Source organism: Plecotus auritus (assembly GCF_963455305.1).
Source record: "Plecotus auritus genome assembly, chromosome: 15".
Lineage (NCBI taxonomy): Eukaryota > Metazoa > Chordata > Mammalia > Chiroptera > Vespertilionidae > Plecotus > Plecotus auritus.
This window is the reverse complement of record NC_137781.1, coordinates 2364256-2425203: the sequence shown is the minus strand read 5'-3', so window position 1 is coordinate 2425203 and position 60948 is coordinate 2364256. Positions and strand designations below refer to the sequence as shown.

General features: G+C 51.5%; 2 protein-coding genes across 6 annotated transcripts in view; one reads left to right on the top strand and one right to left on the bottom strand.

Moving 5' to 3' along the window:
* The first annotated feature begins 1327 nt into the window (after window positions 1–1327).
* Window positions 1328–45954, top strand: ETFA (electron transfer flavoprotein subunit alpha). Of its 3 annotated transcripts, none has more exons than XR_013959706.1 (13): window positions 1357–1501; window positions 9944–10090; window positions 12248–12329; window positions 12428–12510; window positions 13597–13696; window positions 14958–15068; window positions 15707–15808; window positions 16947–17015; window positions 17895–17977; window positions 39520–39585; window positions 41883–41963; window positions 45595–45753; window positions 45864–45954. XR_013959706.1 is itself a non-coding variant. In XM_080651797.1 (12 exons), the coding sequence occupies exons 1-12, from the start codon at window positions 1463–1465 to the stop codon at window positions 45631–45633; spliced, it is 1002 nt and encodes a 333-aa protein (XP_080507923.1). In that variant the 5' UTR covers window positions 1328–1462; the 3' UTR covers window positions 45634–45874. The 3 variants fall into 3 exon arrangements, 1 of the variants encoding a protein (XP_080507923.1); XR_013959707.1 differs by having other exon boundaries at window positions 45853–45953; XM_080651797.1 differs by having other exon boundaries at window positions 1328–1501; window positions 45595–45874.
* A 5549-nt stretch (window positions 45955–51503) lies between these two features.
* The window catches only part of TMEM266 (transmembrane protein 266), a 49668-nt gene continuing 40223 nt past the window's right edge, over window positions 51504–60948 (bottom strand). For all 3 annotated transcript variants that reach the window (XM_080651765.1, XM_080651767.1, XM_080651766.1), the window contains 2 exons: window positions 57109–57277; window positions 51504–52609 (listed from right to left, as the gene is read on the bottom strand). In XM_080651765.1, the coding sequence (XP_080507891.1) occupies window positions 52008–52609; window positions 57109–57277 (771 nt within the window). In that variant the 3' untranslated portion in view covers window positions 51504–52007. The remainder of the gene's footprint in view (window positions 52610–57108; window positions 57278–60948) is intronic.

Here is a 60948-nt window from a genome sequence, read left to right as displayed (position 1 = left end):
ATTCCGATCAAGAGCATGTACCTTGGTTGCGGGCACATCCCCAGTAGGGGGCGTGCAGGAGGCAGCTGATCGATGTTTCTCTCTCATCGATGTTTCTGACTCTCTATCCCTCTCCCTTCCTCTCTGTAAAAAATCAATAAAATATATTTTAAAGAAAATAAAATAAATGGGAAGATTTACGTTGTGGACATGTGGGTCTGAGGTGTTGAGGGACATCCCGAGGACATGCGGGGAGGCAGGTGGTTTTGTGGACGCACAGGTCAGACAGGTCAGAGGTTTGGGCTGGTGGGCGGGAGTCTGTGGGTCTGCCCAGGGATAGCAGAGTCGAGACAGAAGAGGGCTGGGGTGGGGCCCCGCGTTACACCCCACTCAAGACCTTCCCCCATCTGCTCTTCCAGCCTCGATGGCAGCCCTGTCCCCAGCCATTCTGCCTTCTTCTGCCTTCTTCTTGCACCCCCACGATCCGCCCCTGTGTGTGCCCACAAAGTTCCTCGCCACGGAACCCAGTTCAGATACCACCCGTGCGGTGAATCCCTCTTCTCAGAGCAGGAATATGTCTGCTTGGATGTTTTCTCCAGAGTCAGGTGAGGGCCACACCTTTCTCTGTTTTATTGAATTTATGGGGGTTACATTGGTTAGGTGGCCCTCACCGGTGTGGCTCAGTGGATAGAGCGTCGGCCCAATAGGAGGTGTGCAGGAGGCAGCTGATGGATGTTTCTCTCTATCCCTCTCCCTTTCTCTCTGTAAAAAATTAATAAAATATATATATTTTTAAGAAATTATATAGGTAGCCCTAACTGGTTTGGTTCAGTGGCTAGAGCATCGGCCTGCGGACTGAGGGGTCCCAGGTTCGATTCCGGTCAAGGGCACGTACCTTGGTTGCGGGCACATCCCCAGTGGGAGGTGTGCAGGAGGCAGCTGATGGATGTTTCTAACTCTATACCTCTCCCTTCTTCCTCTGTAAAAAAATCAATAAAAATATATTTAAAAAAATTATATAGGTTGCAAGTGTACAGTTGCATGTAGTACATCGTCTGTATGTTGTATTGTGTGTTCGCCACCCAGAGGGCCACGTCTCGTGCGTCCTATTCTTGCATTTCCCGGACCTGGAGAATGAGTTCCGCACCTGACAGGTGTAGCGCCCGTGACGGATTGGAGCGAGGGGGCGGGGACACCTGAGGGCTGGGAGCCAGGGGCGTGGCGTCATCGCGCAGGGGCGTGGCGAACAGCCTCACGTCGGCCCTACTCCTAAGCCCCGCCCCTCACTTTCCGCCGTCCCTATTGGCTGCGCGGCCGCCCAATGGGGAGGCAGGGGCCGCCCCCTCGTGTCTTCGCCCGTGGCGTCCGCTCTCGTTTGCGCGTCTCGCGAGCGTTCCCGTGACGGGCAGAGGCGCTGTGGGACAGGGCGCGCGTCCAGCCGCTGCGAGACCGAGGCTGCCTGAGGCGACCGGGAGCCGAGACCATGTTCCGAGCGGTGGCGACGAGGCGGCTGCAAGGGGCGGTGAGGCCCGACGGGGAGGGCGGGGTGGAGGGGACGGTCCCTCAAGCCGCCGTCCCTGCGACGGTGTCGGCGAAGGTCACGGGCCCCGCGGACCTGACTGGCCTCGCGCGGCCTGGCCCGGGGCTGCCCTTGGCGGCTTCCGGCGGCCTCGCGGGCCCGGGGTCAGGGCGGGGTGACCCTGAGACTCGGCCCCGCTCCGCTCGGGGTCCGGGTTCACTCTCGGCGCCCCAGGTTCACACGGGGCCCCCCAGGTTCTCCACAGGTGGCGGGGCGGGAGGGGACCGTCGCCGCTGGGGTGCTGTCTGGAAAGAGGCTAGAACTCCAACGCGGGGGGCGGTGGAGGGGCCCAGGGGACACCCGGGCGGAGGGAGGGGTGCTGTGGACGCGCCCGGCTCGGCCGACCCGCTGCGCCGCGTCGAGGTGCGGGTGCGGGGCGTGGGCCCGGCGCGACCGTCGCACCTGCCGCGGGTGGGGGACCGTGGGCCCGGCCCGCTTTCGGTGCTTTCACTCGTGCGTTCACCCCGTTTCTCGTCGGTCAGAGCGAGACTGAGACGGGATGTTTTCGTCCTGGTGCGGTGGGGCCGGCACGAGGAGCGCCCCTCCTGGCGCCCGGGGGCTCCCGTCTGCAGGGGGGCACGGGCGGCGGGGGCGGGAGCGGCCTGACCTTCCCGCAGGCCCTTCCCGCGCGTTCTCCCGGCCGCCGTGGGGTTTTCTCACCCAGAGGCAGGGCTGCCCTCTTCCCAGACACAGTGCGGAGGCCCTTTTCTGACGAGCTCCCTGTGCCATAAAAATAAAAATAAAAATTCCCGAACTTCCCGTCCTCCCCCACAAAGGTCACACCCTTTCTTCAGCCCGTGTTCATGCTTTTCCCCCAGGAGGTTTGTGTTTTTTTTTTTCCCCTCAAAGGATCTAGAGGACAAATAAGTTAACATCGTGGGTTTGGGAAAATTCCAGGTATCAGAGCCAGAACACACACACACACACACACACAAATTCTAGGTATCAGAGCCAGATCACAGAACACACACACACACACACACACACACAAATTCCAGGTGTCACAGCCAGATCACAGAACACACACACACACACACACACATACATTCCAGGTATCAGAGCCAGATCACAGAACACACACACACACACACAAATTCCAGGTATCAGAGCCAGATCACAGAACACACACACACACACACACACACACAAATTCCAGGTGTCACAGCCAGATCACAGAACACACACACACACACACACACATACATTCCAGGTATCAGAGCCAGATCACAGAACACACACACACACACACAAATTCCAGGTATCAGAGCCAGATCACAGAACACACACACACACACACACACAAATTCCAGGTATCAGAGTCACATCACAGAACACACACACACACACACACACACACATACATTCCAGGTATCAGAGCCAGATCACAGAACACACACACACACACACACAAATTCCAGGTATCAGAGTCACATCACAGAACACACACACACACACACACACACACACACACACACATACATTCCAGGTATCAGAGCCAGATCACAGAACACACACACACACACACAAATTCCAGGTATCAGAGCCAGATCACAGAACACACACACACACACACACAAATTCCAGGTATCAGAGCCAGATCACAGAACACACACACACACACACACACACAAATTCCAGGTATCAGAGTCACATCACAGAACACACACACACACACACACACACACACACCCACGGGCTCGTGAAAGAAATGCTGTGGTGGGAGAACTTAGGACGCGTTCTGCAGAGCTAAGTTGCAGCCCATGCTCAGCTTCCTGGGGGTTTGTCTCTCTCAGCCTGGCTTGGATGGGCTTGAGGACATTGTGTTTTCCAGCGACGGTGTACAGCAGTCAGGGTGTGTGTGTGTGTGTTTTCCAGTGATGGTGTACAGCCGTCAGGGCGTGTGTGTGTGTTTTCCAGCGACGGTGTACAGCCGTCAGGGTGTGTGTGAGTTTTCCAGAGACGGTGTACAGCAGTCAGGGTGTGTGTGTGTTTCCCAGAGACAGTGTACAGCCGTCAGCGGTGTGTGTGAGTTTTCCAGTGACGGTGTACAGCGGTCAGGGCGTGTGTGTGTGTTTTCCAGCGACGGTGTACAGCGGTCAGGGTGTGTGTGTGAGTTTTCCAGAGACGGTGTACAGCGGTCAGGGTGTGTGTGTGAGTTTCCCAGTGACGGTGGACAGCCGTCAGTGGTGTGTGTGTGTTTTCCAGTGATGGTGGACAGCCGTCAGCGGTGTGTGTGTGAGTTTCCCAGTGACGGTGTACAGCCGTCAGCAGTGTGTGTGTGAGTTTTCCAGTGACGGTGTACAGCGGTCAGGGTGTGTGTGTGAGTTTTCCAATGATGGTGTACAGCCGTCAGCGGTGTGTGTGAGTTTTCCAGTGATGGTGTACAGCCGTCAGCGGTGTGTGTGAGTTTTCCAGTGACGGTGTACAGCCGTCAGCGGTGTGTGTGTGAGTTTTCCAGTGACGGTGTACAGCCGTCAGCGGTGTGTGTGAGTTTTCCAGTGACGGTGTACAGCCGTCAGCAGTGTGTGTGTGAGTTTCCCAGTGACGGTGTACAGCCGTCAGCAGTGTGTGTGTGAGTTTCCCAGTGACGGTGTACAGCCGTCAGCAGTGTGTGTGTGAGTTTCCCAGTGACGGTGTACAGCCGTCAGCGGTGTGTGTGAGCTTTCCAGTGACGGTGTACAGCCGTCAGCGGTGTGTGTGAGTTTTCCAGTGACGGTGTACAGCCGTCAGCAGTGTGTGTGTGAGTTTCCCAGTGACGGTGTACAGCCGTCAGCGGTGTGTGTGTGAGTTTTCCAGTGACGGTGTACAGCTGTCAGCGGGGTGTGTGTGAGTTTTCCAGAGACGGTGTACAGCTGTCAGCGGGGTGTGTGTGAGTTTTCCAGAGACGGTGTACAGCTGTCAGCGGGGTGTGTGTGAGTTTTCCAGTGACGGTGTACAGCTGTCAGCGGGGTGTGTGTGAGTTTTCCAGTGACGGTGTACAGCTGTCAGCGGGGTGTGTGTGAGTTTTCCAGTGACGGTGTACAGCCGTCAGGGTGTGTGTGAGTTTTCCAGAGACGGTGTACAGCCGTCAGTGGTGTGTGTGTGTTTTCCAGTGACGGTGTACAGCCGTCAGCGGTGTGTGTGTGAGTTTCAGGGGGAGGGCGCTGTTCCCTTTAGGTGACTGTCGTTGCCAGGGTTGTTGCTCCGCTGTGAAGTTGCATGCAGCTTTTAAAGATGGATTTGCGGGGAGATACATGGAAGCCACGATGCGCTGAGACAGAGACTGGGACTCCTGTTTCTCATTGGACTTGCCTGCAGAGTCTTAGCGGCTGTGGCCTGAGGAACGAGCCACTGCAGTGCAACGTGGTTTGTCTGATTCCAACATTCCTCCTGCACTTACCAGCTTCCTGTTCTAAGGAGGAACGTTTCCTTCCTGCTTACGTATGCGTGCATTTATGGACGTGTGGGTCCCCGTTTTATTTAGCAGGTGACACCGTTATTACTCCTAAAATGTTAGGTGCTCAAGTTGTCCCATGTTTCCAAAGTGGAGCCCCTTTACGCTGGCCCGTTTCACTTATATCTGTGACTGGAGGCCTGATGCACGAAATCATGCAAGAGTAGGCCTTCCTTCCCCGGCTGCCGGCACTGGCTTCCCTGGCAGCCCCAGCTTAATCGGGAAGGTCGTCTGGTCTAATTAGCATATCACGCTTTTATTGTTACAGATGTCTTAAAGTCAAACTAGCGTATCCGAAATCCCCTCTTGAAACTTAACACTACTGAACTGTACACTTAAAAATGGTTAAGGTGGTAAGTTTTATTTTTTTACCACAGTTATTAAAAAAAAAAAAAAAAAAGAAGGGAACACCTTCATCTGTTCGAATGTGAGTTAAGTGACTTACGTTTCGTATCTAAGTTCATTTCCAGTGTTGACTTACTGGTGCCCTTGAGCAAAGTCCTTCACCTTGGGGAGCTGCTCAGTGTCGTCTGCTAACGGAGGTGGCCTTTTACAGGAGAGGCACATAGGTAGCATTTGCAATTAGTTAACGCTCTTGTGGGGGTAGTAACCTGAATTATTCGTATTCTTTTACTCATTTGCATTTGGAATTAATTTGTTGGCTAACAGAATACCAAAGAAACGTGTTCTGTGGAGAGTGAAGCAACACTTTTCAAGGTCGTGTGAGCGTCCCTGTGCCTGTGTTCACTGCCAGACGAAAGGCGTATCTGTCGTGATTCAGAAGCTGTGAAACTTCTGAAGGAACAGGGCAGTTTTCAGAGTCCATGGCTTAGCGTTGATGAATGAGATTGAACTCTATAATTCAAATGCAAATTTTAATTTCTCTTGAAAAGAGAGCCAATTTTGATGTGGTTCTAAAAAGATTTATTGCATAAGGTGAATTCCATAAAATTATGCTGCCTGCCAGTGTGTCTACTAAGGGTCTTGTCTGTTTTTAAAGGGAAGTGAGTTAACTGTGTTTTTAATATTAGAATCAATGTCTTATGACATTTCTACTCATGAGTAAAAGTTACCATGTTTTATTATGAAAGGTTTAAGTAAGTTATTTAGTTTAAGTACAGGAATGTACGATATATTTTATTACAAAATAGATAGGTTAAAAAATAGACAGGTGATTTTAAGTATATATTCATCTTTTTCAGTAGAACTTGAAGAGACTATCCGTTATTCCTACTTCTCAATTTTCAAGTGAATGAGCAAAAAGACCCTCACACCCACCCCCTCCTCACCCGTACCCCACTTACGTTTTAAAGATGGTGGGGGCCATGGGTTAAAATTATTCTTACTGCATCCGGTTTTGAGTGTTTGTAGGGTAAAGTCGGGAGTTAGATTCCAGCTTTTTTGGTCCTCGAACGCCTGTGGGAGTTGAGGACCTAGTTAAAGTATCCAAAGGAGCTCTGAGCAGCACATCTCCTTGGTCGCTTCTCCAAGAAGGAAAAGCGACAGCAGTGTCCAAACTGTTAAGGTCGATAAGGGAAGGACCGAAATGGGCTCACGGGACTCGCTATCACACGGTTGTTGGTGACTTGAAAGAGGTTGGGTGCAGTGTTGCTGGAAGCGGAAGCCAGTTTGCCGCGAGTGCAGGGGAAAAAGAGGAGGCAGCAGAGCTGGTGCAAATGGCCGTATCTTCAAGCCGTTTGGCTCCGACAGTGCACAGTGACCCCTGACACCCAGCCCTCGAGGTTACCCCAGGCCCACCTCAGAGGGACTGTCAGCTCAGCCCCAGTCCTGCAGCAAAGCCGTTGTCATCTCCCCGCGGCCGCGGGTCTTGCCTTCCGTGTAAACATGGCAGCATCTGTGACGCTCCGGTGGGCGAGGTAGCCTGTCTCACAGGCCGTCACCAAGTAAGGGTGTGGCTGGTATGAGACGAAGGAAGGAACGCGTTTCATGTTTTACTTTTTGGAACTCAGTCTAGTCCGTAGTCTAGATACGTTCTCTAAAAGCACGCTGGGGGCTGTTGTGATTTGACAGGTCTCTGCGTGGCTGCTGGTAGGTGCACACCCTTCGCGAGGGTCCGTTTCTGTGCTGGGTATCGGGAGGGGACACGGCAGGAGTTTCTGTGCTGGGTATCGGGAGGGGACAGGGCCCGAGTTTCTGTGCTGGGTATCGGGAGGGGACACAGGGCAGGAGTTTCTGTGCTGGGTATCGGGAGGGGACACAGGGCAGGAGTTTCTGTGCTGGGTATGGGGAGGGGACGCAGGGCAGTTTCTGTGCTGGGTATGGGGAGGGGACACAGGGCAGTTTCTGTGCTGGGTATCGGGAGGGGACGCAGGGCAGTTTCTGTGCTGGGTATTAGGAGGGGACAGGGCCCGAGTTTCTGTGCTGGGTATTAGGAGGGGACACAGGGCAGTTTCTGTGCTGGGTATCGGGAGGGGACACAGGGCAGTTTCTGTGCTGGGTATCGGGAGGGGACACAGGGCAGGAGCTTCTGTGCTGGGTATGGGGAGGGGACACAGGGCAGGAGTTTCTGTGCTGGGTATGGGGAGGGGACACAGGGCAGGAGTTTCTGTGCTGGGTATGGGGAGGGGACGCAGGGCAGTTTCTGTGCTGGGTATGGGGAGGGGACACAGGGCAGTTTCTGTGCTGGGTATCGGGAGGGGACGCAGGGCAGTTTCTGTGCTGGGTATTAGGAGGGGACAGGGCCCGAGTTTCTGTGCTGGGTATCGGGAGGGGACACAGGGCAGGAGCTTCTGTGCTGGGTATTAGGAGGGGACGCAGGGCAGTTTCTGTGCTGGGTATTAGGAGGGGACGCAGGGCAGTTTCTGTGCTGGGTATTAGGAGGGGACGCAGGGCAGTTTCTATGCTGGGTATTAGGAGGGGACGCAGGGCAGTTTCTGTGCTGGGTATTAGGAGGGGACGCAGGGCAGGAGTTTCTGTGCTGGGTATTGGGAGGGGACGCAGGGCAGTTTCTGTGCTGGGTATTAGGAGGGGACACGGGGCAGTTTCTGTGCTGGGTATTAGGAGGGGACGCAGGGCAGGAGTTTCTGTGCTGGGTATTGGGAGGGGACGCAGGGCAGTTTCTGTGCTGGGTATTAGGAGGGGACGCAGGGCAGTTTCTGTGCTGGGTATTAGGAGGGGACACAGGGCAGGAGTTTCTGTGCTGGGTATTAGGAGGGGACACGGGGCAGGAGTTTCTGTGCTGGGTATGGGGAGGGGACAGGGCAGGAGTTTCTGTGCTGGGTATTAGGAGGGGACGCAGGGCCCGAGTTTCTGTGCTGGGTATCGGGAGGGGACACAGGGCGGGAGTTTCTGTGCTGGGTATCGGGAGGGGACAGGGCAGGAGTTTCTGTGCTGGGTATGGGGAGGGGACACAGGGCAGGAGTTTCTGTGCTGGGTATCAGGAGGGGACGCAGGGCCGGAACTTCTGTGCTGGGTATCGGGAGGGGACACAGGGCCGGAGCTTCTGTGCTGGGTATGGGGAGGGGACGCAGGGCCCGAGTTTCTGTGCTGGGTATGGGGAGGGGACGCAGGGCCCGAGTTTCTGTGCTGGGTATGGGGAGGGGACGCAGGCCCTTCCTGACGGCTTCAGTTTTCTTGGTGCAGCAGGACGCGAGGCTCCCTTCTGAGGAGGGAGCAGACTGCGGGGCAGCTAGAGAAACCTCAGAGGAAAATGTGCGCGTGGCGGGGAGAGGAAGAGAGCCAGCAACATTGCCAGGTGGTTCCGAGGGCCCAGAATGTATAGCGACGCCGTCCACAGTGGTTAATCTTCGTTCACACAGCAGTGTTGGGGGTTGTTTTGTTGTTTTGTTAATCCTCATCGAGGATTTTTTTTCATCGCCTTTTCAGAGAGAGTGGGAAGGAGGAAGGGAGGAGGAGAGAGAAACATTGATGTGAGAGACTCACATGGATTGGTTGCCTCCTGCATGCGCTGACCGGGGCCAGGGATCAAACCTGCACCTGGTACGTGCCCTGAACTAGGAATTGAACTCGAGACCCTTTGTTGTGTGGGCCGATGCTCTAACCACTGAGCACGCTGGCCAGGGCTAAGTAGCAGTGTTTTGAAGAGATAGGGACTCTTTCTGGGTAGTTACCTTATGAAGTATCGCAGTCATCATCTTTAAATATTTAAGATTTTGGCTCTTTTTCCCCATAAAAAAGAGGACCCTTGAATGGTGCATAAGATAAAATAAAGTGACTTTTGCTTAAGAACCTTTTCAGTAATGGAGCTGTACTTTTTGAATCTTTTGTTGTTGTTGTACTTTTTGAAGTTTTAATGGTATTCTCTACCACGCACTGGTCAGCAAACTCCTTAGTCCACAGAGCCAAATATCAACAGCACAACGATTGAAATTTCTTTTGAGGGCCAAATTTTTTAAACTTAAACTTCTAACACCACTTCTTCAAAATAGACTCGCCCAGGCCGTGGTATTTTGTGGAAGAGCCACACTCAAGGGGCCAAAGAGCTGCATGTGGCTCGCGAGCCGCAGCTTGCCGACCACGGTACTAGTGTATTTAAATAGGATTTTAGGGTTATTGAACTTTCGAGCTGGAAAAAGGCCTTAAATGTCTATTTTTTTCTTTTTGACCAGTGAGTGTAATTGGTAGTAGTTTGTTCCCTACTTTGATACTAACACGTTCTGCTTAAGGATTTTAAGTTTATATGTACATTGAGTTTCTCATTGAACATAGATTAATGGGAAAATTATTTTGAAGTAATTCTCAAATTTTTCTAACAGTAGAATACTAATTTTTGCATTTTTGTTTTTATTAGGTATGAATATTAGTAATAGAGTGATAGACACAATAGTCTAGTTTTTGCTACTGAGCAAGTGTTTTATAAATACATTTAAGAACTGAATATTGTGTATAGTTTTCTTTAAAGCACACATGCCTAATAATCAGTAAAAAAAAATGTGTTTTATAAATTCTTTTCCATTTTCTCCCTCTTTTAGGCCACATTGCTTCGATTCCAGAGTACCCTGGTAATAGCTGAGCATGCGAACGATACCATAGCACCCATTACATTACATACCATCACGGCGGCCACACGCCTGGGAGGTGAAGTGTCCTGCTTAATAGCTGGAACCAAATGTGACAAGGTGAGAAATTTTAAGGTCAATCATAGCAAATATAATCCCCATCAGGAGACAGGGAAAGGTGGCAGCAGAGAATTATGGTGAGGACTGTAACCCAAACTGGGCTCTAATCCTCATTAAATGGCCAGTGTCACACCATTACTATGTGCGGAAAAAACCAAGTTTGCCCACTAAGCATTTTATCTTTTGAAATGAGGTAGAATGCTTGATTTAGTTCCACTGGCACCATCATGTGCCATCAGGTACCAAGTAGAAAGATAATATTTGAGTCCCCTTAGAGGTTAATAGCCGATTCCTTTTTTGTATTGATGAATATACTTGCTAATTGCTTTTAATTCCCGAAAGTGGTAAATCTGGACAGAGTACCAGGCGCGCTACTTTAATTGGTGTAAGAACTCAGAGGGAAGTAGGACTCTGCTCTCCAAGTGATCGCTGGTATGAAAAGACGTTCTTCGTTTTGGTTGTTGGAGTAAGAGTGACAGCTCACCTCCTGGTGTGCAGGTCTGGCCCACTGGCTGCAGTGCAGTTGGAATTGTGCTTCAATTACGCTGATGCAGCTGGGGCTTCCGGGTCCCTCCCACCCCACTTGGGGCGCGGGGGGCGGGGCGGGGGGTGTGGAGGGTGTGCTTGGGGCTGGGACCTAGAGGACGGCATCTGGAGGAGACTTATTCCCTTTTCTGTTGACAGAAGTTTACTTTTCAGTAAATGCCGTTCGCTGATGCAGACCATGTGGTATAACAGGGTTGAGAGTGCTAGTGTCGCTTCTAATGTCTTACAGGACACTGTATCTTAAATGAACGTCTTCAAGCAGGCCTGGGGTTAGATTACGGACTTCTTTTCCTAGAGCCTGCTAACAACTCCTGAACCTTACGTAGGTGACACCCGCCACTGGTGCCACTGCATGGTGCTAGGACTGTGCTCTCTTTCTTGGTTGCCTGGATTTCAAATATACAAGTTCTGGGTTTGATCGTTTATTTGCTGTGATTTTAAATAATTATCCTAATATCATGTTAAAATATTTGAAATGCGATTTTATTTACACTACTTTGAGAAAAATCGGAGCAGACATCGTCTTCTGTTCCGTTACAGTTTTATTATCCTGTCACGTTCTGTTCTTAAAGAAAACCAGTCCGTGCCTGTATAAGGAGACTGTTAGTGGCCTAGGCAGAATTCCGTTCTGTACTGTTTTATGTGGCCATTCATCAGCAGCAGCACCCGGTGATTTCTCTGTGTAGTACTGGGAGCTTTTGCTGATAATAAAGAGGTAGTTTGCCGGAACAGGGTAGCCTGCCCCTGCAGTGATACTGGATTCAGCAGAGGTTCTTGCACACAGCATCCTCTCCCAGCCTTACCGTCCTTTGAGGGGGCAGGAGGCACAGCCTTTTATGCCTCCGCATCAGTGAGTCAGCATGGAGGTCAACCAGAAGACAGAAGACTGTAATAGGATTGCCGAGTTTCCGCTAAAGCGGAAGCCAGCCATGCTGTAATTTCAGAGACTGAGAAGCGGGACTTCTGGCTGCCTCTGTATACAGGAAACCTGAGTGGTCCAAAGGCAGAACCCCATCCTGATCCAAACAAGAAAAAGGAGGAATTAAAGTCTATATATTCATTATAGATAAATATATGTAAATGGGCAGGAACTCGGTGGTTGCCAGTGAATGGACTGATTGAAGATTTCGGTCTTGCCAGATTCACTAATTTTAATATCAGCACAAGTTACTATTGCCAAGTAAAGGGCTGTGGTGTGACCACGGTGGCGGGGTCCTGTCCTGTACCCCTAGGAGCCGGAGTCTGCGGTGTGCTGGCTGTGTTGTTACTGTGAGAGACAGAGACCCTAGTCATGGCCCATTCCCCTCTTTCTGAAGTGATGAGCTTGCACTTGCACGGAACGAAAGGTAAAGAGCGCAGGGTAGAACTACATTTGACGAGAGCTTTGTGGGTTTGGGTTTATCAATTAGTACTTTCATTTTTAAGGCAGGGATTTTTGTTTTAGGTCAGTTTGTAAGATCAGTTGACACAGGTTTTCTTTGTTAAAGGGTATATATTTCTCTGGTAAGAATTCTTACAGCTGCCCTTTAAGGATATGGGCTCTGTTGATACATGCAGTGGTGGCTGTTTGCATCTTTCTGCTGGATGGACAATTAACAACTTTAACCGTAGGTGGCACAAGACCTCTGCAAAGTGGCAGGCGTAGCAAAAGTTCTGGTGGCTCAGCACGATGCTTACAAGGGCCTTCTTCCAGGTAGGTTTTTCCAGGGGGCGAGAATGTAATGTCTCATAGATGAATATATGATGTGGGAATACTGTGAGATCTATTGATCAGAGGTGTTTGATTCTCAGAGGAACTGACACCGCTGGTTTTGGCAACTCAGAAGCAGTTCAGTTACACACACATCTGTGCGGGAGCGTCTGCCTTCGGAAAGGTGAGAGGGCGAGGGGTGGCCTTTGATGTCGCCGCTCCGCAGGTTAGATTTCATCGTGCAGAAACTACAACAGACCTCGTTCCGATAGCTCATCCTGGCTTTCTGAATCAGTAGTTTTGCTAAAATTTACTTCAAGATTTTGTTACAATTTCTGTTAAAACTTGGTCCCCATGTTTTCAGATTTTGTCAGAGATAACTCTGCTCTTTAAAGATTTTGTCATAATTTATTAGAATGCCACTTCCAGATTTTCAAGTTTTGTCATGGAGGCTATTTAAAAAATTGTTTTTAAAAAACATGTTGAACTATCTCTGTGTCTGTGAATGTCATTGGTATTTGTAACCCATCTTAGGAGTTGGTTTGCTTGGGTAACTGACGGATATTTAGAAAGGCCAGATTCTGCTTCATGGGGATTTGGGAAGAGCTGTGTGGGGCCGAAGACACCCTTAGTGTAAACCATCTGTGATGCGGTCATGTGCCCTGTGCTGTGCCTGAGGACAGAGAGTGCGGCCAGCGGGCAGTGGGCTGCAGGGAGCTGTTTTTAATAAAAGGGGGGGGGGGCTCCAGAGGAGTTTTGTCAGTGAGTCTTTCCTTCTCTCTGGGATCATGGGTGTTATCCTAGGTTCCTTTTCTTTTATCCCCTTTGAAATCTCTTTTTAAATATATGTATATATACAGTACGTAACTATATACAAGTATATTCTTAGTTTGAGAATTTTACTATTCTTCTAAATATCTTCCTGTTTTTTTCTCCTCTAAATTCGGTAATGCATAACTGTCACACTTTGTAAGTGATGTTCTTTAAAGCAGATATCATCTCATAATTCAACTTGTTGAGTTAAGGTGGTTTATTAACATGTAAAACTCATAAATTCTTAATGTAGTTAGAGTCATGATAGACTCTTATTTAATACAAAGACTATACAAAAAGTTGTGCTTGAAGTTGTAGTGTCTAAAGGCGTATGTGAAATATAAAATATTTGAATTAAAATTTCTATAGAATATGCGTTTAGAGAAAGTTATCGCAGGTAGTTTGTAGCCATTCATCGGCATGTGTGTGTATAACTTACTGCTTCTATTGCTTTTAGAACCTTTTGCCCAGAATAGCAGCCAAACTTGATGTTGCCCCAATTTCTGACATCATTGCAATCAAGTCACCTGACACATTTGTGAGAACTATTTATGCAGGTGAGTACCGAAGGAAAGTAATTAATTTAAAATGTTAAATGTTTGTAAATTTTACAAGCAGAAATTAATCTCAAAGTCAGGATTTTTTTTAAAAAGCCATTCACTGCTTTGAATGGCCCATCTTAAAGGTTCCTGAGAAGAATCTTCACGTTGTAGCTAGACCGGGACAGGACATTCTCTCTGATAGATCAGAGCACAGGTCTTCCCTTCCTGGTCATTCAGCTTACAGAGTGACGTTTTTCCAGTGGTCAGTGAGAATTCAATACATTTTGTAAGAGTGACACCTGGAAAATGTGTCTTTCTTTTTTGTTCTTTTTTTTTTTTTAAAAAAATAGCATTTTCAGTCTTCTTTGCTGCTTCCCTTCCATTTCCATCTGTGCTAAGAAATTCATTTCAGTGTCTCTCTGGTTGATTGACCTTTGGCTAAGCACACTGTGCTGTGAGTTCTTTCTGATTGGAGTTGTGTGTTTCCAGATAAATGGTCACTCTCAAATCAGATCTTTAATCTTCAGTAGTGTTTGAGGGGGAATAGCTGGTCATAGTTTAGGTCATTCTTAATGTGATTGCTAATTCATAAGAAAAGTCCCAAAACCTTTTAAAATCTCTATCACGCTTCTTACTCTTATTTTCAAAAATATTTTCACTGAGAGAGAGGAATGGAGAGGAAGAGAGAAAAACATCAATGCGAGAGGGCAGCATTGGTCGGCTGCCTCCTGCATGCTCACGATGGGGATGGAGCCCACAGCCCCAGGCAGGTGCCCCGACCGGGAACTGAACAGCAACCCTTCGGTGCATGGGAAGATGGCCAGCCAGCTGAGCCACACTGGCCAGGGCCACACTTCCTGTTCTTTATGCCCTGTCATCTTTTCACTTCTTTTCCTCCCTCAGCATCAGAGCACCTTATTCTTCACTTGTTGCAGCTCATACTGTTGAGTTACTGACTGTGTTGTTTCTGGAGGAGGAAGCTTTTCTTTATATTTCTTGTAGGAAGAGTGTGCTGTATCCGTGTGGTTTCCTATTTCAGTTAGTTGCTTCTGGGCAGGTCAGCGACGTGTCCTGTTTTTAAATGTGTCCACGGTTAAACACATGCGTCCTGGTCGGGGTCCTCAGTGTTGTGCCTTCCCTGCACTCCGTGGAGGTCGCAGACAAGTGGCCCACCGTTCTTCCTGCCCTGTGCGTGTGAAGTAACTTCTGAACCAAAGGGTACTTCTTTGTTACCTTTCCTGGTTGGTGTTGTTTTTAACAAAAGCCTGTATTTCAGGAAATGCTTTATGTACAGTGAAGTGTGATGAAAAGGTGAAGGTGTTTTCTGTCCGAGGGACAGCTTTTGAAGCTGCAGCAACAAGCGGAGGTAGTGCCAGTTCTGAGAAGGGTGAGTGTTCATTTTCGGTTTGTATTTGTTTTTGTTTCCTGTTTTTCTGTTCATAGGTGAGCATAAGAGATGGGCTCTGGTTAAACTTCTAATGCAGAGAACTTGCAATGGTATTCCCAATCTTACACAAAAGTAAGGACTGTTTATGACATCTTTTCCAGATCAAATTTGGTACAAGGATAGCTGCTTTGGTAGATCCAGGGGGTGGCAGAGCGGGTCCGTTAAGACTAGGGTGCTACGTGGATGGTAGGGTTTTTGTCTCCTCACTGTTCCTGCTGTGATACTTGGGAGGTTCTGCCTAACGGAAGAATGTGACAGTAAATGTGTAGCCAGTGCTACGCTTGAACCGACACAGTGTCGTATGTGAACTGCATAGACAGGGTTATTTCAGCTTCATAGGTAAACTCAGAATTAACCGACTTCTCGAAAGGCATACAGCTAATGAGGTAAAGGCTAGAATCTAGTCCCTTTAATCTTTCAAAAAGTCAAAGAGAATAAGTGGGAGCCCCCCAAAAAATGTACAGTAACCAACAAACTTAAATTTCATGGAATTCTTTGTGTGTTTCTCTTAAAAATTATTGTTGTTGTACAACTTGAGTTCGCAGTCATTGTTTTGTTACATATGTCGTTGTATGTAGCATCAAGTACTTCCCCGGTGGGGATATCAGAATGGCTCGACCAGAAACTAACCAAAAGTGACCGACCGGAGCTAACTGGAGCCAAAGTGGTGGTGTCTGGTGGTAAGTGGAGCTCTGACGTACTGATTGTAAAGGTGGTGTCAAGTTAAATAGTGTGATTTTATTGATGTTTGTTTTAGAGGAGCACAGGTGGTTTTTTCAAATGTAAGAAGTAGGTAAGTTGTGAGTATTATTTCCATTTTACCAATTAGGAAAATGAAATCATGAGCTTAATACCCCATTTGGGCTTTCTGTTGCACATCTGTGTCCCTGGCACGAGGGGGAGCACAGCACAGAGCTTATCAACATAACTTGACAACTTAGTGTCTTGTTTTATTGACTGACTTCCAAGTCATTCTGAAGGGTATGGTTGGCTTGTGAGTCATAGAAAGAATTGGGGGGATCTCGGGGCCGAGTGGTGTGATTCTCACCCTTCACACTACTTTGTTTCAACTTGCTGTGTTGTGCACCGTCCTTCTCTATGAATGACTCTTTGAAAGTTTCTTCACGTTTAATATCAAAGCTGTTAATGTGGCACAAGCTTGTTTCTTTTTGCATATCATGCCCCTGTTTGTGGGAAAACACACACCCATTTTATATAATCGGCTATGATTTTAAAATCTTTCCAAAGTAAACATCAAACAAAGTAAGTAAGCTTCCAGACAGCCTTGCACTGGCAAGAGGCATTGAGAGGAAATAATTTAACATTTTGAAAAGATGTATCTGACTCATTTCATCCCTTATTTATTCAAGAAGTGATTATTGGTATCCGTTCTATGCCAGACCCAGGCACAGTGCTGGAGAGAGAGGGAAAGCAGGGGTTCGTGCTGGCAAGGTGCTGGAAAGCTAGTGGAATGACTTCTGTTCAGATAACTCAGTCACTCAGTGAAGTTTTGCTAAATGCTGTGGATATAGCAGTGACCGAGATAGATATGGATCCCGCAGCTAAAGAGTTTTTGTTCTAGCGGGGAAGACTGACTGAAGGATCGATCACACCATTAGGTAACTGGTAGTTCATTACAGCGGCACGAATGCTTTACCGAAGTAGAGGATCATCACCGGGAAGACGGGACAGGCTTCTCGGAGGAGGGGATGCTTAATGTGACAGTTATGAAATGCGAAGATCACTCGGGCATACGAAGTTGCAAAATGGTTGTAGAATGGAGTTTATATTTGCCTGTTTCTTTTCTTTTTTAATGAGGTCGGGGTTTGAAGAGTGGAGAGAACTTTAAGTTGTTATATGATTTGGCAGATCAACTCCATGCTGCAGGTAAAGTTGTTTCCCTTTCCGTTGGAAATCTTTTTTCTTTATTATTTCATTTACCTGTGTCACTCAAGGCTGAAAATTACTTTACTGTTCCCAGTTTTTAAGTTTCTCTCTGAAACAGTTTCTCTTAAGTCTCCAAGTTAATGGCATAGCATTCAGTGAGGAGTGGGCGTCTCCACTTTTTTTATTACTTATGCAACACTTAATTTGCCAAATCTTAGTAGTTTCTTCCATTTTTAAGAGAATTTAAATATTAGCTTCAGTGCCTACTTCAGATTCAGGAATGCCCTTGTTTTTCTCTTTATTGGTGGTCTAAATAAATCTCCCATACCAATTGAAATGAACATTTAATGTTATTTTAAAATTGTGTTTAATCATTTATAGGCAAGATAGGCATATGAGGAGAGAAAGACAGGGAGTAGAATTGTGGGTCCCAGTGAGGTCAGAGGATTGTTGGAGTTAGGTACTGAAGGAAGTCAGTCAGGAAGAGGGAGGTCACAGAGAGACTGTGGAGATGGAAGTTGTCAAGGGATATTGGTCATGGAAAGGTGGGGTCTATGGCCACGGGTGTGGCTGAGGTAGTGGGGGGGACAAGATAACTGGAGGAGAGTCGTTTAAGGAACTAAGAATCCAGGGTGTTGAAATCTCCAAGGATGAAGACTAGTGTTTGAGAAAAGGACAGTGACCCAGAAGCTAAAAATCATTAAGAAATAAAGGGGCTTGATAAAGTAACGAGCTGATGACGTAAGACCTTAATAAAATAAATTTCTAACGGTACTGTGTCAGTGCTGGGTCTTCTGTTTTGTTTTTTATAATTATCAGTGATATCCCAACTAGCTGAATAATCAGGCTTAAAAAATGACCGTTTCCCCTCCCCCCCAGTTGGTGCTTCTCGTGCTGCTGTGGATGCTGGCTTTGTTCCCAATGACATGCAAGTTGGACAGACAGGAAAAATAGTAGCACCGGTAAGTATTGCAACCAAACATGCTGTGCAGAGGTACACGGGGATGAGACCTGTGTGCCTTCGTTGAACACTCACCGCAGTGATTTGTGTCCTGTTCCGTGTGCTTAAGCAGTTAGCCGTTACCATGGGGAATGTGTTCTTAACAGGGTCTGTGGATTTCCGGGACTCAGTATATGCTTGTCTGTCCTTAATCCACCATTGTTTTCAGATTTTTAAAGAATTCATATTCTAACACGAAATATAAAATTGGTAAAAGCAGCGTGTCATTGTTAAATGGACTTTTTATAAGTTCACATTGACATTGATTTGCTATAAAGCCTATCCTATCTAATAAAAGAGTAATATGCAGATTGACCATCACTCCAACACACAAGATGGCTGCCCCCATGTGGACACAAGATGGCCACCACAAGATGGCCAGCAGGGAAGGGCAGTTGGGAGGGACCAGGTCTGCAAGGGAGGGCAGTTGGGGGTGATCAGGCCAGCAGGGGAGGGCAGTTGGGGGTGACCAGGCCGGCAGAGGAGGGAAGTTGGGGGTGACCAGGCCTGCACAGGAAGGCAGTTAGGGGCAAACAGGCTGGCAGGGGAGCAGTTAGGCATCAATCAGGCTGGCAGGGGAGTGGCTAGGGCAGCCGTAGGCAAACTACGGCCCACGGGCCGGATCTGGCTGTTCTATCCGGTTCTCTTGCTCTCGCCTCAGCTCCTTTACTTTGAATTTATATTAGTTCACACAAACACTCCATCCATGCTTTTGTTCCAGCCCTCCGGTCCAATTTAAGAACCCATTGTGGCCCTTGAGTCAAAAAGTTTGCCCACCCCTGGGCTAGGGGGTGATCAGGCTGGCAGGCAGAAGCGGTTAGGGGCAATCAGGAAGGCAGGCAGGCGAGCAGTTGGGAGCCAGCAGTCCTGGATTGTGATGCCAGTAGGATTGGGCCTAAACAGGCAGTCAGACATCCCTCGAGGGGTCCCAGATTGGAGAGGGTGCAGGCTGGGCTGAGGGACACCCCCCGTGCATGAATTTCGTGCACCAGGCCTCTAGTATATTATAAAATCAATCAACAAAAATAATGAGTCTATAGTAATGGTCACTTATAAATAAGTGATACCAGGAAGTTCCTCGGTTAAACCTGCCCAGAACTTACAAAAGAAATGTTTTGGTCTCACAGTTGAGTCAGTAGATACGTAATGATCATCACATTTCTTAGATGATACACGTTTTGCGTGAGTAAGATGCTCAGCCACTTTACGTATTTATCGTGCGGAGGGAAATGAGTGGTGTTAATGTATTTAAAACAAGATACCGGCATCTCCTGCTCTTTGAAAGTTTGGGTCAAGCCACTTTGCTTTCACGAAAGTCCTACATTACTATTCTGTTTCGCTTAACAAAGAAATCTGAAGAGGATTTATGGCTTTTGTGGGGGAAAAGTGAGAAGCGAGAATCGTAGTCAGGGTTTGTTGTGCAGTGACAGAGGCAGTGGTGGCCTGACAGCGAGGGTGCGCTGCGTGTACGGTAACGTGGTGTTACTTTCGGCCCCATGCGTTACTGGTCTGGTTTGGGATGCTGTGGGGGGGGGGCGTCTGGGAACTCGCACAAAGTTATCCACATACGTTTACGACAGTTGCTTAGTTTTATGCCATTTGGCTTAACGGAAGGTTTCCTTGGAACGCTGCTTTCAGATAGTGGGAAAACCTGTGTTGTCGTAGCCACTAAAAACATCGCTCATCTCAGTGCCCTGTGCCTCACACGTTCATTCAGAATTTCACAGTAGTCAACACGAACAGCATTTCCTTGGAAATTTGTTTTGAAGTGCCTGCTCAGTCTTTGCCCGTTTTAGAATTGGATGCTTTGTCTTGTTCTCTCGTGGGAGTTACGTATATAACCCGTGTACAAATTCTTGGTTACATACGTGCACTGTGACTGTTCTTCCCATGCCGGGGCTTCCCTGCTCATTTTCTGTTTTATTAGATTCTGAACGTGTCACTGGCGAGTATCTCCCCGCTCAGCGGTTGTCTTTGAGCTCGGCTTCCTTTGCTGGGAAGACCCTCTGTAGTCTGAGGTGCTCCCGTATGCTTATCTGGTTCGTTCGTTCGTTCGTTCGTTCGTTTTCCTTGCCAGAGGAGATATATGTCAGAAAAGATATTGCTAAGAGAAGTGTCAGAGACATTATTGCCCATGATTTCTTTTAGGATTTTTATGGTTTCAAGTTTTATATTTAAGTCTTTAATCCATTTTGAGTTTATCCTTGTGTATGATGTAAGAAGGTGGTCTGGTTTCACTTTTGGCATGTATTAGTTCAGTTTTCCCAGTACCGTTTATTAATAAGTAGACTGTCTTTATGCCCCAGTGTGCTCTTCCCTCCTTTGCTGTATGTTAACTGACCACATACGTGTGGGTTTGTTCCTGGGCTCTGTTCTGTTCCCTTGTTCGGTGTGTTTTTACGCCAATACCGTGTCGTTTTGATTACTACGGCCTTGTAGTGTAGTTCGATATCAGGGAGCGTGACCTCCCACTTTGGTTTTCTTTGTCAGGTTTTCTGAGGCTGTTCGGGGTCTTTCGTGGTTTTATGAAAATTTTTGGATTGTGTGTTTTAGTTCAGGGAAAACACCATTGGTGAAAGGAGTATTTTCACAGCCTTTTCAGAAAATGGTGGACATTGTTCTTTAACGTCACATCAGAACGTGACAAGTAGTCATTTCGGAAAGGTTATTTCAAGTGTGGATTCTGAAGCCATATCGGTGAACTTTTCATTCTCTTCCACTAAAATCCACCCGTCTGTATTGCACTTTGAATGGATCTTCTGCCATCTTGCATCATTATGCATTGTCTATTTAGAAAATAATGGTTTGCTGAGTTTGCACATCTCCCAAATGTGAACCATATTTTATCAATATCAAAAAATCACATTTACCAGTATCGCCACTTGTCTTATTAAAAGATGCTTTAAAGCTCATATTCGTGGATACAAGTTTTTTAGAATTCTAATTACCACCCAAAAGCTCAAACTTTGTCCTTGGCAACAAAAACTCTCAATTATTTTCTCAGAATTGACTTTTTGCTTTCTGGTCTGAAAAGCTAAAATAAATAATTTTGGGCTTTTACACTCACCATGTCTGTGTGAAAAATAAAACATTCAGCTCAGCTGGCATGGCTCCATGTTTGAACCAGGGCGTCACCGTTCGATTCCCAGTCAGGACACGCCCGGGTTGCGGGCTCCATCCCCAGTGAGGGGCACGCGGAAGGCAGCCAATCAGTGATTCTTTTTCATCATTGATGTTTTTATTTCTCTCCCTCTCCCTTCCTCTCTGAAATCAACAAAAACATTAAAAAGTTTAAAAAATAATAGGCTTAAAATTTAAAATGTATAACGTTTTCAAAAATTAAGTGTTATTGCCAACAAATGTTGTGTTTGCTTGTGTGTACAAGGAAACCTTTGGGATTTCAGATGTCAGTTTATTGGATGATAATGGGTTAAAGACCTGATAGCAGTTATAACTGTAAGAGCACCATTACTGTCCTGAGAACGAACTGAGTTAATCTCTAAGCATTCATCTTTATACTAAAAGACCTGTTACCTTAGAAGTTTTCAGGAAACACAAAAATACAGGTACGTTCTAGTAGTTATCAGAGTGATGATTTCCTCATAAGTCATGTAGTCGCTGGAAGACCCCACGGTACAGTGGTGATGGGATGAGAGAGAAGAGCGGGTACCACTTGGATGTCACTGTGAAAGTCTTGACCTGGGAGAATAGAACCATGACTTCCTGGTTCATAGACCTGGGGAAGGGGCCTTGGGGGGCTCCCAGGATGTGCAGACCATATTTGAGAATCGCTGTCCTAGAACTTTTGGATTATAGACATTGAACGACATGTGGAGATGACGGATTCTGTTTCATTCCTATTAAGAGTATTGGGTTTTGATTTTAGCAGGCAGTTAACTTGGCAGAAATAAAACTCCAGACTCGGCCTTCTCTTTTAGTCCCTGCCGGACGGCTTAGGGCACCTCACACATGTCTAATGCAGGCAGCAGGCATCACCCAGAGTTCTGAGCAGTTTGTGGTCCGTCTAGGATTTTCTCCCTTACTTCCAGCCACAGGTACTGTCTGTGTGTTTCCTCAGCTAACATGACTGCAGGTTTCTATCCCACGTGGCTGCCTTCCGATGGGGAACAAGTAGAGGTGTGTGGTGAGCTTACCTCATGCCTTCCTCCCTACAAAATGCTGGCCTCTCCAGTGCTGCCTGTGTTGGTGGGTCCCCAGTGTACTTAAACAGGTACTGTCCGTGTTTAACCGGGTTCCATCGTGTTCTCCACACGAGGGTTCGTCTGACGGGAGTGACTCCCTCAGGGCTGTAAGCAGGAGTCCTGAGCCCAGAATTGAATGCATTACTTCACATTGTTCTGACGAGTGCGGATTCGGATTATTACCTCCTAAATAATATTTTAATTAATGCTCCTAAACACTGCATTAGGTTCTTGGCAGCCACATCCACCGTTGGCATGTTTACGCTTGTGGACATCCAGAGCTCTGTCTCATCTCCCCGACACGTGATCGCCTGCTATTGAGCCGTCTCCCTTGTCTGTGAATAATGCAGTGTTTCTTTGTGTTTAAAACGGAGCACAGTACTTTCATTTGTCTTCATTAAAGTTTGATCTGTGTTCTCTACTAGAAACCTTTTGTAATAATTCTGAAAAGCAACATTGCAAATAGTAAGAAGTTTCCTGTTTTTTCAAGTAAGGGGAAACATTTCATTATACTCACAAAATAATTTTCCTTTTATTATCAAAATTTTGAGAAAACATAATATCCAAAAGGTTCTATGAATTTAGTTACACTTTTTGTTGTTAATCCTCACCTGACGATATTTTTCCTATTGGTTTTTAGAGTAGAAGGAAGGGAGTGAGGGAAGGGGGGAGGAGGGAGAGAGAGAGAGAGAGGAACATCAGTGTGAGACCGGGGATCAAACCTGTGACCCAGGCATGTGCTCTTGCCTGGGAATCACACCAGTGACCCTTGGGTGCACGGGCTGCCTCTTTGGCCACCGAGCCACACTGGCCAGGGCTAGTTACACTTTTAAATACATTCTTATTTTATCATTCACAGCAGCTTACGCATACATACAGGAGATTATTGGACATGTATAGATGGAACATTTCCTGGTATGTTTATGGATTCACGCTCCCTTTAAGAATTCCAACCCAATGATAGGGAACCACCAGTCTATAGCTTATGTTGCACAAAGACTTCGTTCCTCTCTATTTGTTAATTAACTTGTTATTTGGAAATAATTTCAAACTTGCAAAAAGTTGAAAAGTAGTAAGAGTACTGTGTGTGGTTTTGATTTGTATTTCCCTGAAGATTTAGTGATGTGGAGACCTTTTCATGTGCCTGTTGGCCATCTGTATGTCTTCCCATTTTTAAATAGGATTATTATTATTATTATTATTTAGCCAGTTGTGTGAGTTCTTTTTAAAAAATATATTTTATTGATTTTTTTACAGAGAGGAAGGGAGAGGGATAGAGAGTTAGAAACATTGACGAGAGAGAAACACTGATCAGCTGCCTCCTGCACACTCCCAACTGGGGATGTGCCTGCAACCAAGGTACATGCCCTTGACCGGAATCGAATGTGGGACCCTTCAGTCCGCAGGCCGATGCTCTACCCACTGAGCCAAACCAGTTAGGGCTGACTTCTTTTGTTTTTAAATACATTTGTTTTTAAATACATTTTTATTGATTTCAGAGAAGGAACATCAATGATGAGAATCATTGATTGGGTGCCTCCTACACGCCCCCTACTGGGGATCAAGCCCACAACCTGGGCATGTGCCCTTGACCCTTCAGTCCGCAGGCTGATGCTCTATCCACTGAGCCAAACTGGCTAGAGCTGTATGCATTCTTTATATATTTTGGGTGTTAACCCTTATTGGAGAGCTAGCTGTCGGAGGGGAGGGGAGGTGGATGAAAGACAGTGACGAGATTAACCAAAGAACATCCATGCATAACCCATAGACACAGCGGTGGTGATGGCCAGAGGGAAGCGGGGGAGGGGGCTGGATGAAGGTGGGCGAGGGGGCGGCACATCTGTAATAGTGTTAACAATAAAAATAAAGTTTAAAAAACGTTACATTTCTCCCATCCTCTCTGAACATTGTTTTTTACTATGTTTTTATGCTTTTTGCAATTCTGGAGATAGCTAGTGGTGATGGTTGCACAACAAGGTGAATATACTTAATGCCAAGAACTACACTTAATGATTAAATTGGTAAATTTTATGTGTATTTACCACAGTTTTTATTTACTGATTTTTTTTATGTTTTAATTGATTTCAGAGAGAGGAAGGGGGAGGGAGAGAGGGATAGAAACATCAGTGATGACAGAGAATGATGGATCAGCTGCCTCCTGCACACCCCCTACGTGGGCATGTGCCCTGACCAGGAATAGAACCATGACTTCCTGGTTCATAGGTTGATGCTCCACCACTGAGCCACACACTCTGGGCTACCAGTTTTTTTAAAGGTTCGATAGTCTGATGGGCATAAGATCTCACACGTTCATTGTTGTTGTTTGTTTTTCCTGATCTTTTCCTATGCTAAGTGTCCATTTATGGTTTTTTCCTCTAAATTTCCTGTTCATACATTTTTTTGCTCATTTTTCTATTGAGTTATCTTTTTTTATCAATTCTTGGAAGTTCTTTTATCAATTTTGGATGCTAATCATTTGTTGGCTATGTATTGTTTACATGTAAACAGTTTATAGACGTCTTTTCCATTTCTTTAGTCATATCTTTTTGATAAGGAGAAGCTTTCCAGGTAGTTGTTGAAGTATTTTTTTCGTTTTGTTACATACTTTTTGTGTCTTGTTTAAGGAATCTTTCTCAAGAGAAGGGCATAACAATATTCACCTGTAAAGCTTTGCCTTTTAAATTTTGGTTTGTAACTTGTTGATATGGTTTTCATGTTTGGTGTTAAGTAGGTGTTCGGTTTTTTCCTCATGTAGGTAACCATTTATTACACATTCCTTTTCGCTACAGGTCAGCCCTTCCATACCAAGTTCACACACACACACACACACACACGTCTGTTTCTGGGCTCTCTGCTGTGTCCTGTCAGCAGTTGTGTGTGTGTCCCTGTAACTCGCTATACCTAGAGCTTTATAATAAAGTTTCCTAGCTGAGTGCGGCTCTCTGCTCTTCTCTGCAGGTTAGAATTAGTTGGTCAAGCTCCACCATTGGATTGGATTGGAAATAGAGGTATATCATACCCAAGTTTAGTCAGCTCCTGAAGCTGTGTAGATACTAAAGCTTCCGAGAACCCAAGTCTGCATCTTATTATTTTAAAAGATAAAGTTTGTAATTAGTTCCCAATAAATCCAAAAACCTAAAATAATCTTCCCTCAATTATAAAGTCTTCCCTATAAGTACCTATGTAAGAATCCTCTGGTATTTCTGCATACTATAAAGCTTTTAAGACACCAATTTCTTAGCTATTTCACATTTAGTCATTAGTATGTTTCTAGACAGAATGCAGTGAGAGGGGGCAGTATCAGCTACTCTGCAGCGCTTTAAACAGATAGTGTGATGTGAATAAACAGTGAGAAAGTACACTAAACATACATGATGAACGCAGATAATTCTTAGCTAATAGCCACGGCCGTTTAAAAACAAGAATGTACTGATTGAGACTTGCGGGGTGACTCTCGCTGGGGAGTTGTGGTGGGGCCTGGTGAGGGGCTCAGCTCAGATCCCAAGAGGTGATGGACAGTTCTCCCTGCTCGGCTCCTGGACTGCAGAAACATGCTGTCAGTCATCTGAAGCCTCAGATTGAGCAATGACATTTTAAAATCTCAAAATGGCTGGCTTTGGGCTGCTGATTCCTGTGGTTACACAGTGTGAGCATGAGATACGGTCCTGTCAGGAAACAGCTGAGATACCGTTGCTGAGTGGACCAGTCTCTCTCAGACACACAAGCACCATAAATGTGCCCTCGTGCCAATTCATTATAGCTTTTTTTTTTTTCATTTGATAGTGACTTCTGTGTTTAAAAAGTACAAGTTGCAATAATATTCAGATAGCAAAAATTCAAGTGAGGAACATTGGATGTATCAATGAATTTGGGGAGCGTCAACGTCTTTGCAATATTTAGTCTATCTGTGACCATGATTTTATTTCTCCATTTATTTAGATGGTATCATAATTTCTTTATAAATGTATATAGACAATAGGAATGCAATTGATATTTATATACTGCTCTTATTTTTCTGTAGATTCTCTTGAGGTTATATATACACAGTGTGTTTGGGAATAATGAAATTTTGTGTAATTTTCTTACTGTGACAGTTACGGCTCCTAGGATATTGTTGGGTAAAGTGGTGATGATAAACATCTTTATTCTTGTTTTCAGGGAAATCCCTCTACGAGTACACTGCTAGGTATGTTTGCTGTCTGGTTTTGGTAGACTTTCTTCATCAGATAAAGAGGTTCCCCACAATAGGCTGTAGATAATAGTTAAAAGGTTGAGAGTTTAGACTTTCTAGCCAGGTTGCCCGAGTCCAGCTCTTAGTGTTACCACTTGCTTACTGTGCGACCTTGGACAACCACTTACCTTCTCTGGACCAGTTTTGTTGACCATGTAGTGGCGATAGTGGTCACTGTTTCAGCCCGGCTGGCGTGGCTCCGTGGTTGAGTGTTGACCTATGAACCAGGAGGTCACGGCTCGATTCCCGGTCAGGGCACATGTCTGGGTTGCAGGCCCGATCCCCAGTAGGGGTTGCGCAGGAAGCAGCCAGTCAATGATTCTCTCTCATCATTGATGTTTCTATCTTTCTCCCCCTCTCCCTTCCTGTCTGAAATCAATAAAAAGGTCACTGTTTCGTTTGGTAGTTATAAAGTTTTGATGAGTTGATATTTGTAAAACACTTAAAATTGTGCCCAGCAGTTACTATTACAAATCCTCATTTGCTAAGAGACTTTATTTTTCTTTTGAAATAATGAGCAGATACTGCTGAATTCTTATTTCTTTAACTGATGTCTGATAATGTCATTGGATGTTGTTAGCACATTAATATTTGTTGAGCTTAATACGATGTCAGATTTATGCCGTGATTAGAATTAGAATGGGCTAAGCCTGGGCCAGCGGCAGTTCCCAGGTTACATTTTTTTTTCTGGATTTCCTGCAGAAACTGCTGCTGACCTTACCTCCTAACCATCAGGCTTAGAAGCACGTTGCAGTCCTGACGGAGCCCGTTACCGAGTGCCAGGGAAGTGGATTTTCACATGTAGTGCTGCTTCTTCGTGCTAGTGGGTTTCTTTGTCTACATTTTGGTGTTTCACTGACAGATCAGGGCCCGTTTATCACTCTGACAGGAAGCGGGAAGTTACTAGATGAAGAAGCCATTTTGGGAGAATTTATCAACACAAGAAATTTTTATTCTGGGGTTCTTTTTTGAAAACTCACTAATGTTAGATAGTCTGTGTAGGAACAAACTTCATCGAGTTATTTGTATACAACTGGGACTGCTGTTCTGACCTGCTAAAAAGCTACCGATTGACAGTCCTTTTCATACTGCATTATCCAGCTTGGCTTTTAACTCCCAGAGAACTGTGCTCACAAATTGATGCTTTATTCCTTTGGGTTTGGTATGGAAGCATTAAATTGTACTAAAATATTCATATGTGAGTGCATTTAGCTGAAAGCAATTGATGTTCTGGTCCCAAGAGGACCGAGAGCAGTGCTGTATGGACTGGCGTCCGCAGCTCCCTGAGCATGGCGTGCTTCTTCGAGGTGATGGCGTGGCGGTGACCAGTCCTGCGGCGCAGCCCGAAAGGACCAGGAGAGGCCGCCGAGTGAGAAACGGGGGTTGGCTACATCCGTTGGTTGTGCCGTAGTTAAAAACTCATTTGCTAAAAATTAGTTGTATCTTTGACTTCTAATTTTATCTTTGATTCATTTTTATTAGATAGATTTATCTAAACATTTATTCCAGAGGACTATGTCAGTAACATTTTGATACATTACCATTTTATATACAAAGTTAAAATTTGTAAGTTTGGAGAGTCTATTGAATTCTTTTTACGTATAGAGTAACTTTGAAAGCATCCCTCTGATACGATCTATTGCCCTGTCTTGTCAACCCAGTTCAACAGCTGACATGAGACTCCGCAAGAGGAGACAGCCTCTCTCCGCTGTAGCTGTCTTGGTGTGTGTGGTACCTTGAAAGGAATAGAACTAGTCTAAATTTTCATTCTTCTTCTAACTGTATTTTTGGTTCATATTAAAACTAATTTACTTTCTCATGAATAGCTTCAGATATAAACATGCACATGGATGTCAGAGAACATAAGACGTGTACTAGAAGGAATGTTTGTTCAGTGGATGAGTGATCATTTAGCATATGTAATTCCATCCCTTTGTTCACTTTAGGGTCCAAGATACGAGTACTAACATCTTGTACAAAAGTATATTTTAACAACTTAATGACATTCTTATACCTCCAGAAGGTGCTAAAGGGAAATCTTTCTGTAACTTAGGCTGAACTTCACAAATCTGCTTGGCTTTTTCCCCCATAAACTTCATTTTTTAGAACAGTTTTAGAGTTACAGAAAAATTGCAAAGATAGGACAGAGAATTCACATAGATCCTGTAGTACCTTTTCCCCTTAATGTTGTTGTCATTTTTTAAACGTTATATTAATTACATTTTATAATTGTCAAAAACACCAGATTCTAGAATTATGTTTTTTAAAGATGGAGAATTGTGTGCAGTTTTCTGACAGGGCTTTCTGACGTTCTAATGACTTTGTGATTGTTGTGAAATCTAACAAAATATGTCATTTTTAAGTATACAATTCAGTGGCAGTAATAACAGTCACACTGTTGTGCAACCATCATCACTATACCCAAAATTTTTCATCGCCCCAAACAGAGAAACTCCATACCCATTAAACAGTAGCTCCTTCTCCCTTCCACCCCAGCCCCTGGTCATCCCTGTATGTCTGTGTGATTTTGCCTGTGCTGGTGGGTATTTCATAAAAGTGGAATCACACATTATTTGTCCTTTCGTGACTGTCTTACTCCATTTAGCGTGTTTTCAGATTTCATCTGTCTTATAGTGTGTGTAAGAACTTTATTCCTTTTTATGGCTGAAAAATGTCTGAATAGTGTTCCATGAACATTTTGTTTATTCATTTACTTGTTGACAGACACTGGATTGTTTTGTTTTCACCTTTTAATCATTGTCAATGATACTGCTGTAAACATTCGCATACAAGTATCTGTTTGAGTCCCTGTTTTCAGTTCTTTAGGTTCGACACCTAGGAGTGGGGCTGCTGGACCGTATAGTAATTCTGTATTTAGCTTTTTGTTGTTGTTGTTAATCCTCATCCGAGGATATTTTTTCCGTTGATTTTTAGAGAGTGGAAGGGAGGGGAAGAGACAGAGAGAAAGGAACATCTATGTGAGAGAGACACATTGATTGGTTGCCTCCCGCATATGCCCCGACCAGAGCCGGCAATTGAGCTTGCAACCGAGGTACGTGCCCTTGACCAGAATCGAACCTGCGCCCCTTCGGTCTGCGGCCCGACACTCTAACCACTGAGCAGAAGGGGCTAGGGCTCTGGTTAGCTTTTTGAGGAACCTCCAAACTCTTCTCTGGTTATTTTGTAGCTTTCATGAGCTCCTTGGCATAGAAGTTACCATAATTTTATTTTATTTTATTATTTATTCCTTTTTTTTTAAAGATACTTTTATTGATTTCAGAGAGGAAGGGAGAGGGATAGAGAGATAGAAACATCAATGATGAAAGAGAATCACTGATCGGCTGCCTCCTGCACGCTCCCTCCTAGGGATCGAGCCCACAACCTGGGCATGTGTCCTTGACCGGAATCGAACCTGGGACCCCTCAGTCCACAGGCTGATGCTCTATCCACTGGGCCAAGCCAGCTAGGGCTGATCATAATTTTAGACTAAACATCAAGAAAGGCTGTGCTCAAGCAGCGGCCTGCTTTTCCTAGTAATTTTGGGAAAGTAGCCACGTGGTGAGTGAGGAGAAGCCGGTTCCGGTGCGCTGTCCTGGGGCTTTGGTGTTTTCTCACGGGTAAGTGTAGAGATGGCTTAGACGGCCGCCTCAGCGTTCCTTACTACGCCAGAGCGCTACGCTGGTCTACGCAATCTAGCATGTTCTAACTGACTTGGGAAACCTTAATGATAAAGTATTTGATGGTCAAACTTTTTATTTAACCTGAAATGCAAAGCTTTGCACTAGATTGCTTATATATCTTGAGTATTTTGGTGTCATTTACCCAAATATTTCAATGTAAATTAATCTGAGTAATTTCAACAATGTATCTCATAATATACTTGGCTTTCTCTCATTCTAAGTATACTTGGGGAATATTTCCCCACACTGAAAAATCTGTGAAATAATGTAGAAGCTCAAGTTAATACTAAGCACTTAATTGCAAAATAGTTCAATATTAAAAATTATACTTTACTGTAAAAAATTCTCACCTTATTTCAGGTCCTATGCACCCTATGTAATCAAAAATAATTTTAAAATTGTACTAAAAGGTTAAGAGCTGAAATTTCACATTTTCTGAGTTACAGTTAAACTTTTGAGTTGTGAGCCACAATATAATGTCCTTGTTTTTTTTTTTTAAATCTTTGTAACTTTGTATTTGAGCAACTGGGTTATTAAGTTTACATTTTGAAAACAACAGTGAAGTGCACGCTGGAGCAATGAATAGCCATCTGCTCTGGGCGTGTCCCCCGGGGAGCGGGGGAGGAGTGACCCAGCAGGAAGAATGTGGAGACGCTCATTTCCAGGGTGGGCTTAGGTTTCCGAACACGTCTGACCGAATCCAAGTCCCACATTCTCTGCCTAATGAGCACCAAGCCTGGAGGCCTGCTCCTGTGAGCCCTCCGGAGGCGGGGCGAGGACCGCTGCCCTCCTTCTAAAGGCTTCCTGCCTTTGCCTTTGCCTTCCCATTAGCGGTCATTGGGAGCCAGGTGTGCACTTCACTGGAAGCCGGGGCAGAGGTGTTTTATCTCACAGTATTGGCTAGGTTTCAGTACAGGCACATAAAGTGAAACAAGCATCCACAGTCCGCAAGCAGTAACTGCCAAGTCTTGCCTCTTCTGAGTCTGTCTCCGTGACGGCCTTGTCGCTGGTGGGCGTGTGGGGCCTGGCTGAGAAGTGATTGGCAGAGAGAAGTCTGCAGGGTGGAGCTTGTGTCCCTACCCAGCGTAAGGAACCCAGAGATAATGGACCAGCTGGTCCTCGAGTCACATGGGACAACATCTAGTGGTAGCTAGAATTGATGATACTTTTTATATATAAACCAGAGATTTTCCTCTAGATAAACACATATACTCGACTTTTAATAGATGAGTGGCTTCAATTAAAGCTACCAGTACTGTCACAATGTGAGCTATTGTGGTATAGTAGAGAAAGACTGAATTTAAAATAAAATAAAAAAATGGGGGTTAAGAACCCTGCCTTTTACTACGTGTATATATCCTTAGACAACGCACTCACCCTGCCTGAGGCTGTGCCTTCTCGTCTATACAATGGGAATAATACCCATACCTTTGAGTGACTGTCGTAATTGCTGTCGTGTGTATGAAGTCAGTGTGGTTGCTGGCATCTCCGAGACAGCTCGTGTAACTGATGACTAATGTGCCGTCTGGAGTGCTGTCCTCTCCAGGAGCGTTGTGATGGGTGGGACTGACTTCGAGCTTCACACCGAAGTGGGTCAAGCCCCTCTGTGTGAAGCTCAGCTCAGCCACAGCCCTGCCTGGGAGTGGGGACACAGGAAGGGCGCCCTCGGAGAAAAGAGCCGCAGCGCACTGTGCTTTGCATTTTGGGGCCTCTTCCAAAAAGAAAGGGACTTCAGCACATCTTGGCAAACCTAAGAAACAATTTGTCCTTTTAAATGAGCAGCAAGATGAAATATGGCAATATTAATGCGCAGGAGACTGCAGTAATTAGACAATACAGTTAGGTTAATCTACTCCTCAAGAGACATTCGTTATTTGCTATAATAAATTCCATTTAACCCTAACCTGGCAGTTGTCCTGTGTGTGTATTATGTTTCAGCTGGAACAGTTGCTGGTGAAGGTTATGCCTCCGTAGTCTTTTGGGTAAGCGAGGTTGAGAGAGAGCTTGCCATTTGTAAGGCTGTTGTCTAGTCTGAGAGAGGGATAGGTATTGTTTTTGAGAAAGTAACATCGGACCTCTGAACTTTAGTTAGAATTGCTTATGATGTCTTCTTAAATTTTCATCTTCAAAGAAATGTAGTTTTTTATATTCCTTCCCCAACTCTGTTTAGAAAGGGAGGCTGTTGGTAGACATTTTAAACTGGATTTGTAAAGAGATGAAGCAATATTGGCTTGGCCTTTCTGCTCTGACAGGTCCAGATTTAACCACTCCACTCAAGTTCATGTTTCATGTAAACAAAAACTAAATGTTTAAATCTTTCTGCTTTGTTTAAAGTAAAGCAGATTGAAGTTTCTGCAGGCAGAATACGGTCCCAATTCCAGAAAAGAGTCACTGCATGAGTTTATATCATAAACCTGTGTAATTTTTACTTCTTACATATTTTATATGACCATTTTAATGTCTTGATAATGTGTATCTGGGATACGTATCCCTGTGCAAAGATTGTGTTAGAATTTTATAAAGAAATTCACCCCACATCCAACCACCACCGTGTAGGAAGTTGGGCAGAAATTATAACTTTATAGCTTACCTTAAAAAAATGCAAAAAAGGCCCTAGCCGGTTTGGCTCAGTGGATAGAGCGTCGGCCTGGGAACTGAAGGGTCCCAGGTTCGATTCCAGTCAAGGGCCCATGCTCTGGTTGTGGGCTAGATCCCCATTGAGGGGCGTGCAGGAGGCAGCCAATCAATGATTCTCTCTCATCGTTGATGTTTCTTTCTCTCCCTCTCCCTTTCTCTCTGAAATCAATAAAAAAAAAATTTTTTTAATGCAAAAAAGGAACCAACAGGAATCAATGACATTTTTCCAGTACATTATCCCAGGAGAACTATGTCATGGTAATAAGAAATTTCTTTGAGAGACTAATGGTTTAAACTACTCAAGTAAAGTGGAATTCATATGATAGGTGGCTGTCGTTATAACTTTTACTGTAAAGGTTCTGTGATCATTAAGTAATGCTGAGAGCACTAACAGCACTCACTCTGTAGCGTACTGTGAGCACTTGACACGCATGGTGTCATGTCATCATCACAGCACTTGGATCAGCTGCTCGTGTGTGCCTCCATCTCACACATGAGTTGAACCCTTGAGAGGTGAAGTAACTCTCCCAAGAACACAGATGGTGAGTGGAAGAGTCAGGACCTGAACCCTTCTCTCTCTGACCTTATTTATTTACTTACTAGAGGCCTGATGCACAGATTTGTGCACCGGTGGGGTCCCTCGGCCTGGCCTGCGGGATCGGGCCGAAACTGGCTCTCCGACATCCATGAGGGGTCCCGGATTGCAAGAGGACGGTTCTTGGGGGTCCTGGATTGCAAGAGGACGGTTCTTGGGTGATGCACCCCAGAATCGGGCTCCCTCCGCTCTGGTTCTGAGTGCGTCACCTGAGAACCGCAGCTGCCAAGTGACTGCAGCTCAGCAGCTCTTGGGTTGAGTGTTCCCTGGTGGTCATTGCGCGTCATAGCTACCGGCTGGAGCGTCTGACCCCTGGTGGTCATTGCGTGTCATAGCTCCCGGTCTGACGGTCGCTTAGGCTTTTATATATAGAGATGTTAGTGACTGAACAAATGGTTTCTTATACTTGCTCATTTTCAACTTCCTTGAGTTGAGATCTTAGCTCACTAATTTTCTGTCATCCTAAGTATTACTGTTAAGTGCATCCCACATTTTCTGTTACATGGTCGTCATCCTTTATCCACAGAGTGTATGTTCCAAGACCCCCAGTGTGGTACCAAACCTTATATATATGGGACAGAAGTAGGTTTACAGTTGTTCATATAGAAAGTAATACAATCCTCCTATATAATAAAAGGCTAATATGCAAATCGACCAAACAGGGGAACAACCAGTCGCTATGACATGCAGTGACCACTAGGGGGCAGACGCTCCTGCCTCCGCGGCAGCGCTAAGGATGTCCAACTGCTGGGGAGCGGGCCTAAGCCATCAGTCGGACATCCCCTGAGGGATCCCGAACTGCGAGAAGGCACAGGCCAGGCTGAGGGACCCCCACCCCCACCCCCAGTGCACAGATTTCGTGCACTGGGCCTCTAGTAATTAATACACGAATAAACTCTGTGGCCTGGCTGTCTCAGTTGGGGTGTTGTCCCATACACCGAAAAGGTTACGGGTTTGATCCCCGGTTGTGGTGCATACGGGAGGCAACTGATCGATGTTTCTCTCTTACATCGATGTTTGTCTCTCTTCCCCCATCCTCTCTCTCTAAAAGCAATAAACATATCCTCAGATGAAGATAAACAGTAGTAATAATTAACTGTGTTTCATGTACTCACAACTGTAACCCTACCTTTGCCCCACTCTGTATACTGTTTCCCCCCTACATACATACCTATGATAAATTAGGCACAGTAAGATATTAATAAATGAATTACTTTATTCACTTGAAATATATGGTATTAGAGTAGGAGTTGAGTAAGTTTTAAAGATAACTCTGCAAGTGGAGTTCTTATTAATACTGAGAAAATGCAACTCAAATACTGGTAAGTGGCTACTGAGATGAGAACCTTGCTTGAATAGATAAGTGTGTGTGATTGTCAAGAACATTACATCATCTGAAGATGTTTCGGAAACCGTGAAATTCCATCACGGCACCAGCACTTGTGAATTAGAGGCGAAGGGGATTCAGAGGTCCGGCTTTCCAGTGTGAAATAAGGAAGTTGCGGGACGTCAAGCATAGTCGCCAACAGTGCGCTGACTGTGGCGATGGAAGGTTAGGCTTGCCGTGGCGCTCACAGAGATGTCCAGTCACTATGTTGTACACCTGAAGCTGAGACAATGTCGGACGTCAGCTACACTTCAATTTTTAAAATCTGGAAAATCTGTTTGTTTCTGGAATTTTCCATTTAATGGTTTTGGACTGCAGTTGATCACAGGCAACCGAAACTGTACAAGGGGGACAACTGTGCTCGCTCTTTTTTTTTTTTTTTTTTGTATTTTGTTCCAGGTATTTAAAATTTTTAATTTATTGACTCAGATTATTTAGGTGCCTTTTTGTGTGTGTGTGAAGTGTGAGTTTTTAAGGATATATTTTTTTCAGGTTCTTCTAGAGCAGTGGTTCTCACGCTTTCTAATGCCGCGACCCTTCAATACGGTTCCTCATGTTGTGGTGACCCCCAACCATAAAATTATTTTTGTTGCTACTTCATAACTGTAATTTTGCTACTGTTATGAATCGTAATGTAAATATCTGTGTTTTCCGATGGTCTTAGGCGACCCTGCTACCGTTCTCAACCTGTGGGTTGCGAGAACCGCTGCTGTAGAGCCTAAGACCATCGGAAAACACAGATATTTACATTACGATTCATAACAATAGCAAAATTACAGTTATGAAGTAGCAACGAAAATAATTTTATGGTTGGGGGTCACCTCAACATGAGGAACTGTATTGAAGGGTCGCGGCATTAGAAAGGTTGAGAACCACTGTTCCAGAGTCTTAAGAAAAAATATAACTCATTAGAGAAAGGAATTTGATAGTTCGTTTTCAGAGTGTAAATTTGCTGTATTAACCAGTCGACTGCTTCGGGCTTCTGTAATGGTCCAGACGACCTGAGGGTCGGTGACGGCCGTGTCTGATCTTGCTGCTGCTGCTGGTCTTCAGCGTGTGCCACGGCTGACTTCCCTTCTGGTTCTGAGTTGAGCACACCCTGTGCCCTGTGACGGTCTCGTTCTCACCAGCACAGGCACACGGTCGAGGCGTCTGTCTCCTCCTCTCCCTTCCCACCAGGCTCCACAGGCGCCTGTGCGTGCACGCACCCGAAGGCTCTCCTCCACACCGTGGTCTGTGCTGTCCCGCACGCTCCCTTTAGGATGTGGGTAGTCTGGATAGGAATTGATTAAGTTAATTTCCCTGCACCTTTCTACTTCAGTGAGGCTAATAGCACAGTTAAGATGAAACGTGGCTCACGTTACATTGCACGTCTCTGGATTTAACAGCCGTGTTGGGCAGAAGTCGCAGTGCAGGTGGACGACCGCTTTCCCCTCACGCTTCCGCCCTGGCTCCCGAGGGCAGGTCTCCTGCACACGGTCAGGGCGAAGCCGGGGTGAAGCTAGTACTCACCTCTGAAGAACGCAGCCCAGACCCAAGTCGCCGGCCAGAGAACACTCTGACCCCGTGGCTCCGCAGTCGGTTGGATTTCTCTAGCACAAGCGTGTCAAACTCGCCGCCACATGCTTGCTCCTCCAGGATTCAGATTTCATTCCAGCATCTTCCCGTTTCTCAGACGTGTGGGCTTGTCCTCCAGCCTGGACCAATGCCGCCTGCTTGTAGGAGCTCCTGGGCCCGAAGGACGATGGCAGCGGACGGCCGGGGACGGCCAGGACGGCTGCACAAGTGGGGTCCTGTGGGCAGAGGTGACTAGGGCGGGTGTCCGCTTCCTGCCTCTCAAGGCCTTTGGCTTCTCGGGGTCGGGCTGCGCTGTCACACTCCAGTGTTTCCTGGATTGTTTGTAGGTTTTACCTCACTGGAGGCCCGGCACGTGAAATGCATGCACGGGTACGGTCCCCGGGCATGGCCTGCCATCAGGGCCATCTTGCCCAGCTGCCCGCAGCCGGCCCCACCCCCTGCCGCCTCCCACCCCCAGTTCCCCGTTCGCCATCACACGATCGGAGCCTGCTGGCCAGGGAAGGGAACCAGGAGGTGGTCGTGCGCCTCACAGTGACTGGCCCAGCGGTCGTTCTGGTCATCGTACCGTTGGGGTAAATTTGCATATTACCCTTTTATTATATAGGGTTTATTAACCTTCGTGGTTAGGCTGTGAGCATGAGTTAGTTGTCTTTTTACCGCCTGGAAGGTACAGGAACAACATCGACACCGTAAAGTCGCCGTTAACATTGCTTCTCAGCTCCTCCCTCATGTGGATACTTAGGAAAGGACAGCGTTGGCGCCCAGGGGATTCTGGCCGCCCTGCAAGCCTGCGGGTCCACACAACTGTTCGTATGAATTAGGGAGAAGTACCCCATTCTCAAGTTACTTCACTGCCATCTGTTGGGAAATTACTGCCATAAAAATGACGATGTACAGTGGCTGATAGGAATCACGCTTCCCTCCAGAGCCCTTCCGTGTCCACGCTGCTCAGCTCTGCACGGAGCTCTGCGGCCAGCACAGGAGCCGCGGCCACCTGTGCGCTGAGGAACCGCACCTTAACTCGCGTGGCCGCCAGGATCTCAGGAAGCTGGGCTCTCAGCTAAGGACAAGCCTCGGTAACCTGTGAAGTAGGGATTCTCATAATTGAGATTTTTCAGACCAGCACGCTGGGTCCCAGAGGCTAGAGAACTGGCCCAGTCACATGTCTGTTAGGGGCTGGGCAGCGAGATTCCAGAGCCTGGCTCGTAGCCACAGTGACGGTGCTCCTGCAGCCTCTGTGGAACCACCCTGACGTGGCGCAGCTCCAGCTCCAGCTCAGCCGCGGGGTTTAGACCTCGGCCCCTGTTCTGTGGGCGCGTCTGCAGCTACAGCCTCTGTCTAGTTTTGACAGAGGAGGAGGGGTTTGTGCCTTGTTCTGCCGGCCCTGGTTTGTAGCAAAGCGCTGTCTGTCTCAGAGTAACCCTGGTCCTCTTGCTGCCCGGCGTGTTACTCCTCCCACCGTCCCGTTCTCAGTTAAGAATGGCCAGCCATGCTGCTGCAGCTGCTGCTGGGCCTGGGCTCGCCCTCCTCTGGGTCCCCGCCCTCCTGAGGCCGCTGGGGCTTCAGTCTCACCAGGACCACCCCCTGCCTCTGTGCCTGTTCCCCTCTTCATCTCACCGCTTGTTGAACCCTTAATTGCTGTTCTCCCCTCCAACATGCCTCTCATTTTCGCTCCAAATTATCTTTCTGACTCACTGTCTGATTTAGGGGAAAGTGCCTCGGGCAGGGATGGCCTTGGTCCACGTAGTGCTCGGTAGCCCCCTGTGGAGGGTTTGGTACGGACTGGCTATTGTGTGGAAGTACAGAATGCCCCCTGTGGAGGGTTTGGTACGGACTGGCTATTGTATGGAAGCACAGAATGCCCCCTGTGGAGGGTTAGGTACGCACTGGCTATTGTGTGGAAGTACAGAATGCCCCCTGTGGAGGGTTTTGGTACATGATGGCTATTGTGTGGAAGTACAGAATGCCCCCTGTGGAGGGTTTGGTACGGACTGGCTATTGTATGGAAGTACAGAATGCCCCCTGTGGAGGGTTTGGTACGGACTGGCTATTGTGTGGAAGTACAGAATGTCCCCTGTGGAGGGTTTGGTACGGACTGGCTATTGTGTGGAAGTACAGAAGGCCTCCTGAGCCACGAGAAGGCACCTGACAACATCCCTAACTGCCTCCTTCCTGCCGAGAGAGAGCCCCCATCGCAGGAAGCAGCCAGGACCCAGGACTCGTCCCAGCCGTTGCTCTAACGCTTTTATATTTATCAGAAACCTGGTTTGTAGGACAGGCAGTGAGGTCCCGGGGTCTGTGCTGCTGGTCGGAGCCCCTGTCTTGGTTGGTTTGGCCCAGAATCTGTTACTTCCTCTGTGACATGGTTAACGTCAACAAACAGCATTCACTTGTTGGGGGGTTTAAGGAAAATTTCACTTATGTTGTATTCATATGGACATTCACTGTTGGAACGATCAACAGTGTTATTAGTATTTTCTGATGCATACGGAGAGGCTTTTTAAAAATATATATTTTTTTATTGATTTCAGAGAGGAAGGGAGAGGGAGAGAGAGAAACATCAATGATGAGAGAGAATCATTGATTGGCTCCCCCCCTTGGCTCTCCCCCCCCCGTACATCCCCCACTGGGGATTGAGCCCACAACCCGGGCATGTGCCCTTGACCAGAATCAAACCCGGGACCCTTCAGTCCACAGGCTGACGCTCTCTCCACTGAGCCAAACAGCTAGAGCTGGAGAGGCTTTGAAGAGTTCTAATGTGGATGCGTGTGTCAGAAGGACTCGCAGAACTGTGACTCTTTCCCATGATGCTTTGCGAATATGCTTAGGAGAGGGTTAGTGAGACAGTTTCTTTACGTTAGAACTTGTTGGCCTGGGTGTCCTGAATGTGAGTGTATTTTGATTAACAACTTAACGAATGTCCTTTTATTAACATCCTATCTAATAAAAGGGCAATATGCAAATTAACCAGCACTGCTGTCACAAAGATGGCAGCACCCAGTCCTCTCAGCCCCTCTGGAGTCCCCCAGTCCTGGGGGGGGGGGGGGGGGGCGGGGGGTGCGGCCGCTAAGAGCAGGCAGCGTGTGCGGCCTGGCGGAATGCTTGCCAGGCCGCACAGAGAGCTGCTGGCGCACGGGTTCGTGTGCAGGGCTGCTAGTAAGTACGTATTGGTGACGCGGCCTCTCTCGTTTCAGGAGCTGTACATTGCTGTAGGAATATCTGGAGCCATCCAACATTTAGCTGGGATGAAGGATAGCAAGGTAAGGACACAGCAGTGGTGCTGCTGAGTGGATAAACTTTCCTGTTTGTGAAATTGGATTTCACAGCGCGTGACTGTCAGCCGTCCTGTGGATCCGGGACCTGAGGGTGCAGGAGAGGCAGTGCTGTGCCTGGAAAAGGCCTGACCGAGCCCCGCTCCAACGCTGGCTGACCTCAGGGCGTGTCCTGTGTGCACCTCAGCGCCTGGCCGCCCAGTGCATGCGTTGAGGTTCCTTTCAGCTCTGAGCGTCTGTGGGTAGAGAACGTGGGTGGAACCAACTTGAGGAGGTTCTGCCCCTCATCTGCTTCATCCTGGTTCCCTAAGAGCCCCCCCCCCCCATACATTAGAAAGGCCCCTTGGGTTGTTGCTGAGGTGTGACGGACACATTCTGAGTTGAGCGTCCTAACACTGCAGTAATTGTAAAGTGCAGTGCACAGAGGGACCCTGGTTCCCACTTGCGGCGGGGACGTCTGGGAGGCCTGTGCGGCGGCTCTGAGCATCTTTCAGAGCATGGCACATGGATCCACGCATCACAGTGTCCCGTCTGAACTATGAACTGAGTCTTTCATGGGGTCAGATGCTTCTGACACGCCTGCTTTTATCCGTGCGGGTGGAAGTTGGATATAAAAGGTAATAAAACTTTAACTTCTGCCTCGAAAGGGTACACACACACCTTCTGTAACTCAGAACACATTGCCTCAAACCAGCATTGCCTCCGATTTTACGGTCGGGTGGCAGGCTCTTCACTGAGTTCTGACAACAGCGGTGCCCGCGGGGAAAGGTTGTCGCTGCGTTAAAGGGAAGCACTCCAACACCAGCAGCCGTAAATCATACTCTTAGCTGGGCCAGTTCACACATCCCCGGAATCCTGCTTCTCGGAAATAAGACTGCCTGCCTGCCAAGCTGATCCTGGTGGAAGTTCTCGCTCTGTGCCAACAGGGCTGGACTGGGTGGGAGATGGACTAGATAGTACACGCTCCAGCAGAAAGGGAGCCGCGGAGGGAGGAGAGCAGTGTGGGGAACAATCCACAGGAATAAACTTGAGCCAAGACGTCGCCTGTCCACGCAGTCGGCAAAGGTTTATTCAGCACGTACCTGCACTGCATGCTGGGGATGCTTAGCTGAGACAGGCACAGCCCTGTCTTCACTGTCTACTGTGGGAGACACAGCAGTCTGGTTGTCATTCTGGTTAAGCTCTACACGGGACTTCAGAGTGATTGGCTTAAATCTGATAGTTGCTTTCATAAATCTGATAGCTGCAGTTTTAATTAGCATTGTGATTTAGTTGAAAGAATATGAGATGTGTTGTTATATCAAACGAATCAATGTAATGAAAGCACTTTTGAACAATATGCATATTGAGATGGTTGAATACAATCTGTGCTTTTAAAAATGTAAGGAAGAAGAGCATGAATTTTTAAGGACATAAAAAGAAAGCTCTAGGGTGTTAGCAAGATTTTATCATAGTTGTGTACAGTTGATAATTCAGGAACATTCTTTTAGTAATCCGAAAAACTAACCAGCCCAAATATTTTTTCTTAAATATTTCTGTGGTTCCTTGCCCACAGTTATGTGCTATTTCTTTAAAAGTAACTTTGAGCCCCAGCTGGTGTGGCTCAGTGGATAGAGCGTCGGCCTGTGGGCTGAAGGTTCCCAAGTTCGATTCCAGTCAAGGGCACATGCTCAGGTTGCGGGCTGGATCCACAGTAGCGGGCGTGCAAGAGGCAGCTGATCCATGGTTCTCTCTCATCATTGATGTTTCTATCTCTCCCTCCCTCTCCCTTCCTCTCTGAAATCAATAAAAAACTACTTTAATAAAAGTAACTTTGCTGTAGAGGCATGAAAAGGCTCTCAGATGGTTAAACGGTCAGATGCTTAGCAAGGAAAATGGTTACCAGCGTTCACTCAGCACGCCTCGGCCAGGAGCAGGTACAGGCTCCCTGCGCCCAGAGGAGACACTCCACCCAGGTCGAAGCCTGTGACCCAGGTTGTTTGTCGTGTGACTTTGGATTTGAGGCTCAAGGGGACCCTGGTTTACTGTCTCTGCCCCGTCTCTCCCGTGGCGTGTTCCTCTGGACGTAGTTTCCTGGCTGACTGAGCTCCAGGCTCCGGTGTCCGAGGGGACGATGCCTGCGCTCCGAGGGGCTCCGAGGGGCCTGGGATGACCTTGTCGTGGGCCTGGATGTTAGGTCAGACTGTAAAAGTCCCGTACGTTTGTCATCAGGGAAGGGAACATAGAGCCCTCCATTCGCGTGGTCTGTTTTCTTGACAAAGACCGAACGTCTTGTTTCTTCACAGACCATTGTGGCCATTAACAAAGACCCGGAAGCTCCCATCTTCCAAGTGGCCGATTACGGGATAGTGGCAGATCTCTTCAAGGTAAGCTGGCTGTCACCTCTCCTGTCATCCGAGCGCCTCTGGGCTGGTCAGGCAGGAAGCTGTGGTAGGGAGACATTGTGTGTTTGTGTATCTGTGTGTGCGTATGTTGATGTGTGTACATAATTTTGAACTGCTTCTGGTGACGTCCTAGTAAACACGTGATGCTCACATAGAGCATGATGGTTTTCCCTCTAGGAAGTCTGTGTCGTCTTTAAAATACCCATCTGGGCCGAGACTGGTTTGGCTCAGTGGATAGAGCGTCGGCCTGCGGACTGAAAGGTCCCGGTTTCGATTCCGGTCAAGGGCATGTACCTTGGTTGCGGGCACATCCCCGGTAGGGGGTGTGCAAGAGGCAGCTGATCGATGTTTCTCTCTCATCGATGTTTCTAGCTCTCTATCCCTCTCCCTTCCTCTCTGTGAAATATCAATAAAATATATTTTTTAAAAAAAAAAAATTAAAATACCCATCTGGCTCTCGGCATCTCCTGAGCCTGGAACCCTGCCTGGCAGGTGCTGTAAAGACACTCGCACCAGCCTCCTGGGACATCGGCCACCGCCTCTCGGGAGAGCGGGCGCTCAGGTCCAGCTTCCGTCCCCACAGGCCCACGCTGCGAGCTGTGCTGAGTTCAGGCCGTCCCTCCTGGCGTGACGAGTGTGGGGGCGGGGACACGGCTTCCCACGGTCATGCTCTTCACGTTTTTGCGTGTTCCTTCTACTCTGCTGCCACCTCCATGTGGGTCCTCCCCACGGTTAGGGTGTGGAGGAGCACCTGGCTGTCGTCCGGCCACACGGAAAGGCTACCGTCTGCTTGGCCCGGCCTCTCTGTGCCTCAGGGCCTGCCTGCAGGCTTCTAGGTCACCTTGTGCGGAGCCTCTCACGCAGGACCGCGGCTCAGAGGGGCGTCAGCCGCGGAGAAGGGTTTGCTGGGGGAGGAGCCCCTCACGCAGGGAGCTGCCGGGCCTTAGTGAGGAGCCTGCGGCCGCGGACGGAGCCGGTGGTTCGCCAGCTCTAAGGGGTGGGCTCCTGCCTGGGCTTGGCCAGCTCTGTGTGCTCCGTGTACTCCGAGTGCGCTCTGTGCTCGGAGTGCGTGTCCGCTCGGGAGGAGGGACCCCGCGCTGCTCGGTCACGGCCGGAAGGAGTGCAGGGACGGAGGAGGGCTGATGCTCTGGGTCCTCCCCTCAGAGGCCCTTCCCCACAGAGCCCAGGTCTTGCCTGGGAAGAACACAGCCCCTCTTCGGTGACTTTGGGTCCTGTCACCTGGCCCAGCCACGTGAGCACAAACAACAGTAGAAGGAAAAGTTACTATGAAAAAGGGACGCGGACTTTTAATTAGGTTGAGAGCGAGAACGAGGGCTGTCAGAGGGTCTCGGGCTCCGTCCTAGAGGGGAAAGGACCCTCGGCAGCCATCCCGCCGGCCGAGATCTTGAACGTCTTCGGTGTTCAGAAGCCACCTCTGGCTGAGGAAGGCTGGACTACGGCGTGCTGTTTGCTTTTAGGTAGAGTTCTGTGAAGAGAGTGACTATCTCATGCCACTGGAAAGCCCTGAGCAAAGTTGTATACGCCTTCGATTAGTACAAAGGGAGAGGACTTAATTGGTTCTTAAAAATGCAGTCTGGGGAAAACTAGGCAAAGTTTGTGAAAATGTTAAAAATGCTGCTTAAGTTGCAGCTGCCCATTCTTTAAAAAATTCTTTATTATTGAAAGTATTTCAGCCTCCCATTTGTTCCTACAGGCGAAATGCATTCCTTTTCATTTGTCTGTGTCCCCGAGAGGTATTTTGGGGGAAATTACTCAGCGAGTTATGAGCACACTGCTCCCGGCTCCTGGTTCTGCCCTTTCATCGCTGTGCCGTCCTAGCTCACCAGGTGCCGCCGCTGGGAGGTCACCCCATGGCATCTGAGACGAGAGCAGGAAGGAGGACCACGTCTGGGACAGACGCGAGGAGCCTAGACATTGTGTACCCAGCCCCTGTGTGCTCAGCTGAAGTCATAGGCGATGATGACAGTGGTTCTGACGGGAGTGGACATGGCGGTTTAGTGACTGTATTCTGGGACCACACTCTTGTCTTTTAAAAATCAAATACTTAAAGGTATAACAACATTTTTTTAAAAATCTCATACTCTGTGAATGAAAATTAGCATTATCTATTTTGGATTAAGATCTTGTAGAAAATAACTCAATAGCTGTGTTAAAGGCCTTTTTTTAGACTAAATTTTTCATGAAAAACAGGCTGGAGCCCAACTTCTCCTAAAGGAAACATGAATTTGGTTTAGAACACACGGTTCCTAAGAGCCTTACAGAATGTCTTCCTGCCCCAAAGGGCTGAGGGGTCTCTCTCCACCATCCACACCTTCTTTGTCGGGTCCACCGCAGGCTCCCCAGGCCCAGCACGCGATGCACGTCCTGCGAGAGGCCGGCGCTCCCGGCCCGTCCTCCGAGGGGCGTGGAGGGTGTGCCAGCACTTGCTGCCCCGAGCTAACGCCTGCCAGCCCCGCGGTGAACATGGCCTTTCATCGGGCTCCGACAAAGCCCTTCAGGAGAAACGTGTCGGCAGTCTCCTCAATGAATTTTGTACGAGCACGTTATTCCCACCCAATGGGATGTAGCTCTGCTAAATAATTGAGAGGCTCCTCACCAGGGCCTGCAGCTGGGATGTCTGCGCGATGGCGGTGGACGGTCCCTGGGCAGCCTGGGAGAGGACCGTTTGTTTACCCAAGCGGCTCAGCTGGAGCTGCGGGCTGTGTGCCGTCCCCCTGCCGTCCCTCCGGCAGCTCCACGCTGAAAGCCCTGAGCTGGGGAGACTCGGGGTTAGTAAGTGACCCTCTTAACCCGGCACCTCCCCTCGCCGTCCCCTCGCCGTCCCCTCGCCGTCCCCTCATCACCGTCCCCTCGTCGTCCCCTCATCACCGTCCCCTCATCACCGTCCCCTCGCCGTCCCCTCATCACCGTCCCCTCACTGTCCCCTCATCGCCGTCCCCTCATCGCCGTCCCCTCACTGTCCCGCGGGCCAGCACTGTAGTGGCAGAGGCCCGGGTGCTAATAGTGGTGTCTTCAGCGGTCAGCGTGCGCCTCGGAGCGCGGCGTGCGTGTGAGATGAACGGTGAGCAACGGACAGACGGAGAAAAGGGCGAGGGGGTGGCTGGAGGCACGACTGAGCGAGACTTGGTGCGGCCTCGAAGGGAAGGCCGGCATGCGTGGGGAGGGGAGCGTGCCGGGCGCCGGTGCTCGGCACAGACAGCACGCGCTGGGCTCCTGTTCTGTGGGGCCTTTCGGAGGGCTGTGATGCGTCAGAAAGCTCCTAGGCAGTGCGTGGCTCTTGGCCCCGCAACCGTGTGCGTGCGTGTGTGCGTGAGTGTGCGCATGTGCATGCGTGCGCGTGCGCGCGCGTCTGTGTGTGCGTGTGTGTGCGCGTGCGTGTGTGTGCGCGTGCGTGTGTGTGTGCGCGCGCAGGGTCTCTCCCGTGTGGAGGAGAGGCTGGAGGAGGGCAGCGCTGGGGGGGGGGGGGGAGGGGGGGGGGCACCGGGACAGGAGGGCCTCCACTCTCCCTGTGGCCTCCGAGGGCTTTCTGAGGGGTGGGACCAGGTCACAGCGAGGCTCGAGGGGCCTCATTACTTTCTTTCTTAATTTGCAGGTCGTCCCTGAGATGACGGAGCTATTGAAGAAAAAATGAGTCATGATCATGTGTGAAGAAGAAAAATTACGAGTATTCCGCTGAAATCATAGATCCCCACGGCTATTGTAACAGTCATTGGAAAGCTGCATTTCATAACTCGAGGGAAAATTCTAACAGGTGCCAGAATGCTTTTTTATGGGGGTTGGTTTCTTTTTAATTGTGGTTCCAAACAATTATTTTTGAAATTTTCTAATTCTGTAATAAAACATAATAAAGTCTTTCCACAGCTTTAAAACTACTACCAGAAATATCCTCGCTTCGTAAGGAGAGAGAGAGAACTGAAGAAAGGTAGTAAAAATTCGTTTTTTTCTTTGCCTGACTTGTTCATCGAGGGCTCTGTCTGCGAACCTGACCTAGTGGCTAAGAGAGGGGACGGGATTGGCAAATTCGGAGTTAAGAAAGCACGGCCACACGGCGGTTATCACCTTAAATACGCCTCTGTCTTCAGGAAATCATGGCACCCTGACTTCCACCCGGCCCTGCGGAATGTGCTTGCTGGCGAAGTTAGATTGTTTCCCGTTTCGTGTAAGGTTTTCTCAGCTTGTAGGACTTGGTGTCTGTAAAGGCGGGGAGTGGGAAGGAGGGCTGCTTTCTGACAGTAGGCAGCTGGGGGTTATTACAGACCAGAGGCCCAGTGCACAAAATACGAAGTTCCTGTGGGGGGGTGGGGGAGGGCATGTCCCTCAGCCCGGCCTGCGCCCTCTCGCAATCCAGGACCCCTTGGGTAGGGTCCCTAGGCCTGGCCGGCGATCAGGGCCTATTGGGGCTTTCCTTTCCCGGCTGCCGGCAGCTGGCCCCACCCTGCCCCTGCCACTGCTTGCCGTCTGCGCTGCCCCCCCCCCGCCCCCCGCCCCCCGCCCACCACCACGGGTCACCTCCCTCTGTGGGCGACAGGCATGGGGTGCGATCGCTTGGCTGGCCTGGGCCTCCCTCTGCGGGGCCGATCGCTGGCCGGCCCCGCACACCGCCACAGCGCTGCTGGCTGGTGGCCTGGGCCTCCCTCTGCGGGGCGATCGATCACGGGCTCTGGGATGGATCGACCCACAGAGGGAGGCCCCACCCACCCGGCCAGGGCTCCACGATCCATCACCGCACAGAGGGTGGCCTGGGTGTCCCTCTTTGGGGCCATCGATTGCCCTGCTGGCCAGTGGCCTGCGCCTCCCTCTGCAGGGCGATCATGGTGTGGGGTCCCCCGACCCATCACATCACACCCGCCTTGGCTGGCCTGGCGCCCGTGTGTGTCATAGTGTGGTCGTCTGGTCCAGACGGTTATTCTGCTGTTCGGTCGATTTGCATATTACACTTGTATTATTATATGTTTAAAATGACATGCAGAGAATGCTCTGGCCGTCCTGTGGCCGCCTGATGGCCCCCTTTGAGCTCTCAGAAGGCAGTGGGTGGGTGTGAGTCGCCACAGGCATGGCTGAGGTGAGTGTCACAGGAGCCGGACGCTGTGCGTGCAGCCCCAGAACAGGCTGCCCCCTGCAGGGAGGCGTGGACAGGTGTCCAGGGCCGTAGGAGGTAAGTTGTGGCAGCTGCCACCTTGAGGCAGGTGCACAGCAGTTACAGGGGTAACAGGACCAGGGGACGGGGAAGAGAGCGGAAGTGACCAGTGACACGTGAGGGGGCGGAGGGGCCGCCGAGAGCTGACGAGTTGAACCTTTTGATCTGCGTTATGACGGCTCACTGTGAGACACTGTACAAGTTCAATGTCTCTGGCATTTCCGCCTCCCGGTAACGAGGCAGGAGTGAGTGAATGTTCCTGCCTCCCTCCTGCAACAGGAGCCACTGGCGTTCATGAGGAAGGCCGTGAGGAGGGCCCGCGACCGACCCAGGGGGACCCTCACCCGTGTCGGGAGGGAGGAGGGGGAGTGACTCGGAGGCTTGGCAGGACCTTGTGGCCTGGGCCTGGGCGGGTTTGGCTGAAAGCTCTTTGGTTACAGAATGGGTCCCGGGAGGCTGGAAATGGTCCAGAGCGGTGGGCGAGGCTGGCAGAGTGGGGCCCCTCCCCCCAGGCTCGGGGAGCGTGTGCCACGCCTGGGCGTGTGCTGGGGTGTGGAACCGGCTGTAAGTGCTCCTGCTCTGCCTGGAAGGGAGGGCTGGCTGCCTCGGTGCTCACTCGCTCCTCAAGGGCTGTTTGATCCGCATAAAAGTGCTTACGAGGCCGGGAAACCAGAGGACGTAGATTGTAACAGATGGATCTGGCTCGCTCAAGGCAGCTTGCCTGAGAACCTTCTAGAAAGCCGCTAGGGTGAACTACTGCCACACTTAGGATATGCCTAGGCTTTAGAAAAATATTCTGTGGGAAACCCAAATGAAGAAGAGTTGCTGATAGTCCTTGGTTTATAAAGTAATCTTATTTAAGTGCGTCAGAGGCGGGAAGGGTAGGAACCTGAGCAATCACTCTCGGGGGGGAGGGGACTGGCCTCCGTCCCAAAGCAGGTGGTAGAACTAGGACCCAGAGCACAGCTTCTGGCCAGTGTTACTGTGGAGAACCTGCCGGTGGTCACATGTCTGTCCCCCCCACCCCCACCCCCACCGTCTTCCAGCTTCTGCCGACTCCATGAGAAGCAGGGGCAGTGATGAGGGGGAGTTCCTGGCAGGGAAGCTGGCGTTTCCTTTCTGTGGGGCTTGCACTGGGGCGCGGTCAGGCCCTGGTGAGGCTCACCTGGTGCCGTGGTGACTGGCAGGGCCTGGGCGGGGCTGCCCGGGGACGTGGGCGGGGCCTGGGTCCCAGAGGGGGCTGAGCCGGAACAGGCTGGTCCCCAGGACACGTGGGTTCTGGTCCTGGTTCTCTACACACCACGGTCCTCACGTGTAAAATGGCAGATGGAACTTGGTCATCCCTCAGGACCGCCTCTAGCTTTTACCTGTGGACACATGCTGGCAGGCACATGGGGATTCTTTGGGGAGCGGCTATGCCCAGGGCTCTGCGCGGAGCCTTTACGTACACCGTCCCGTTTCCCCCAGCCAGCAGTGGTGCCCTTCGGTCTGCTCTCACCCACATGCCAGGCCTAAGTCCCTCTTGGGGAGAACTGGGAGGCACCGAATCCGGCCTGGCTGGGCCCGGCGCCGTGGAGGGAGCGAGAGGAGAAGCTGAGCTGATTCTGAAGGGGCAGCAAAGCCCGCCGGGAGGAAGTGCGTCCCGGGCAGCAGGCAGGTGGACGAGGCCCAGAAGCACCAGGACCAGGGGGCGCTTGGGGCCCCCTCCCCAGTCCTGGCCTGGCCTCCCTGTTCGGGGCCACGCTGGCAGGGAAGACACGCTGATCTGGTCTGCACACTGGCTGTCCCTGTGGCCCCCGCACCCCCCCCCTTCACACCTAGTTATGAGGCCCTGAGTGATGTTGGGGAGGCTCCAGAGCACTTGTGAAAGGTGCGTAATCACAGGCACTGGGGAGTCTGCCCCTTCATCCCAGGGTCAGCGTCCTGCCTGATGCTGGTGGGGGCCCCGGGGGTGTTCTTCCCTCTAGGCATGGCAGCACCTGAGGTGGAGGCCCCACGCCCTCCGCCCTGAGATGTCTTTGGAGACCCGGGCTTGTCTGCGCCACCCGCGCTGTTGTCAGTGCCCTGGTGGAGGTGAGGCCCTGCTCTGGGCCCTTCCCGTCAGAGAGGAGCAAGCGGCACCACGTGGGCTGGGAGCAGCAGGCCTTCCCGGGCTGAGGGTCGTCACCGCCACGGCATTTGCATGGTCCGTGTGAGCACCGCCTGTGGGACTTGGTCTGGAGGCCAAGGTTTGGGTCAGAGCAGTGGTCGTTAGTCAACAGGCTCATGAGCCGCAGTTTGCCGACCACTGGGTTAGAGGCCTTGGCCCTGGTGTCATTCGGGAAGGCAGTCGCCGATGCCCGATGCTCTCTCGGGGGCTGGCATGTCGGGGGGCACCCTGGCCACAGGAGAGGCTCCTGTCCAGCTCCGGGGTGAGGCTGGGCAGGCAGGGGGCCCTGCTGGAGGGATGGCAGCTGCCTGGGCCCGAGGCCGACCTCTGTCCGGGCGGTGCCACTGGCTTCATTCAGGTGCCCACTTGTCCAGGTGCAGTGTGACATGCAGCCCGGCAACCTGGGTTTGGCCCCCCCGCACCCCACACCCCGATGGGTAGGTAGCTGTGCGCCCTGGGCAGGTCAATAATTAATCGTCTGCACCTGTTTCCCTCTGGAGCGGGGAAAGCAGCACCCACTCTGCAGAGCCCAGCACAGCAGGGAGTGAGGGACTGGGAGCCATGGCTGTCATCTCCCTCCTGCTGGCTGCCCGGAGACAGTGCTGTTCCCAGGCCCTCCTCCCTCGGGGGCACCGGGGGGCTCTGAAAGGCGGGCCCCAGGGGAGCAGCCACAAGCTGTACTCTCACCTCCTGTGCTCCACGCCCCCAGGCTCCACTCCACACCTGGGCCCTGGCTGTGTGCACCCCCTACGCCTTGACCGTGGGCTGTCTGCAGGGGGCCGCCTCTCGCTGTCCTCTCCTGTCTTTGACCCTCAGTTCTCTCCAGGAGCCGCTCAGCAGAATGCCCCTCACGGCGATGGGTGACCCCTAAGAAACCAGCTTCCCAACGCAGCTCTTCGGCAGACCCCACTTCTAGGTGGGGAAACTGAGGCAGGGAGCAGGAGACACTTGCCTAGCAGCGTCCCCAGGGCTGTCCTCGGAGGCCTCTGGTTTCTCTGGAGGAGACGTCGTCCACAGCAGGCCGCGTGCTGGCTGGCAGCTGGGCCTCCCCTCTGGCTCAGGCCCCTCGACTGCTGCCAGCGGCACTAGCCAGCCCAGCCTGCTGCCCCTCGGGGCCCTGCTGGCTCCTGCCCACCAGGTTGTCCCTCATGCCACGCCCTCCGCCCTTCGTGTGACCAAAGCCGTGACTCTCGTTTCCAAAGCGCCGCAGCCTGGCGCACGCCCTCGCACACTGCGGGGTGGACTGGGCTCCAGCGTCGGGCCTCACTGGAGTGTGACCTCAGGCGTTTCCGAAGTCGCTGAGCCTGGGGCTCTGGGTCTGTAAAATGGAGGTGGTGACGCCATCTCCCAGACACCGGGGAGTAAAGCCTTAGGAGGTGCTCAGTGGGAGCTGTCATTCTGCTGTTGGGGACCAGAATGCCTCAGGTGACACCCCAAACCGGCTCGGCTGGACAGATTCCTTTGACAGGGAACAGCTGCTCCTCTCCCTGTGGCTCAGGAGGTGTGCTTGGCCTCCCATGTGCTACCCCCCACCACCCCTGCCCGTGTCCTCCAGCTCAGCCATCTGTCCCGGGGCCGGCCCACGCCTGTGGCCTGTGCAGGGTTCCGGGCTCAGGACGCAGGGAAGCAGGTGCCGGCGGCCTGGGATCGGCGTTTCCTGGGGCCACAGGAGTCCGTGGACACCCTGACCTCCTGGGGGTGGGGGTGCGTGAGACATTCTCCCACTGAGAACAGCCTAGACAGGGACGGAGGAGAAGGGTGGCCACGGGGGCAGGTAAGCCAGTTCACGAAGGGGCTGGCCATGCCAAGGAGATGGGGCGATGGGGTCTGTGGGGCAGAATGGCCAGGATTGGCGACTGCCTGTGGAGGAAGAGGAGGGAGCCCTGATGGGCTTCAGGGTGGCGCTCAGCTTTTCGCCTGCTGAGTTCGAGATCCCAGGGAGGGAGCCCCAGGTTGGGGAGCTGGGTCAGGCAGTTGTCAGCGAGGAAGGGGGGATTCCGGCCTCCTGGGGCGGGGGGCTGAGGGGAGGGACTAGTCCAGTCACAGGCCTGGCAGTGGGAGCTGCCTGCCTGGGCCCAGGGGCCCTCCTCTCTGAAAATGCCTCGGGCTGCCCGAGAGGCGGGGGTCCCCAGGTGGGGTCTCAGCAGCCAACCCCAACCCGTGAGGACTGCAGACGTCACTAGGCCAGCGACCCAAGGAGAACGCCGGCCAACCTGGTCTCGCGGCAGCTGGCTTTTATTATAAAGCTGGTGTGCAAAATGGACCTCCCCAAGGACACGCCCACCACGCCTTTGTCCTGGGAGGGTGGGAATTGGGGTTTGTCTTAAAAATACTCAGAAAGGCTCATGCGGAAATGAGAATGAGGAACGTGGGCTCCGCCCAGGTGCCTGGATGAGGGGTGTGGGTGGGGCCGGCGAGCCCCTGCTCACAGTGCTGCCCCCGAGGGGAGGGCGGGAAGGAAGGCGATGGCAGAGGCTGGGCCACAGGCTGGTCCTGGTAAAAATGGTTTAAAACCCCAGCCACGAGCACCACCTTCCCCTGATCAGCCAGAGGCGGCACCGCTCTGGGCTGTGAGGTCTGAGGCACGTGTCCCCCTGGCCTGGCGTCCCCTCCCTGGAGGCAGGCAGCACCGAGAGGCCAGGTGGGCTCCCGGGTCCCTCGTTGGCCCTGGGGCCTCGGGGCCCGGGCTGTCCGCCCTTCTCCCCCAGCCCACCGGGCGCTAGGCTTCCGGGACCCTGTGCAGGGTCTGCTCTTTGGATTCCAACGACGAGAACCGGTGCAGCGCGGGGGCGGCGGCCTGGAAGTGGAGCGGGGGCTTGAGTGGCAGGCCGGGGAAGCCCTCCTGGTTCTTGCGGTTGAGCAGGCTGACCCTGTGCTCCAGCTCGGGGCTGGTCTGGGGGGAGCCCGCCGGGCTGGGCTGGGCAAAGGGGGCCGGGTCCCAGGCCCCCTGGGACGGGCAGGGGTCCTCTGACAGGGAGGACAGCAGGTCCTGGACGGTGGTCTCCGCCACCTGCTGCTGGGGTGCGGGTGACAGCAGCAGGGGGGAGGGGCCGGGCTCGGAGGACAGCTCGCGGGCCGATGGGCAGGCGCGGGAGGAGCACAGTGTCTGGCTGCCGTCGCTCTGGGCCCCGGTGACGGAGCTGCCAGTGGAGCAGGACGTGCTCTCGGAGGCGGAGGCGGAGGCGGAGCTCACCCAGGCGCCCTGGCTGCGGAGCTTCAGGGGCACGTCCGCCGAGAAGAGGTCGGAGGAGACGTTGGGCCGGTGGATGTCGATGGCAGCCGTGGTGACCACACACACGGCCGGGTCCGGGACGCCGCTGTCTGCAAAGAGGAGGGTGCTGTGACACGGCGCCTCTACTGGACCTGGGGGTCCGCGTGAGGGCGGGTCTGAGCCCGACCAGCCCTTGGCGTGGATGACGGTCAGAGTTCCGAAAACTGCACACGGATGTGTACCCGTGCACACAGGAACACTGTCTGATACAACACAGGGTCCTCAAGCAGCACAAGTGATGTGTGGCAGAGGGACACCACCCCTCCAGATGGCCGCCCTCTCGCTTTCCTCGCAGCTCGCCCCCAGCACCCTACTTGCTTCAACTCACCACAGCTGGCCACCCTAGGTCTCCTCCAGCTCCCCACGCTAGCGCATCCCCCCCAGGTTGGCCCCTAACACCCATGGTACCTACCTAGCCCCCTGCAGCTCATCGTGCGACAGCCCCACTATGGGTCCCCATCCTAGCTCCCCCCACCCAACACACATCACCGAGTCACCCTCTAAGCCCCACCCTAGCTCCCCACTCCACCCCTTGAGCATGTGCCCTGACCGGGAATTGAACTGTGACCTGGTTCATAGGTCGGTGCTCAACCACCGAGCCACGTTTTAACACACGTGTCAGAGGTGGGAGAGGGGAGAGATGAGAGCAGAGAAACAGGAAGAGGGTGGGGGGAGAGGAATAAGCTACCCTGGACATGAGCTTGCCCCACTAACTTGCACCCCTAGCTCCCTGCTCTAGCTCAACCCGTAACTCCGCCTCTAGCTCACTCGCCTAGGTCCCCACTGGCTTGAACCCTAGCATCTCACTCACGCTGGCCCCTGTAGCTCAACCCCCTAGCTCGCCTCCATCTAAACCCCTAGATCCGCTCTCTAGCTGTCCCCCTCTATTTCTCAACTATAACTGTCCCCCAGCACCTCACTCTACCTCACCCCTTAATTCACTCCATAGCTCCCCAGCACAGCTCACCCCATGCATGCCCCTCGAGCGCCCCACACCATCCCAGCTGCCTAGCTCGCTCCCCACTCTAGCTCCCCCCCAGTTCACTCCCCTAGCTCCCCCTCCACCTCCTCACTGTGGTTCCTCTAGTTCACACCACCAGCTCCCCAGTCTTGCTCCCCACTCTGGACCAGGGCCCCAGATCCAACTGCGGCACACGGCTCAGGCTCATCCCTCTAGCTCCCCCAGCATGAACCCTAACTGCCCCCCCTACCTCACCCCACGTGCTCCCCATTGTACCTCGCCACCCTAGTGCCCTCCCCTAGCACATCCTCTTGCTCCCCACTCGAGCTCAGCCACCTACCTCCCCACTGAAGCTCCCCACTTAACTTACTCCCTAACCCCCCCCCCGCTCCATCTAGCACACTCCTGCTCACTGCTCTAGCTGTGACCCCTAGTTGTACACACTAGCTCACTCCTGTGGCTCACTCCCTAGTCCCCCCACTATAGCTCACCAATCAGTTCACCCCTAGATAGCCACTCCAGCTATCCCCGCAGCTCATCCAACTAGCTTGCCCCCCCACAGCTTCCCACTCCAGCTCATCCAACTAGCTTGCCCCCCACAGCTCCCCACTCCAGCTCATCCAACTAGCTTGCCCCCCCACAGCTCCCCACTCCAGCTCATCCAACTAGCTTGCCCCCCACAGCTCCCCACTCCAGCTGCCCCTCTAACCCCCTAGCTCCCCACTTTACATCCCAAGTTCACCCCCTATCCTGTCCCGAAGTTCCCAGTCTAGTTCACCCCCCCAGCTCCCCACTCTAGCTCACCCCCCTAACTCTAGCTCACCCCCTATTTAGCTCATTCCATACCTTACCCTCCCACAGCTCCCCACTCTAGCTCACCCCCCTAACTCTAGCTCACCCCCTATTTAGCTCATTCCATACCTTACCCTCCCACAGCTCACCACTCCAGCTTACCCCTCTAACTCTAGCTCACCCCCTATTTAGCTCATTCCATACCTTACCCTCCCACAGCTCACCACTCCAGCTTACCCCCTTAGCTCACACCCCTAGCCGGCCCCTGTGGCTCCTCCTCTACCTCAGCACACTTGAGGTTCCCATTATAGATGGCTCCCCGAAGTCCCCACTCCAGCTACCTCCTCAGATCACCCCTGTAACTAGACCACCACTCCCCACTCTCCATATAGTTTGCTCTCCCAGCCCCCCCCACCTAGCTTGCCCCTGATGCCCACTCCAGCTCCCCATTCAAGCTCGCTCTCGAGATGCACTTTTAGCTGTCCCCCTTGGCTCACCCCATAGCTCAAACCCCTCTATCTCCACCTGTAATTTGCCCTCCTAGCTGCCCACTCTAGCTCACCCCCCTTGCTCACCCATGCGGATACCCCCCCCAGATCTCCCTAGCACCCCACTGTTCTCCCCTCTAGCTAGTCCTGCTAGCTCCCCGCTGTAAGCTCACCCTCTACTTCACCCCTGTAAGTCCCCACACTAGAACCCCACTCTGGCCTGGCCCCTAGCTGGACCATCTAGCTCACCTCTCTAGACCCCCCCCCTCGTTCCTTATTCTAGCTCCCCACCCTCCTCCCCCCTAGTTCCCGCCTTCAGCTCCCTACTTTAGCTCACCCCCACTCTCACTCGCTCAGCGTGCCTCCATAACTCTCCCCGCTAGCTTGACTCTGTGGCTCAGCCCCTGGCTCCCCTCCAGCCGGCCTTGCCTTCACCGCCACCATCTTCCCTCCCACGTGTAGCTCTGCGTGGCACAGGGCAGGCCCAGTCCTGCTGGCCGGGCAGGCGGTGGAGGCTGAGGGGCGCGGTGATGGATGGTGTGCGCGATGGGGCAGCCCAGGCCCACCCGGCTGTACGTGTGAGCGAAGGGGCAGCTTAAAGACCAGTACGTTTGGGAAGAAAGTCACTGACCACCGTGAACTTGGCAGGCCCAGGGCCTGCCACTCTGCAGCCAGGCTCCAAAAACCATTTGTGCCAGAGACGTCTCAACAGGAGCGACGGGCATGCGTGTGGCCGTGACCCCACTGCTGAGGCACAGGCTGCTCCTCCTGCCTGGCCCGGCAGGCACCCCACCCCGGGTGTCCTCCCCCTGCTCCTGTGACGTCCTCGAGGACCAAGGAGTCAGCCACAGGGGCTCCCCAGCCCTGGGTTCCAGCGCCCAAAAGAGAAGTCACCACAACTTCTGGCTTCGAAAACCAGTGGTGAGTGTGGCTGAGCCGGACGACGGGCTGCTGGAGTCCCGGCATCACCTTAAAAACCGCACATGGCTTATTCCCCGAGGCGTTCACCCTGAGCTCAGTGCTGGCGTGCTCCGTGGTGGAGCGTCCACCTAGGAACCAGCAGGTCACGGTTCGATTCCCGGTCAGGGCACAGGCCCGGGGTGTGGACTTGGTCCCCAGTGAGGGGCGTGCAGGAGGCGGCCGGTCCATGACTCTCTCCCTCTTCCTTTCTTCCTAAAACCAACTTTAAAGTAAGTAAATAAATAAATGTGAATATGTAGCTTTAAAAGGCACCAGGACCGGGTCTGGCTTCAGGACGAGGGCTTCAGGGCAGCTTCCCCCCAGGCGAAGGTGCTGGCGGAAACCACTGGGGCTTTGCTGAGCCCGCCCCACGCAGGCGGAGGTGGGCCCCACAGGTGAGTCTCCATCCACGTGGCTAACGCTCACCCCGCCTGGTGATTCCGAGACCCTGTCCCACCCGCAGCTTCGTGGCTTTCCCATGCCAACGGCCTGTCTTGGCTCACGCTGCAGACTTCCCTGAAACCTCTCGACCCAGCACGGCGCCTGGCCTCAGGGGTCCCATACACCTTGCGACACAGCCCGGAGCTCAGCAGCAGAGCCGCAGCCTGTTTGCAGCTCAGCCCCCGCCCCCCCAGGCCCAGCAGGAGGAGCGGCCATCCGCAGATCCCTCTGCAGCTCAGCCCCGCGGCCCGGGCAGGGCTCAGGCACCTTGGCCTCTGCCTCCCAAAGACTCAGAACGAACACACCTGCTGGCCGGCTTCAGACCAGAGCACAACCCAGCCCCCTCCACGAACACGCTCACAGGACCAACTCGCCAGGCACCAGGCCGCTCACGCCCTCCTGCACAGAGCCCCCACAAGGGACACCGGGAGGGCAGAGCCCCCACATAAGGGACACCCGGGAGGGCACAGAGCCCCCACATAAGGGACACCCGGGAGGGCAGAGCCTCCACAAGGGACCCGGGAGGGCACAGAGCCCCCACATAAGGGGCACCTGGGAGGGCAGAGCCCCCACAAGGGGACCCAGGAGGGCAGAGCCCCCCACATAAGGGACACCCGGGAGGGCACAGAGCCCCCACATAAGGGACACCCGGGAGGGCAGAGCCCCCACATAAGGGACACCCGGGAGGGCAGAGCCCCCACAAGGGACCCGGGAGGGCACAGAGCCCCCACATAAGGGACACCCGGGAGGGCAGAGCCCCCACAAGGGGACCCGGGAGGGCAGAGCCCCCACAAGGGACCCGGAATGCCCGCTCAGGTGCCAGCGAGGAGAGGCAGCCACAGCGAGAGGGGAAGTGACAGGAGGCCAGGCCCCGGGGGGCGGAGGGGGGCTCCCACGGGCAGCCTACCTGGCGAGGGCTGCAGCTGCTCCACGATGCCCTCGGCGGCCGAGTCCTCCACCACGTGGTAGCGGCTGCGAGGCCGCAGCACCTGCGGCGCCCTCAGCGCCTCCTCCCGCTCCGCGGCCAGGTCCAGGTCCTGCTGGGCCAGGTGCGCCCGCAGCTGCCGGATCTCAAACTGCGAGAGGAGAGGGCTGTGGGTTGGGGGCCACCCTGAGGGGCCGGGGGGGGGGGGGGCGAAGGCGGGGTTTGTGGAGGCAGGCGGGGTACAGACCAGCGGTCTGGGCACTGCTCAGGGGGTTCTGAGCACCCAGAGGCTGGACTGCGCCAGAGCCTCCTGCAGGTACTAGTGTGTCCCGCCTCACCGGTGGGCCCTGCTGAGGCGGACGGAGCGAGCTGTGCTTTGTGGGGAGCAGCCTGGAGGCCGGGAGCCTGGGTTTGAAGCCGCATCAGGTGTTCGTGCTGATGGTCTGCAGCGGGACCACCCAGGGCTCTACTAGCTGGCGCCTCCCCCAAGCGCTGCACCGACCCCGCTCACAGGCTGTACCCTGACCCGGCTCACAGGCTGCACCCCGACCCCCCTCACACGCTGCACCCCGATCCGGCTCACAGGCTGTACCCTGACCGGCTCACACACTGCGCCCCAACCCGGCTCACAGGCTGCGCCCCGACCCCGCTCACAGGCTGCGCCCCGACCCCCCTCACAGGCTGCGCCCCGACCCGGCTCACAGGCTGCACCCCGACCCGGCTCACAGGCTGCGCCCCCACCCCACTCACAGGCTGCACCCCGACCGGCTCACACACTGCTCCCCAACCGGGCTTAGACGCTGTGCCCCGACCCCGCTCACAGGCTGCGCCCCGACCCGGCTCACAGGCTGCGCCCCGACCCCCCTCACACGCTGCGGCCCGACCCCCCTCACACGCTGCGCCCCGACCCCGCTCACAGGCTGCGCCCCGACCCCGCTCACAGGCTGCGCCCCGACCCTGGTCTCAGATGAGGCTTAGACTCTGGACCTCAACAACCCAGCACTAAAATGGGCCGTTGGCCTCAAAGGGTGAGAAATCGGCTGACGTCTAACAGGGTGGCCTGGGCCCGGGAAAGGGTCCCAGCAGCCCCTCTGGCAGACACCGAGGTCACAGAGGTCACAGAGGCCCACGAGGCAGCCCCCTGACGGCTGCGGGGGCGGGAGCCCCCCTGCCGGGCCGCCGGGACCTTCCGGGGCACACCCAGCCCTTCCTCCAAGGCTGCCCAGCTAATGGCCTCCGGGCCGCTCGGAGCGGATGCATTATTGATAACCTGTAATCGATAACAAGCTGCCCGTGAGTGTCCCACTGGAATTCAGGCCAGACAGCCAGCGGCCGGGGCCTGCCCAGCCCAGGGCCACGTGGCGGACACGGCACGAACATGGGAAGTTCTAGGCTAGAGATGGAAACCCGTGTGGAGCTTCTCCCCTCGGTCCCTCCCTCCCTCCCTCCCTCCCTCCCTCCCTCCCTCCCTCCCTCCCTCCCTCCCTCCCTCCCTCCCTCCCTCCCTCCCTCCCTCCCTCCCTCCCTCCCTCCCTCCCCAAGTCAGGGAGCCTGGTGAGAGCTGTCAAGTCTGAGACACATTTTGGAAGGAACCACCCCCCCCCCCCCCCCCCGTTTGGAGGGAGTCCTGGCCCCGTGGCACACCTGGGAGGGTCTGTGGTGCGGGAGGCAGAGCCTGGCAGTGAGGGGCCGGAGGTGGGCATGGGAACCACCCCCGGGGCGGGGCCTCTGGGAGGGACGGTGCCTGCGGTGAAGACAACGTGAAGCGAGTTTCCCTGCAAACTGGCCCCGAGGGGAAGCCTGTCCTGTGACTTGGGGAGAGAGGAGGTGCAGTCACCACCCTCCTCAATGCACGCCATCAGCTGAGCATCGCAAACCAGAGAGCCTGACAGGACAGGACGGCCAGGCCCAGGGGAAGCCGCACGCATTACTGGAGCGAGAGGGCCCGCAGGGCTGGGCTTTAATGCCTGCCAGGGCGGGTGGCCCCTGCGCGGAGGGCGGGGGGGGGGGGGGGCAGAGGGGGAGGGGTAACTCGGATGGTCTGGGCTGTGGAGTGCAGCGACACGCCTTGGCCGATGGGTGTGCACTCCGGCCAGAGTGCGAGGGCATCTAACGCAACAGCCATCATTTCCTCCCATCCTATCGGTGCTGCCGGCAAACCCATCGGCTCTGGGATGGCAGCCACGGTGTATTCCCATTAGGGTCGCCATTGTTGGGAACCATCGAAATCGGGAGGCAGCTGCAAGCCCGTGACTGAGGAGCAGGCGGGGCCCAGTGCAAACCTGGCCCCTTGCCGTCCACGGGGAAGGGGACGGGCAGGTGGCCGTCACCGTAAATCATGGCGAAGGGTGACAAGGGACTCCTGATTTTGTCGGCTAAACAGGCTTGTCACTGAAGCTCTCGGCTGTCTGACAAACCCTGCCCGTGTGTTCTTAACCCGCACTCGACACCCCACAGTGGAGGGAGATGGCGAATACGCCAGGTGACAAGGCTACTGTGCGGAGTGGGGGGCTTGCCGCCTCTGGAGGAAAGAGGGGCTCTCTGGAATGAGCCAGCATCAGGTGTCACCCCCGAGTCCAGGCAGCGCCCCTTTCCTGCTGTTTCTGACCCCCGAAGGCACTGCGGCCTCAGGGCCGGAGCCCAGCCTGGGAGGCGAGCCATTTGCCACCGGCACTGTCTCCGCGCTGCGTCCACAGCCAGGTGCCAGGAGGGAGCGGGTGGCCCAGGCTCCGGCCAGCGTGGGTGGAGGGAGGAGCGGGACCACGGCGGGCCTTGGCCTGATGGATGCGCCCACCCCCTGCCCCAGAGGTGCCCGTAGCGTGGGGGCGAGGAGAAGCTTCCTGAGGAGAAGGCGGGCGGAGCATCACTCAGCAGATGGCGCCTTTCCTCCGTGGGAAGGGAAAGAGGACTGTCACGAGGGGCGGGTCCCTTTAACGGTCAGGTGACTGCAGGTGCCCGCTGCGTCCTCCTCCGGTGCCTTAGATGTGACTGCAACTGAGCTCCGCCCACCTTCAGGCCCAGCCAGTAAACCCCGTGCACACCCGTCCCCTCTGTCCCCTCTGTCCCCTGGGCCAAGGACCTGGAACTGGGAGAAGCCACCACCTGGGAGGCGCCTGGAGGCAGGAGGCAGGGCCCCTTCCCGCCCAGGCCCTGCAGCCCGCCTTGCCGGCGGCCATTCCTGCAGGAGGAAGGCGGCCCACAGCCCGAGCTCCACTCCCTTCCCTGACAAACGCGAGCACTGCCGATACCACGGAGCTACCAGCTCTGACCACCCAGCCCCACGTGAGCACCAATCCTGGACGTGCACGCGTCCGTGGTTACCCGGTGGCTTAGCCCCTCCCCCTCTCCCCCCTCCCCCCTCTCCCCTCCCTCTCTCTCTCTTTCTCTCTCTGTTTTCATCTTCTGAGGGCTCCAATGAGCCAGACTGTATAGAGAGAGATATAGATTAGATACAGATATACATATAGATTAGATATAGATATGTAGATATAGATTAGATATATAAATATAGATAGATATAGATTAGATATAGATATATGGATAGAGATTAGAAAGATATATATAGATTAGATTTAGATATAGATGTATAGATATAGATTATAGATATTGATATAGATTAGATATAGAAATATAGATATATAGATATAGATTAGATATAGATATAGATATAGATTAGATACAGATATATAGATACAGACATAGATTAGAAAGAGATATAGATTAGAGATATAGATTAGAAATAGATATGTACATTAGGTATATAGATATAGATTATAGATATTGATATAGATTAGATATAGATCACTACTAGATTTTATCTAT

Coding starts and splice junctions, on each gene's coding strand:
- ETFA (XM_080651797.1), top strand. CDS start 1,463: ATGTTCCGAGCGGTGGCGACGAGGCGGCTGCAAGGGGCG. Junction 1,502..9,943: donor CGAGGCGGCTGCAAGGGGCG/GTGAGGCCCGAC, acceptor TCCCTCTTTTAG/GCCACATTGCTTCGATTCCA. Junction 13,697..14,957: donor TGTGAGAACTATTTATGCAG/GTGAGTACCGAA, acceptor CCTGTATTTCAG/GAAATGCTTTATGTACAGTG.